A 72,089-nucleotide genomic window follows, 5' to 3' on the forward strand; every position below is an offset into this window, starting at 1 on the left:
GTGCTCCATGGTCCCACATTTAAGGGATACGACTGTAATAGGGGTCCGGTATGGGAAAAGTGAGATAAAACTTATTTTTAAATGTAAAATTTACAAAACTTCAAGGGAGCCCGCAACATGGGGGAATACATACATACCTGGGGGAATTCATATTTTCCCCAAACAGGTTCTTTCGGGAGTTCCTATGTTGGCAATTCAGATTGACTTTCGGAAATTGCAATTTTTCATTCCTAACTTAAATTTTGGCAGTGAGTTTATATTAAAGGATCACACGCTACTAAAGGCAGAGCTGAAAATTTGTATAGTCGAATGATCAAAAAATCGTGATTTCAATAACAGACCGATTGGATTGAGTGGTTCGTTCGAATGATTTGATTAGAGCCGCTATATAGACAGGCCGACCCATCAGCTTAAGTTTAGCCATTTTGGATCGGATTTTTCATTGTTTCTCTGCCAGGGTTACCGCAGCAAAGTCTCGGGTTTCGCCAAACGTGCCGAAAATAATACTTCATTTAATAAATAATTCACGTGCCACTAATAATCGCTCGCAGTGAGCAATAACCAAAGGCGATTGCTCGCCAGAAAGACAACCACTCAAGCACGCGCTCCGATCCAAAAAGGCTGATCTAAAGCTGATGCACCGGCAGAGCCTGATTACTGCACAGGTCAACTAGGCCTGGGCCTGGGGCCCCATCTTCCTCAGGGGCCCCGATTTTTAAAAAACTTATGCATTATCATTAAAAAATCATTCATTTTTGTGAAAATAATCAAAATTAATGATTTATTATTTGAAAACATAGCTCTAAAATATTGTTAAACATTATTTTGTATTGATTTAAGGTGATAGAATAGAGAGGAGGGGCTTCCAAAGCATTGTGGGCCTTGGGCCTCACCATTTAGTCGGGCCCTGTGCGCCGGCTCGTATGTATAGAGGCCTTAGATTTGATCAGTCAAAAATAAACGTCATCACATGATCATCATGAAGCATTAAGCTTAAAGCCTGTTGTTCATCTTGTCGGTCTCCCTCGATCTCGGCAGCTTCTAAATTCCCAGTTCATAAGTCTTTTGGTTAGTCTATCGTCTTAATAACTATAAATATGAAACGTTTCAACGTACGTAAAAATAAACGTAACAAAGAAAAAAGAAAGTGTTCCATTGGTGTAATTCGCTAACGACCGTGCCACGTTGGGGAGGTTTTAAAAATATTAGTTGAATATCAAAACCATATTTTCAAAAATAAAACAATATGGCGGAGTACGACCGTTTTGGGCTTTTACTATTCATGAGATGGCCGTGGAGAATTAAGCTGCTGCTCTGTTTATATTAATAATAATAAAACTCCTTTTCTTCTGTAACCTTTCAATGCTCTTAAACACTGCAGAAATATTGATCCATTTTGCGAACAATCAATTACTCTGACGTTTCAAATAATTATCCACATTCATGAAGATCATTAATCATTAGATCCGGTCGAAGATTTTTTTTTTTTTCTTTTAATCACAAAGTGATCCGAGTATGAAACTCTCTCAATAGCCGATCATTCAAAAGAGCTGATCACTCAAAAGAAGTACTTAACTGTTTATTCGGCAGTAAAATCATTCCAGTCGCTCGCGCGCGCGCGCGCGCGCGTGTGTGTGTGTTTGTGTGTGTTTTTTGAGTGTGTGTTTGTGTGTGTTTTTTGAGTGTGTGTTTGAGTGTATTTTTGAGTGTGTGTTTGTGTGTATTTTTGAGTGTGTGTGTATTTTTGAGTGTGTGTGTATTTTTTAGTGTGTGTGTGTGTGTGTGTGTGTTTTTTGAGTGTGTGTTTGTGTGTGTGTTTTTTGAGTGTGTGTTTGCGTGTGTTTTTGAGTGTGTTTTTTGAGTGTGTTTTTTGAGTGTGTGTTTGTATTTTTGAGTGTGTGTGTATTTTTGAGTGTGTGTTTTTTGAGTGTGTGTTTGAGTGTGTGTGGTGGTGTGTGTGTTTGAGTGTGTGTGGTGGTGTGTTTGTGTGCGTGAGCTTCCATTACGTAACTTTGTTTAGTTTTGATGTTTAATTTTGATCCTTGGGGGTTAAGGTTAAGGGTGCAAACTTCAGGGACCTTCCAGTTATTTTGTAAAATAAACCTTGTGAAGTGAAATCGGCTTCTTCTTTGTGAAGACTAATTAATTAGCTATTGCTTCACACTTTTTCGATCTTTTTGTTTGATTTAAATTTTTCCACCATTACTTTATTTTAAAATTTTTGGTATTTGAAATTTAATGTGTATAGTTTAGAATGCAGGTCTGCACATATATGTTGTTTGGTAATTTAATTATCAATTACTATTAGTGTTGTTGAGATTTATTTGTTCTCAGATGCGTTACTTACACACACATACACACACACATTCACATTTCGGTGCAACTTCATTTGTCTTTACCATGAATCTATTCTTAAAAGTATTTCACTTACTTTTGTATTCTTTTCTGAATTGTGTATTCAGATATGTTTGCAGCCTACATCACAGGAGGAGTGAAACAGCTAAAAGATCATCAATTCATATAAATCGGTAAATAAAATTTAATGATTTTGTATTGCATATTTGAGTAGGTATTACTCGTATTTCTGATATTTTAGCTTCATTTCAGTGTTTTCAGAACGATATTTACACGTTAAACCCCGATTGGTAAGTTTAAAACTATTACCGTAACTGAATAACTCATATTTTTGAGTTGTTTCCCATCTGTTGCCGGGTTGCAATATATGTATGCATGAAGGAAAGAAATTATGTTCTTTGCTCTCCTAGAAGAACTTTAAATAGCATACAAAACAAACTAAACAACTCCTCGTTTACATCGTTCACTACTTTTTCAGAGAATTTCTCCATCAGTGGCAGATTTGCAGGTTTGGGAGTCCGTCGTAAGGAGTTTTTGAGAGCCCCCACCCCCCCGAAAGGAGAAAGACTCGGGGATACAATACCAATAGGGTCCAGGTGAAAAAGGGGCCCTGGTATTCGAAAATCGAGATAAAACTTTATTCTAAATGTTCAGAAGTTTACAAAACTTTAAGGGGCACGATCTGGCGAAAATGTGGCCTGTAAAAAGTGTTGGGGCACGGAGAAAGGCACTTTTGTCTGTCACTCTTAAAACAAGAGTTTGAGAAACAGGTTTTTCAGAAGAGTGGCGTCCGGGTATTAATATTTTTCTTTTCGTGCTTTAGCTTTCAGCTGTAAGAAAATTTACCTTCTTATTTTTCAAAGTCAAAAATGTATCGTTTTAGAACTATGTCGCTTAAAAAAGAACAAAGAAAGGTTCAAATCTGACTACGACGATTTCATCATGGCTACTATCCAAGTGTAAATGAGATTATGCAAAACAGCAATGAATCTAATATCGATCGTATTTTGACAGTGGACGAAGGAGAGGAGGGAGCGGGGTGATTTAATTCTGTCTCCAGACATTTTTATGGGTACAACTGTACCTCTGCCCAGAGCCGTGTCCAAGGGGAGGGTTTTAGGGGTTAAACCCCTCCCATTGGGGAGAAATAATAAGCCAAGAGAATGTATATTTGACTTTTATTAATTTTAATGTGAAAGTTTGTTTGCAGTGCGTTAAAAAAGAAAGCCCCCCCTCCCCTTTTTACAAACTAGAATGATATTTTGGAAAAACTATGGTGGAACAATATCTCAATGATTTGTCAATTAAAAATCTTACTTAACTGCATTAATATTACTTATGCATTAATGATTGTGTTTGGTAATTAACTTGCATCTGCAGTAAGCTCTTATTTAGTTGATTAAACATTATTTCAGAATGTAATACATGCTGCAATATAAAAGATTCTGTGGACAGTTTTTAAATTGCAATATACCGCGTAGTAAACAAATTTGATTTAAAAAAACGAACAAGGTTTTCTAATAAAACTGATAAGGTTTTATTAAAAAGAAGCTGTATACTACGGTCACACTTGTGCAGCAAGAGTTATTCTTCGGAGCTTGGAGGTAGTGTGGGGGCAGAGCCGTTCTTACAGGTAAAGAAATGCCATTACTGGGATCGAAAATTTTTAGGTAAAAATTAAGTTTGTGAGGGATTGAACCCTTCCCCCCTCAGATAAATATTTATAATTTTTAAAACCCCTCCCTTTATGAAAATCTGGACATGGGCCTGCCTCTGCCCTATGTCAGAAAATCAAGAATCAATTCAAAGTAACACTAGTAAAATGGCGGGTAAGGCTGTAACCATTACGTTTTTCGCGAAAAGGCCATTGTAGCGGTTCACAGTCTATTCCATAGATAAAATAATATTATGCTTAAATGCCTCCCGTTAAAGCTGTGTCGCTGAAAAAGGAAAAAAAATGAGATTTAATATGGCCTTGGCGATCTTACGGTGGCTACCATCCAAGTGTAAATCAGATTATGCAAAACAACAAGGTTGCTCAATATCGATCGCAAAAACAAAAAAGAAAAAAAAACATTCGGTTCTGCATTCAGCATTTTTCTTAGTGCCGCTATAGGGTAGGTCGAAACCCCCTTTTTTCCCCCTAATCAATTTCTAATAGAGCCGAAAACTTGTGTGTTGGCATCCTAATAACGGGAAAAATAATTAAAAAATTTATAAATTATTTTAGAAATTGCGCAAGAGCCCTCAAGATGAGAAAAAAATAGAAAAATCGGCAATTTTTAAAAACGTATATTTTTTTTCAAATCATAATTTACTTCATTTATAATAGTATAAATAAACTTGGAGGCACATTATCGATTATTTGAATTCGCGCAGAAAGCCTTAAAATACCATTTGTAAAGTAAAAACTATATTATTTCAGAAATTTTTAAGCTCGCATAAAGCTATAAAAATATACTATTAAACATTCGCTTTAACGTTTTTTATACATTCCTCTTGTGCTGAAATGACTCAGGATTTACCACGTGCTGGCCCGTCACTTCAAATTTAAGCAGGGAAGGAGTAAGGGGGTGGTACAAAGTTAAAAGGGGTTGAGCAAATTCAATGGAAGTTTAAACGGAAAGCAGCAAAAATTACGTCCACCTAAATGTAAATACATTTACTTCTCAAAGTCGTGGAAGGAGGGCATTGAACTACCTCCTGACTCCCTAAATGACGAGTCGAATCAGGTGGCAGTGGTAACAAGTCGAGTCCAACTCACCACCCTACTAACTCAACCAACCAATTAGGGTGTGATTCATTATGTTGAACTTTAAATTCTGCATTCGTATCAAATGTTCCTGATCTGATTGTTGTTTACTATGAAAACCTTCTAGGTTTTTACGTGATTTCTTGATTTAGAAAGGAATGGTCCCCATCTGTTGATCCTAATATAATGCTTTTGAATTAATGATGTCTTACCTGTGTACGATTATAAAACTATTTCAATGGTGTAGTTATTCAGTAGTACTTAATAACATTCTAAACTACTGGGCTTATACATTTTTCTTTTTAGTTTTTTTTGGTTTTTACGCAGTCGGGTTTTTTGTTTCTATTAAATCATTTTTTATTTTACACTTTTTAGTTAATTTTCATTGACTTAGTTATGATTATAAGAGGTACATTTAGCAAACTTGTCATTTCATTGAGAAAGTTTGTATTGTGAGGTTCATTAAGTAACTTGCGGTGGTTTAAACTACTGATAATTATTCCCTCTAGGGACCTAATTCGGCTTAAAGCTACATGTGCTTGACCTTCAGCAAAAATGCGCGATCGTAAGTCAACCAAAGCACAGCAATATAAACAGCCTGTATAACTCATGATGATGCGAGCTAGAAAACGTCGCCAGTCAAATCTTTATCGCAAAACTAAAAAAAGCCTGTCAAGAAAGTACACGTCGCGAAATACAGTTCACTGAATCACGACAAAAACAAATGCAACCTGTTCGAGATGAAAATCGAATTAGTAGACTTTCTTTCTTTTGGTGCTTATTGTAAAGGTTTATTTTGATGAGGACTGCAATCTGAGTGTCTTGCCTCCCTTACGCATGATATATTTTTTTTATTACAGTACAAAAGACATATAAACAACATATGAAAGAATTTACAGCAGAAAGAGGGGAAAGTACATCCGGAGCGAGGGTGGGAGTCGAGCCCACCGCCTCAAGTGTGAGAAGCAATCGTCTTGACCACTCGATCACTGAGGCCCAATAGGGAAGTTGCAACCTATTAAATGTTCATATTTTGGCTATTGGATATTGTCAATTGACCCTCAAAACTAAAAAATTCACTATCGCCGGATTTTAAAACACCGTGGTTGATTTTTAATGAATTTTTAAAAATCCACGCGCAAAAGTGCGCTTTTCTGAAACGTCACGAGCCTACGTCACAGGGCGCGAATGGGCAGCCTTCCGCCGAAGATCCCTTGTTTTCGCTAGGGACATTTTGAGCGCGCTGATATTTTTATTTTTTAGAAATTCAATAATCCTTTTGAACACACTATGGAGGCCGGATTCGTTAAAGCACAATCTAAATAATCTTCCTCAAATAATATCAATGATGATATTCGAATATTTCCGAGAGGATGAGAGGTTTAATGTTCCAGAAACGCGAGGACTTAAATGCGAGGAGATAAGCCTTTTACGTTTCGTCTTCGAAGTCGAATGCACGTTCTTCGGTTTCTCCCATGACATGTGAACCGGTTCGCTAGCGTTTCTCTCCTAACGGAAGAGCGCATGACGTCACTTCCTATGCCATTTGACGTCACAAGGGCTTGAACTTTAAAAATTAATTTAAAAAAAAAAACTACTTATCGTATCGCAAAAATTTTTTCACCTATGATGTTCATACATGTTACTCTATTAAAATAAAAATGAAATTGAAAAATCGAAAACTTTCCTATTAGTAGGCTTAGTAAAACAATTCAGGCAGTGAAAGCTACATGCATTTGTCGCAAGCTGTGTCTCAAGCAGGTAGCGTGCGACACGATTCCGAACTGACAAAATAGAAACTGTTTTGTTGATATGGTGAATTTTGATTTCTGTCGTGTTTAGTGACACTCCCAAGGTTAAGACAAATCAAATTGCGTAAGAATTACCAAAGTTGGCCAAGGCGTTTAGCCCCTACAACGCCACATAGGAACAAATATACATACATAGACTTAAAAACACATTACCTTACTTTGCGTCACGCAATCGGGTAAAAATAGACGCGCTTTGAACATAGATTTAAGTTTTCATACCCTTGCAAAACCACTAAGAACTCAATTCAGCTCCAATTATTCTTCTTTATTCTAGTTTGGCCAAGAAAAGGCGGAGGATGACCTTGAAGCAAAAACATCATTTGTGATAGGGTTTTTTTTTTTTTTTTTTTTTGGTATCATTTTGGAATATATAGGATTAGCGAGACCATGCCTCTTACTATTTGGTACTTTTTGGCAGAGTCTACCTATTACGAATGATACAAATGATGTTTCACATCAAAATCATCCGTCTTCTATCTGTGGTCAAGCTTTACCCCAAACGAGCTGATGTGTGCATCACATGACTTCCTTTTACTCCAGTTTAATGTCATTTCCCCATTATTTGCAATTTTAATGTGATTAAATTGTTTACTCTCTAAATATCACCAACAGTGGCCAAATTGAAACCATTTTTAAAAAAAAGAAAAAAATCGCCAAGTTGGCGACAAAACTTGGCGACCAAAAGACTGGCGATACATCGCCAAGTGTCCGACAAATTATAACACAACTCGAGTTAACATCGAAATTAACTATGATTTCCCCCCAAAAAGGGGCAAAAGATCCCTTTAGGAAAACCCGAATGCAACCAAAAGGGAGGTGCACAACTAGACCCCACTAGGAGCCTACGTACCAAATTTCAACTTTCTAGGATATACCGTTTCTGAGTTATGCGAGATACATACACACATATGTACATACATACGTAGATACGGACGTCACGAGAAAATTCGTTGTAATTAACTCGGGGAACGTCAAAATGGATATTTCGGGTGTCTGTACGTTCCTAGGCACATATCCACGTGTGATCGGGTCGAAAAATAAAACAACATTCATTCGGGGGTAAGGAAAATGGAAATTAAGGTCGATTTTTGAGTTAAAATTTTTTCGCGAATACAATACTTCCTTCTTTGTAAAAGGAAGTAAAAAGAGTAAATATTGTGAAGGTTATTGAACAATATGCTGCTTAAGCAGTGCACGGGTATTCAATAAAGAAAGCCTACTGCAGCATCTGAACGGCGCTCGGGAAAAAAATACAGTTAGTCGCTGAATAAAATTGAAATAAACGAGGAACGGAACTACAACAACGTGCTTTGTTGCTGTCTCGGCTAATATAAAATCTCCACAATAAAAAAAAAAAAAAACTCTACAAGTACTCGAGGCTTTTTGAAACATTTGCCCTTCGATTTCATTCTTTAGCAAGCAGCCAATGAGCAGCCAGCCCCGATTTTCAGACAAAATCCCGGTGTCCCGGCCGGTTTACTCCGTGCCCCGGTAAAAGATAAATTTGATTAAAGATGACCAAAAAAGTCCAAAAAAAAAAGTTAACTGGGAAGAATTATCTAGGATTATTATTTTATCGTTTGTAACATTGACTTTTTTTTTTGTCGTGTCCATGGACAATTAAATGGCTCCGTGTGTCCTCAAGACCGCGTCCGCTAGCTGCAACGCATCTGTGCTGTAGAGAACCTCTCGAAGTTCTGAAGCCAGTGGCACCATACCCAGCTGCAGAACATGTGGGATAAGGGCCGGGCACTCAAGAATGTGATTTGGAGTCAGTTGGGCATCGGTGCAGTTCTTGCAGGGGATATAAGTTCTCGTTTTGTCGGGAAGAAAACATTGACTTGAAAAATTAATATCGGATTAGCTTGTGAGGATTTTTACAACAAGATTAAAACTAAGAAAAGACTTTCTAAAAAAAGTCCTTGTCAGTGAAAATTATATGTAAATATTGTTCAATTTTTTATCCCTCATTCAACGTGTTTCTTCTAACTAAAATAACTTGTAAATGTTAAAATGCAAGAAGTAAAATTTTTAAATTAATCTCCTTATGTAATTTCTTACTAGCCTTATTTTAGGCTCGTAATTAGTAACCATTTACACACAGCATTAAGAATGAATAGCCGTGGAAAATACTCTAAAAGACAGCCAGATGTGTTTACCCTTTTGAATACTCGCGACACTGGTGTGGGGGGGGGGGGCATTCCGATTGAACATTTCAGTAATTTGGCAAGTCTACTTTTGTCAAATGTCTTTACAATCCAATTACTTTGCGATGAGAAAAAACTGATAATAGTCTAAATTGTTACAGATAATAATGTGTTTACTAACGTTCACTGCATTGATCTCCGTAATGAGAAAACTGGCAAGTTTTTTATCACTAAACATTCCTGGAGTAAAAAGACTAAGTTCTCTTCGGGGTACCCTCCAACCGGTAAAACTACCTTTGTGGTAAACAACGGTATATGAAGATTTCGGGGACATTGAAGAATTTTTACTTTGTCGTACGAAACAAAATGGCCAATTATTCTTACTGACATCGGTGCTTCGTTCTTAAAAGTCTTAATTGTTCGGATGTTAATTCATCAGCCTTTCTATCCACTGAACATGAATTCTTTTGGCTATCAAAACATGCAATTAAAGAGAAAAATCATCCCTTCACTGTTTAATGAACAAGAGAAAATCCATTTGTAAACATAGTCGAGCCAACATCCCGACGGGCGTTAATGACCCAAGAACAACAATTAAAAACAACCGAAGAGAAAAGAGAAACTAATTAAAGCAATTAGCAAATGAAATGAGACCACAAACCGCCACCTGCATCTCGAAAATGTTCCTGGCGAAATGGAATGCTTTCTCCGACCTTCCTTAATTCCATTATCGCCCTCGCGGATCGTTAGGCGGAGTTACCATTTTCAATCAACAGTTCGGAAATGGAACGGAAACCTAATGGAACATCGTTCCTGGGGAAGCGATGAGGACGCAGATTGCGAGGGACACTTTCCATGGAGCACGCCTCACGGTTAACTTACTGATGGTGAAAAAGCAGCGGTGACTGGACTGTGTTCGAATGTCTCAGTGCGTACAAGCGTCATTACATTTACATAAAAGACTCATTCAGAGTCAAAAAAGACCTGCCTCCGGTGAAATAGAGCAAGCATTATAAATGGAGCTGAAAATTCATATCGATCCCTGTGTTACCTAAAAACTTTGGGATTCACAAAACTGAACAAATATAGTTAAAATAAATAAGATTGAACTCGGTTTTAGCGATAATGAGGACCAATCTTCTACACAGGGTGACAAAAAAAAAAAAAACTTGGACACACATGATAATTTTTATGCTAATGAAAATATTACGACAAAACTTTATAATTGGCATGAATACATTATTTCGTCTAATATATTTACAAATTTTTAGAGTGAACCTTCCTTTACTTAAAATACACCGCCAGCTCAGTTATTCCATCCGAGGTCTGCAGTTTCATGCTTTTTAGCACTCATCAGCCCGGAATAGGAATCAACATGAGCTGGAGGCGAAAAATCTCTTAAGAGAGACAAGGGAGCCAAACAAACTGGTAGCTAATGCAGAATTAGCAAACCAGATGAGCGACCGCAGCAATGGTGCGGTTCAACTCAAAGATTGATGGCAAAGCTAAGGTATTTTGTAGTAAGTAACCGCCCCAAAAGCCAGGGCTAAGGCAGAAATACTTAAAATACACGATACCTTTACTTTTAGCCTTAATACATAGCTTTAAACGTGTCATAATATTTTTTTGCTATGGGCCGTAACTATTTACTGATGATTTTTCCCATTCCTTGCATAAGGATTTCTTTAGGGATGCCAAAGAGGGTGCCTTGACGTGGAGACAAGGGATGAGGTTTAACTCACACCCTTGTCTCCACGATGGACCAAACAGAATAATCCATTGGATTCAAATCTGGGGAATGCAGTGACCATTCGTGAGCTCCAATGAAGTCCGGAAAATGTGTCTTGCACGAATATTGAGTACTTTTAGCTCTGTTTGCAGGTGCGGAATCCTATTGAAAGGTCCATTTTTTGTTTACAAAGAACTTTTGTGACCAAGGTAAGACAACACATTCCAAAATGAGTTTGGGGTATGTTTCTTGATTATTTTTTTTTCCCTTGATCAGCAAAAACAAGTGGTGTTTTCCCGCTAGCGCATATCCCACCCTAAACAATTAGACTGGGGTCGTTGACGTCGTTTACCAATGCAAGAAGGTCTTGAAGACAAGAATGTGTGTTAAACCGCAAAAAACTTTGGCATCCCTTACAAAATCCTAAGGAAGGAATGGGATAAAATATCAGTAAGTGAGTTGCGGCCCATAGCCGAAAATTTTGTGACACATTTAAAGCTCTGTATTAAGGCTAAAAGTAGACACTTTGAAAAATTTTAAATACATTAGACGAAATAATGTATTCAGATTAATTTTGAAGTTTGGTCGCAGTATTTTCATTAGCGTTAAAGTTATAATGTATTATGTGTGTCCAAGTTATTTTTTATCACCCTGTATAATACCAGCACCCAGAATCTTTTCAACAGTTGATAAATCTCTTTACCTGCGGTCTATTAAGTGATTACAAGCAAGAACGGACAGTCCGGTAATAAAATCCAAGATACTGCAATTTCGCCACTGTTTAGGCTAATCTGCCTGGAGTAGCCATGCTCGAGCTGGAGGCAGATGCTTCTCGTTGAAGAAGAGATTACTGTCCTACCAGGGATTGTATGGAATTTTCAAGCGTCCAGATGAGACGAATCTATGTGAATGAGGGGGAAAAGTAAAAATTTGATGCGCGTATTTCGCTCATTTGAATGAGACTCTGCTTCTGCAAAAGCTGACATCGCTAAAAATAATAGATTTGTCCATTTCCGGCTGTAAAATGGATGTTTGTCTTTCCATACAATCCGTGGTCAGACAGTACCTACAAACTGAGAGTTTAAGTAAATTTACCGCACCAGTGAGAATCCGTAACAATCGTAAGGCTCAAAACGTAAAGAGAAGGTGAAAGCTTATGTAAATCTTAGCTACCAGTGTTAAAGTAATCTCAACTTCAATGAAAAGACATCTGACTCCAGTTCGGTTATGACTATTCCAAACTGAAGAGCCCAAAACTAGGGCAAAACTGCAGTCTGGATGACGTTACCGGGCAGTTAGTGTTTGTTTACAATTCTGTCTGAAACTTACAGCTTTTATGAGGTGATAATTGCAGAATATCGTCAATGCTCATGTCGCATAATCATGCAATGTGTTCGAGATCTCGAGTGTTTGACTCAGATACTCTCGGATAAACTAATTCCCATGTGAAATTTTGGATCTCAAGAGCCCAGGTCATTCGGTGGGAAACTAGACGCCAAAATTCTCAAATGGCCATGGGGAATCACTACATTAGTGGTACCACATAAATGATTAGACGTCAATATCTGGGAATCATACTAGTTATGCAAACTAGCGAGGAGCCAATCAACAGATTGCTTTTTTTTAAAAATTAATCTAATTGAAATGAAAAAATTAAAAGTCCGTTTCGCCAACATTCACCGAATGGCCGTTAACTACAGGGATGCAATGAACACTGTCTTGGAAAAAATATTTTGACTGGAAAAACGACTTTTAGCTCAATATTAATTATGTGACAAAACAAAACCTGCGAAGAGCCCTTTCAGTGCATCCGAGTGCAACCAAAGGGAAGGGTGTCCAATAGGGTGGTTCAAAAAACTTTTTTTCAACTAGAGTTCATGACACCCCTATTTTATTTTACACTTACTAATAGTATTATGCTGTAAAAGTTTTAGCTTCTTACACAAATTTTAAGACGGTGCTCAACGACCCCTTAATTTAACATTTGCCTTATCATAGAAAATGCCACAAATTGAGAAATATTTAATTTCCCCAGCTGTTTTTTTTTTTTTTTTTTTGAGCAATCACGATTGCTTATTGCTTTTATTTGACTGTTTTTGATGTCCTTTGATTTTATTTTCCCACCGCCACCCTCCGCACCATCACCGTCGACCGGCTCCTCACGATGCTGCTCCTATAGCGAAAGCCGTCTCCAGGTTACATCCATGCCCTACACACACGCGCATACATACACAACTACACACACACGCACACACATACACACACGCATACATACAGACACCTATACATACACACATACAAAAACATACACACACACATCACACACCTACTCACACATTCATGCCTGCAAACAGACACAAACACATATGCCTACACACAAATACACATACCCCCCCACACACACACATTCATACACACAACTACCCACACACTTATGCCAGCACACAGACAGAAACACACATGCCTACACACATATACACATACCCCCTAGACACAAATACACACGCCTACATACACACACTCGTGATTGCGAAAAACATAATTTGAATTCAAGATGTCAAAAGTCAATTTTTTTTTTTTTTTTTTTTTGTAAATACTATCTTATTGCAATGTTTATGCATATTTCTAGTACATATTATAATCTGCAGCATTGCTTTTCCAGTTCGATGTATTTTTTAACCCCCTCCCCATACTGATGAAGTTTGGGGGAGGGGGTTGAACACCCTCTGTCAGTTGAAATAGGATGCTAAATTTCTTCCAGTATATTGCTATCCACAAGTCTGAAAATATTGAGGGGTGTACCGTTATCTAGGAGAAACTTTTTTTTTCACATGTATTTTTGAACCACCCTAGTGCCCAAATAGATGTAGTACAAATTCCTGAACATTAAACTGCAATTTTTTATGGATAACCGATTTGCAGCCATGCGAGATTCGTGCATGCGACATACAAAACGTAGCAGCAAAACCCGTCAAAATCAACTTGAGAATTGTTAATACGGATATTTTGAGTGCTTACATTTGGAACCCCAGAGATCTCCGCACCTACTAAATTTAAATAATGTATCCTCTTCAAATAACCACGGCAAGTCTTGGCAAGTGGGTCACTGAGACATCCCCAAGTTTTGCATGGTGCTGAAAGAGGATGATTTCCAGTTCCCTATAGTCGAGGTAACTGCTAGCGACCTTGCCCAGGACTTTCGAACCTACAGATTTTACGACCACCTACCCCGCACGTACTCTCCGGGTACCTGGTATTGTCATCCTCCGAACCCGGAACACTGTGATTCCGAGTCCAGCGCCAGATCCACTATGTTCCACACGGCCCTTTGGTCGCTTACTGATTCGAAGAAATAGCTGAACATACGGAGATGACGAAAAAGCTTTTTTTCTTACCGTAAATTCACCGTATGCTCATGGAGTGGAAGATACTCGGTCAAAATTTATCTAGGGCTGACAATAAAAAGGAAACTTAGGCAGAAATTAGAGTGAGAAATTTTTCGTGAATAGAATACTTACTTTACTCAGAAGAAATAAGTAAAAATATTTCATAAAATTCACTCCTTTAAATTGAACGCTTGAAGCGAATTGGTAGAAAATGTAGTAAATTGCCTTACGAATATGGTTTCGAATCAGAAAAATTAAGTACGGTTTTGAATCACAAAAATTAATGATTATACCTTATGTACTAAAGAGCTTTGGTGAGTTTCAATAATGTCACGAAGAAAACACGTTTTTTAATTTAAAAAAAAAAAACTTCTGAGGAGAGAGCTTTAGCGTATGATTTTCCGGCTTTTCATGTAATTGTGATCTTCCTTAAGACTCCACACAGAAAGCAACTTGAAGAGTTTTTGAGTGGGGGGGGGGGGGAATAAAAGTAAACAAATTCGTATCCATCAACATTTTCAGACATCTTACTCATCGAACAATTCATCACGTTCTGAGAAAATGGTAACTTTTTGATCGCTACATTTTTATTTTCTTCTCCTTCTGCGTAACATTCTCTAACCTCGCCTTCTCACTTTTTCGTTATTTTTTCCTCTAAATTTTCTCTTTCTTCGCTCTTTGAACGGAAAGCCCTTCTCTATAAGATTTTTTTATTTAAGAAAAAAAAAAACTTAAAAGTTGACGGGAAATCGATCGTTTCAAAAAAAAATAAATAAATAAAATCAACAGCGCGGCAAGAAATGTGAATGAAAAGTTAAATCGTTTATCTCCATCGAGCAGATGAAACTGCAGTGGCAGAATTCAAGGTGGGATGTTGGGATTACCGGCGAAATTTTTCAGGCCCCCCCTCTTTGAAAACAGACTTGTAAAATGGAGCGCTTCTGTGGGAAGGATCAAAATCGGTTAACATGCTCTCATTCTTGGCTACAGACCAAAAGAACAGCTTTTCAAATATATAACATATTTATTCTTTTACGAAATGCTTAGTTCAAAACTTAAAAACTGAAGTCCTAATTTTTCAATTGAATAAAAAACGAGCTGATGTGTGCATCACATGACTTCCTTTTACTCCAATTTAATGTCATTTTCTCATTATTGGCAGTTTTAATGTGATTCAATAGTTTACTCTCTAAATATCACCAACAATGGACAAATTGAAACCAGATTTTAAAAAAATGTAAAAACAAATTGTCAAATTTGTCGCCAAGTTGGCGACCAAACTTGGCGGACAAAAGACTGGCGATATATCGCCAAGTGTCCGCCAATTTATAACACCACGTGAGTTTACATCGAAATTAACAATGATTTCCCCCCCAAAAAGGAGCAAAAGACCCCCTTTGGAGCATACGAATGCAACCAAAAAAGAAGGTGCACAACTAGACCCCACTAGAAGTCTATGTTCCAAATTTCAACTTTCTAGGAAATTCCGTTCTTGAGTAATGCGACATACGTACACACATACATGCGTCACGAGAAAACGCGCTGTAATTAACTCGGGGATCGTCAAACTGGATATTTCGGGTGTCTGTACTCTAGGCACATATCCACGTGTGGTCGGGTTGAAAAAAAAACTCAACATTCATTTGGGGGTGAGCAAAATGGAAATTAAGGCCGATTTTTGGGGGGAAAATTTTTTCGCGAATACAATCTTTTTACTTTCTTCTATATCTTATATATAGAAGAAAGTATTGGATTCGTGCAAATTTTCGAATTTCGAATTTTGACAGATTCGAACGTTTTGAGGTGTGCTGACTCCATTTCAACTATTTTTGGAAAATGTCTGTGTGTGTGTGTGTGTGTGTGTGTCACGTCTGTGTGTGACCAGTTTTTTGTGGCCGCTCTACAGCAAAAACTACCGCATGAAATTGAACGAAATTTGGTACACATAAGTGCCCCTATGTGAACTTGTGCCCATTGGTTTTTGGCGCGAATTCCTCCAAGGGGGTGGAGCAATGGGACGTTTTTTGAATTACGCGTGCTTGCTATTCCTCAGGAAGTAACTGACGAAATCAAACAAAATTTGGTCCATATGTGCCCCTAACAGGAGCAGGTGCTGATTCAATTTTGGTGTCAATAGCTCAAACGGGGGTTGAGTTATAGAACGTTTTTTGTCGTCAATTGTGACTGCTGTATCTCAAGAAATAATGAACGGAATCAAACAAAATTTTTTTGACAAGTAGTCCTTAGTGGGTATAAGAGCTGATTTTATTTTGGTGTCAACAGCTAAAAAGGGGGTAGCGCAATCGGCCGTTCTTTTTTCCATTGTGAGTGCCCTATCTCAAGAAGTAATGCTACGTTCTGGCTGAACTTTGGAATATATGTGAATCCATATGTAAGCAGGCTTTGGTTCAATTTTGATGCCAATCGCTCCAAGAGGTGTTGATTTTTTTTTTGCGAATAAAACTAGCTTTATAATTGAAACAATAAGAAAGATAAATCGCAATAGATTGTCGTCTGCGTATTTCTCGTGATTTTAATTGTATGGAAATGATCGGAAATATTATCTCAATGATTTAACATTTTTAACTGTTGCCATCTTATGTTTGTTAACAAATAAAATATTTGTGATTAATTCAAGTAAGGCTTTTAAAGTAACTTTCAATTTTCGCTCTTTGTTTTGTTTTTACAATAATTCAGACATTGGGATGGTCGTCAAGTTTTTGCATGTGTAATTTTGTTTTTGTTAGGAATATTGCTTCCTCGTCAAGCATGGGGAGGGATCAGAAAAAGGAAAAATATAGAAGAAAGTTTCGTGATAGCCACAACATACTAGTTTGTAAAAGGAAGTAAAAACAATCAAGATCTTAACGATCCCTTAATTTTGCATTTTCGTTTAAAAGATTGATGTTCTTTCTTAATTAGTTTTTGTCAATCAAATTTGTCTGAATAAATGTTGCCTGAAGTGGAAATAAACGGATCTGTGGTTTAAAAAAAAAAGCTGAAAAAAAAATACAGAATCAATGATCTTGTTATCTTTCCATCCATTGCAATAGTCAGGGTGTTTTGCTTAACACATAGCAAAACCTTTTGCTTTATGCACGCAATATTTGATATTTCAGCGCAAAGTTTTCAATATCTTTTGTGAAAATGGGATCAGTTGGGTAAAAAGGAACACTGTGGTGGGAAGGTAAATGGCAGTATCTACGGAAATGAGTTTTCGAGACACTTGAAGAAATGTGTGTAGGATTCAATACAAACAAAAGGGAAATGTTGGATTTAGATTTGTTTTCAGCGGAAATCAAATAAGCAAGCCTGTACAATAAAACTAACGTAGAACAGGTGATAGAAATCCAAAAAATTAAAATTTTGCAGCTACTGTCCTTTACTTGCTCACGGCAAAACAGAATTTCAATGTCTCAGTTTTAGATGTTTCCCTTTCTTCAGGATGAATTGAAAGATTAAGTTTTGTGTAACTGGGAACTAATACTTTGATTTTATGACAGCTTGTTAGTGAATTAAATCACGTTTTCCTAACCTCAGAGACAAAGCGGTTGTTTTAAACACTCCATTTATCTCCTCATGAGGCCTCATGAGGTTTATGTAGGTAGGTAACCTCAATAAGCATAATCAGTTTTGAAGTTCTACTCCGACAATTAACGAAGCGTGATCCGTAGCTTGCATAAGACACGCTGGATCGACCAAGTATAATCTGACATGATTTAAAGAGAAAAATCACACAAAAAATTTTATCACGCGCAGAATTCATGTAAAATACACACAAAGGTGTCAATAGAAAAGTTTTCAATTTTTCAATTGCATTTTTATATGATAGAGTAACATGTATGAACATCATAGGAGAAAAAAAAATTTGCGATACGATAAGTAGTTTAATTTTTTAATTAATTTTTAAAGTTCAAGCGATTGTGACGTCAAATGGCACAGGAAGTGACGTCGTGCGCTCTTCCGCCACGGGAGAAGCCGAAGGACGTGCAGTTGGCTTCGAAGACGGAACGTAAGGCTTACCTCCTCCGCATTTAACTCCTCGCGTTTCTAGAACATTAAACCTCTCATCCTCTCGGAAATATTCGAATACCATCATTGATGTTACTTGAGGAAGATTATTAGATTGTGCTTTAACGAATCCGGCCTCCATAATGTGTTCAAAAGGATTATTGAATTTCTAAAAAATAAACATATCAGCGCGCTCAAAAGGTCCGTAGCGAAAACAAGGCATCTTCCGTGGAAGGCTGCCCATTAGTGCCCTGTGACGTAAACTCGTGACGTTTCAGAAAAGCGCACTTTTCCGCGTGAATTTTTAAAAATTCATTAAAAATCAATCACGGTGCTTTAAAATTCGGCGATGGCGAATTTTTTAGTTTTGAGGGTCAATTAACAATATCCAATAGCCAAAATATGAACATTTAATAGGTTGCAACTTCCCTATTACATCAAAACTTATCATCCAAAAAAATTGTTAAAAATGAAAAACTTTCCACTTGTTCCATTTACCCCAGAATACAGGGTTAAAGGATAGATGGAATCACCTAAATTGCTCATCAAAAAATTACTGGGAAGATGAAATTTAACTAAATGATTTTAATAATCTTCGACGTGTCAAGCACAATGAGTTAAACCAGTGATTTTGCATTTGTAGACCTACTGTAGTAGTAAGATATGCAAGACTACTCCTTTTGACATTCTGAAAAAAAGTTTTTTTTTTAATGTTCAGAAACACACGGAACTCTCAAAACATCTTATGCATGTCCCTTAAACCTAAACTTTACGAAAAAGTTGCCTGTCATCTCGTTGACTGTCGTTGTATTCAGGCGAGCCAACTTAGTTGAACGAATTTTTCTTCTAATAAGCAGAATTTATTCAGACACTAGCAGTACCCGCACAGCGATGCCCGTGCTAAAAATTTAATGGAAGTCCGTTGAATAAAAAAATTGACGCCCCCTCCCCCTCTGATGTGAAACGATCATTTTTCTTTGTATAAAATGCGTACACACCTTTTCAAAAAAAAAAAACTATTAAAGTTTTTTTGGAATTTAAAACTTTTCGTCAAATTATTAAATTAGATTTAGTTGCTTTAAAACTCTATTTAGCCAGCGTAGCGGTTTTTACTGCAATTTAAAATATTTCGCCAAATAAACAAAAAAGAATGCATCAAACAATATCTTTCAAATGTAAAAATTATTCCGCAACTCTATTGTTTATCGCCAAACTCGCCCAGCAACCACGCTATCACAATCCATCTGTCTAACGAAAAAAAAATACATCCTGTGAAACATTAAAAAATCATCGTCAGAAAAAAGAAGAAAATTTCGTACATTTCACTCGGATAAAAACAAATCAGAAGTTTCTTTTCTTTCAAAACAAATCGCCAAAACAATGAATTACATTTACAGTTGCTCTAAAAAATAATCCTAGACTGAACTGCTCCGCGCCTAACGCGCCAAGCGACCACGCTACCGGAACCCAGGACTTTTACGAGTGAAGCGGAGATATACCTTGAGAATAAAAATTGTGTTAAATGACTTACATTCAACAATCAGGCTTAAATAAAAGGAAGAAGAACACCATGCAAAATTGCCCTTCCAACAATGACATATATTCAACAATTAATTAAAAGAATAACTTAATAACTTAAAGAATCTATAACTTAAATAAAAGAAAAAAAAACACCATGCTAAATTATCCTTCCAAACAATGACGACAGATATTAAAATACTTTTAAGAAATTAAAATGCGAAAGATGGATTTTAAAAGTGTATCCATGGAAAAACGAAATAAAATAAGTTTAAGAAATAGAATGCAAAATAAGGAAATGAACAATGGATTCAAAAAGCGTAACCGTGGAAACGCGAAAATAAAATGGTTGACAACCTGAATCAAAATGACATATTTCGAGTTTGATTTAAAAACGCTTGTAACTTTTTTTCCTTTGAAGATGGAAGCTAAAATTTTCGATCAAAGGTCGAGAGAGATCTGGAGTAAAAAATGTCGCTTTTTTCAATGGTGTCGAAAAGACAACTGTGGCATAATTCCTTCACTTTTTATTGACAGATTTAATGAAGAAAGTAGTGCCTAAATTTCAGCTAAGCTTAAAAAAGGTTCGAGCTAAAAACGCAAATTTCTCCCGCCCTGATTAAGTTAGAGCATCGAAACAATTTGTTTAGAACGCGGAAAATTCTACCCTTTTCAGCGATATATAACATCAATATGTGCAAGTAATTTTTCACCCCTTTAATAGCCAATAATAGGCAATTTACGTGAAATTCGGGCCTAAATTGGAATAAAAACGAGCTGATGTGTGCATCACATGACTTCCTTTTACTTCAATTTAATGTCATTTCCCCATTATTGGCAAATTCAATGTGATTCAATTGTTTACTCTCTAAATATCACCAACATTAGCCAAATTGAGACCAAATTTAAAATTTAAAAAAATTGCCAAATTTGCCGCCAAGTTGGTGATAAAATTTGGCGATCAAAAGACTGGTGATATATCGCCAAGTGTGCGACAAATTATAACACCACTTGAGTTTACATCGAAATTAACAATGATTTCCCCCAAAAAAGGGGCAAAACACCCCCTTAGGAACATCCGAATGCAACCAAAAGGGAAGGTGCACAACTACACCCCACTAGGAGTCTACGTATTAAATTTCAATTTTCTAGGACGTACCGTTTTTGAGTTATGCGAGATGCATACACACACACACACACACGCACGTACGCACATGCATACGTACATACGGACGTCACGAGAAAATTCGTTGTAATTAACTCGGGGGTCGTCAAAATGGATATTTTGGGTGTCTGTACGTTCCTTGGCATATATCCACGTGTGATCGGATCGAAAAAAAAACTCAACATTAATTCGGGGGTGAGAAAAATGGAAATTAAGGCCGATTTTTGAGTGAAAAATTTTTCGCAAATACAATACTTCCTTTTTTGTAAAAGGAAGTAAAAATCGTTTTGACTATCCGTTTGATTTAAGTAATTTTGTTTTCTTAAAAAATGAATAGGATTATCTTTCTTCGAAGGGACACTGCTGGTTTTACTTATAGCATAAATTTGCTTATTTTTTGAAAAATTATTCTAGGTACTCTTTACTCAATTTCATTTTTATAAATATATTTATCTATTGCACATAAAATACTTGTAAAAACAAAACAAAAAAAATAATAATAAACTACTTAATTTCAAGAAATTATTTTACAACAATTCAAAGTGACAATATATTTTAAAACTATCATTTAAAGTCATTATCAAATATTTAATTTACATGCATCACAAAAAATTCCAATAATATCTTAGAATATTATAACAAAAAAAATCGTCGCCAAGTTGGCGAAAAAACTTGGCGACCAAAAGCTTGGCGATACGTCACCAAGTGTTTACCAAATTATAACACCACTTAAGTTTGCATTGATATTAACAATGATTTCCCCCCAAAAAGGTGCAAAAGACCCCCTTAGGAACATCCGAAAGCAACCAAAAGGGGAGGTGCACAACTAGACCCCACTACGAGTCTATGTACCAAATTTCAACTTTCTAGGACATACCATTTTTGAGTTATGCGAGATACATACGCACATACGCACATACGCACATACATACAGACGTCACGAGAAAAGTCGTTGTAATTACCTCGGTGATGGTCAAAATGGATATTTCGCGTGTCTATACATTCTTAGGCACTTTTCCGCATGTGGTCGAATCGAAAAAAAAACTCAACATTCATTTGGGGGTGAGCAAAATGGAAATTAAGGGCGATTTTTGAGTGAAAATTTTTTCGCGAATACAATACTTCCTTTTTTGTAAAAGGAAGTAAAAAGAACTATTTATCGGATTTTTTTCGAATTATAGCCTATGTTACTCAGTAAGAAAGCACCTTTCATACAGTGAAAGAATTTTTCAAAAAGGTGCAGTGGTTCCAGCGATTACCTCGGACATATAAACACATAAAAATCCACCCTCTCTCTTTATAATATTAGTATAGATTTGCTCCACAACGCTGTTAAAACAGAATCGAGTTGACTCAACTAGTTTACTCAAGTGTAGAGGGAAAACATGGCGATGTCCCGATGAGTTGTATCGACGAAAATGTCGATTCAAATCATCGGGAAGAGAATGGTAGCGGCACATGGGCCTGATGAGTCTTGCGAAGGACAATTCCTTCACTTTCCTACCTCTGGTTACACATCCTGATGACCACTCATTCGAAAGTGGATTCAACTAATTTGCCTCGTGGAAAGAAGGTTTAAAGCGCTAAAGTTTTTTTTTTAATTAGAAACCGGTTTTGCTTCCTGAAGTTGATGGGTCTGCAGCAACAAAGAGTTAACTCCATTTTTTGATTGTTGGGGAAAATCTCTTGGAGTTAACTGCATGTTGCCTCAAGCGAATGAAGTAGCTAACTCATTCTAGGGAATATGAGAATTATCAACCACAGATAACTCCTTGTTGAACCAAACGACCAAAAAATGAAGTTAACTCCTTCATGCTACAAACCCTTCAATTGTTAAAAATCACCAAAACTCTCACATGAGATATAACGTTTTGTTTCTTTTTATTCAAAACAGTACGTTATTTTTCTGATTTCCGTTCGAAAGTAGATTCAACTTAGTTGCCTCGTGTGAAGCAGACTTTAGTCTTCACTTACCAACAATTTAGTTTCAAAAATTACCACCAGCGGGTTAATGGAGCATGTTACCCATTTACCCCTCATTTCATTTTACCTCAGCTTACCCTATTACTTCTGACAAACCGACCGTTGGACACAGGACGCAAAATTGTAAGAGGGAGCTCAGATATTTACCCCATGGTTAGCAAGATATTTTCCCCATGGAAACCGATTTCAGGTCATATTAGGGTCATTAAAAATTGACATTTTTAATACAGTGAAATCCCGTCACCACGAATACCAATACAATGAAATTTCCGTTTCAACGAAATAAAATTTCATTCCCGATTAAATTTCTAATACGTAGATTTAATTCCATTACAACGAAATTCCCGATACAACGACCAAAATGTGTGGTCCCTTGAAGCTTGTTGTAACGGAATTTCACTGTAACTTTTTTGTTAATGGCTGGAGAAGAAATGTTTACACTTATGCAAAGAAAAAAGTACTAAAAGCAATCGAGTTCTAATTTCTAGGGGGGGTGAGCCCTCACTTGCCCCCTATTGGGGTGCCCATGGCATGGAAAGAAGGGGGATATTTACCTGTTTCCTGAGAAGCAGTCGAATGCGTATCCTCGCCAGGAACCGCATCCCCCCTGAAGGGAAGGAAGGCTCCTCCGACCGATCTTCGAGGAAGACCCGAGGCCACTGAGCCGAAGAAGCACTCGGGGCGGATGGGGCGCTCGGCGCGCGTGCGCCTGGGGCTGAGATCCGGTCGGAAATGGGAGCCTTCCGAACGCCAAAAAACCACGACCGCCCTCACTTTGGCCGCGTGGATTTTTCCCCCTCCTCGGTTGAAAAGCTTACGGATTTGATATGGCACGAAGTATTGTATTCCAGAGGTGGGCGCAAACACAATTATTTTCCCTGAGGGGAAAATACGTTTTCTCTGCACGCACATTCTATTTACAGTAGAACCTCGTTTATCCGGCTTCCATTTATCCAGATCGAATTTGTAAAGTTTAAAAAAGGTATATTTTTTTACATAAATATTGTTTTTAAATTACGATAGCGAAAGCGGAACCATAAATACAGCAAATATTCACTCTTTATTTTGATTAAATGTAAAACTCATGCACAGGGCGTAAAATAATTTATAGTCACCTAATAAACAACCAAAAGTGATTCGGAGTATTAATCTGACACCACTGCAGCTGAACTATAAAATGAAAAAGTGTTATCTTATATAACTAAAAACTGAGCGTATCTATGTATGTATCTATGTCCGAGTTACTTCTCCCGAACGCTAGTAAACTGACCATCGAGCCAGGTAAATCGCAATTTTCCCGTCTTTATGTTTGGTTAATTAACATAATCCTCCGATAATAATTAATGGAGATAGCAATTAAATACTATTAATTATGATACTTAGATTCCGACATAAAATCCCTATTTTTCGAAGGTTTTCCTATATTCAAATTATTATTCAGTGCCTCATCACAACTTTCCGTAACAATGCTTTATTAAAATTTATAGCATGAAGAAAATCATTGAGACGAAAGACGTGTTGCCATATTTTTTTCTCAAATATTTACAAGTAAAATTCTGGCTTTTGTTTTAAAGGTTTTTCCTGTAATCGGAGGATTTAAAATGTTTACTTTTTGGTTATTTTTCCGTAATATGCCGCAAAATTTTACAGATTTTTTACTTTCTTCTATACCGAATATATAGAAGAAAGTATTGGATTCGTGCAAATTTTCGAATTTTGACGGATTCGAACGTTTTGAGGTGTGCTGAGTCCATTTCGACTATTTTTTGAAAATGTCTGTCTGTCTGTGTGTGTGTGTATGTGTGTGTGTGTGTGTCACGTCTGTGTGTGACCAGTTTTTTGTGGCCGCTCTACAGCAAAAACTACCTCATGAAATCGAACGAAATTGGGTACAAATATATGCCCTTATGTGAACTTGTGCCCATTGGTTTTTGGCGGGAATTCCTCCAAGGGGGTGGAGCAATGGGACGTTTTTTGAGTTACGCGTGCTTGCTATTCCTCAGGAAGTAACTGGCGGAATCAAACAGAATTTGGTTCATATGTAGCCATTAACAGGAACAGGTGCTGATTCAATTTTGGTGTCAATAACTCAAACGAGGGTTGAGCTATAGAACGTTTTTTGTCGTTAATTGTGACTGCTGTATCTCAAGAAATAATGAACGGAATGAAAGAAAAATTTACCGGCAAGTAGCCCTTAGTGGGTATAAGAGCTGATTTTATTTTGGTGTCAACAGCTAAAAAGGGGGTAGCGCAATCGCCCGTTCTTTTTTTCCATTGTGAGTGCCCTATCTCAAGAAGTAATGCTACGTTCTGGTTGAAATTTGGAATATGTGTGAATCCATATGTAAACAGGCTTTGGTTCAATTTTGACGCCAATCGCTCCAAGAGGTGTTGATTTTTTTTTTTTTTTGCTAATAAAAATAGCTTTATTAATGCAACAATAAGAAAGATAAATCGTAATAGATTGTCGTCTGCGTATTTCTCGTGATTTTAATTGTCCGGAAATGGTCGGAAATATTATCTCAATGATTTAAAATTTTTAACTGTTGCCATCTTATGTTTGTTAACAAATAAAATATTTGTAATTAATTCAAGCAAGGCTTTTAAAATAACTTTCAATTTTCGCTCTTTGCTTTGCTTTTGCAATAATTCAGACATTGGGATGGTCGTCTAGTTTTTGCATGTGTAATTTTGTTTTTGTTGGGAATATTGCTTCCTCGTCAAGCATCGGGAGGGATCAGAAAAAGAAGAGAAATATATAGAAGAAAGTTTCGCGATGACCACAACATACTAGTTTTCTTCTTATTCAAGCCCGATTGTTGAACACGCTCTGCTTGACATAACTTTTATTTTTGAAGTAGACCGTGCACAGACGGGCGACGCAGCTAGGATATGTATGAAAACACGATATAACCAGGGTCGGTTAAAACAAGGATTCAACTAGCATTCAAATAACCCATTTCTGCAGCTTCAATATATATTTTTTATTTTTATACAGGGACGAATTTTTGAATAAAACCATCAAAGGAAGGTTATCTTATCAATTGCGTTTTATAATAGTGTAAGAAATAAATAAAAATGCTCCAATTGTTTTTTTTTTTTTTTTTTTTGTGAAAAAAAGAGTTTAAACAATTGTGACTCGGCGAATTCAGAAGAATTGAATACATTGCAGTTTTATTTATTGGCTGAAAAAGGAAGAAAAAGAATTTTCCTGATAAAGCAAAGTTTTTACTGCTTAAGTGATCTTAAGTTTAGAAAGAGGTTTTATATCCTTTATTTTTTTAGGATGAAGAGAAAAAGCAAAATATATCCGAATGAGTGATATAACGAGACGTTACAGCATATTACTCGGTATTTCATTTAAAATGATCTTTTCTGCCGGAGCAATTTATATTTTGCATTACAGATTCTTATTCCCCAACCCTCCCCCCCCCCAGCTAAATCTACTGCATTTATATATAACTAGTGGCACCCGCACGGCTTCGCCCGTAATAGAAAAATTAAAGGTCTTTTGGTTTGCCTGTATATTTACAAATAATGTATGGTGAATTTTCTCGCCAATTGGCTTGTACCGACGTTACAGTTCCACGTTATGATAATTTCGTATCTCGCCAATTGGCTTGTGCCCATGTTACGGTTCCACGTTATGATAATTTCGTAATTTATGATAGTTTTTTTCTTAAAATAGAAATAAAAAAAAGAACTACATCGAATTTTCGAAAAATCGCTTCGAGGTGCACACCCCCATGCTACAAACTAACTTTGTGCCAAATTTCATGAAAATCGGCCGAACGGTCTAGGCGCTATGCGCGTCACAGACATCCAGACATCCTGACAGAGAGACTTTGAGCTATATTATTAGTAATAAAAATAATAATAAAGATAGATTCAGAATTATTTTCAGAGATAACGTTAGGAAATTTTCGAGGCGTGAAAATACTCCTTGACATTTTTAAGGAAGTCAAATTCTTTTTGGGGGGAGTGAAATATACGAAAACAGTAAAGGGGAGACTCGTATACTGCCGTGATAAGCACAAAAGTCGTATCTGCAGCTAAATTCAAAAGGAGAAATTGTCGTTTAGTTTTGCACCTCCATGTATTGAATTCAGATGTAACTTTTGATAATTTTTTTCCAAGTATTTCCCATCGGCAAAAGACCATAAAAACACTGTATTTAGGCAAAATATGTAGCAAAGAACCAACTGGTGGCTGAAACTCATTTTTAACCCCTGACACACAAAGGAAGGGAGTTATAAATTTGACATGTCTGTGTATCTATGTATCATTGTGTCTGTGGCACTCTAGCACCTAAACGAATGGACCGATTTTGAAAAAAAAAATTATTCGAAAGGAGAGTTGATCGAGATTGTTCTTAGCTAGGTTACATCTTTGGATGTCATTAATTAACGAAGATATTAATTAAAAACCTCTAAAAGTTTTTTCGCGTTTTTTGCAGTGAGAACATAGTAAAAAATATTTTAATTTAATAACAAATAAAGAGAATTTTTTTCCACGTCTTTCTATTTAATCGCAAATAAAATACTTGACATTGATTTTTAATAACATAAGGCTTTTAATCTTTTAAAAGAATTTTCAATTTTCCCTCTTGATTCTACAGTGGTGTCGTTTCCAAAATTTTAAAAGTATTTTTTTCTAAAAGAATATGCTTAAAAACGTAGGATCTGACCATTTTTTAAATAATTTATTCAAGTTTAATATATTTTTAAAATTACTAATTTTTCGTTGTTTACACTTCTGTCGTGTGACATCACAAATGATGAAATGCCATTCAATGTTGCCATTTACAGAACAAAATATTTAATTCGCATCATTACTCACGTGTATTGGCAACGATAGGGTTGATAGCAAGCGTAGAGCGCAATTTTAATTTGCTGCTTGGGTTATCATAACGCGGAAACGTAGTAAAAAGATGCGCCAAATTGCATCATTTGTGACGTCATAAACACCACGCCTTGTTTGAAAAATCGGATATTTAAAAAAATTAATTAAAAAAAAATTGTTGGGAAAATGAAACTATTTTCTGAGTCTATGTTATTTTTTTGCTTATTCTATCCATTTCAATGACTAAAAGTATTACTTTTGATTGAAGGAAACCACCCCGTTGCAACTCAGTCAGGTTTTTTTTTTTTTTTAATTTTTAATTTTATCGTTGCTTGTTTACTAAAAGTACAGATGCGACTTTTGTGCTGAACAACGCAGAATACTCATCAACTCAAAATTTCTAAGGATGACGATAGGAAAGGGAGATTCGCCCTGTTTTGATTTTTAGCAATTAGAATGCTTGACATTTTATACTTGAAAAAATAAAATAAATAAAAACAAATGTAACGTTTTAAAATTTACAATTGTTTTTTTTCCCCCTCGTTTTTGGTGACTCCAAAACTTTATTTTAAGTGCCAAACTTGAAAATATACGTGACTACATTTTTGAGGCATATTTCCAATTTCAATGCGGAAAATACGTTTGTATAGGCGTATTTCACGCATATACAAGACTATATTGTACTGTACTGTAACGTAATACACAATATGATCTCTGAATGTACTGTAAGCATAATACTTGAATCTTTAGATGAAAAGAAATGTTTTTAAGAAGCACTTAAGATGCATTCATCATCCTCAGTTAAAAGTAGTGCGACGGCGACAGGTTGTTTTTTCCCCTGCATGGACACTATGTTGGCAGAGGAGCAAGTTCTACAGAGTACAATTACATTCGCTGGCGACGAAATAGGCTGCCAAGTTTAAGGAAAAAAAAACTTGACATGTTCGGAGGGAGGGGGGGGGGGCACAAAAGTTTCTGGAATCTTACAGACCACTCGTCGTCAGGTTAACAGCGAGATGCAAAAGACAAAAGCGGGAAGATTGAGGTACAATGAGTTTGAATGTGAACTGCTGATGGTTTTACTCCGTGTTACTGTTTAGACTAGAAGTGATGTAGATAAGAGGGAGATGAGGGGGGTCATAACTCCAAACCCCCTGAAGCAAAAAATTATATGCATGAACACTAGGATGGTTCAAAAAAACATTTTTCAACTAGAGTCCAGGACATCCACTTTTTTTTTTTTTTTTTTTTCTTTTGAGCAATCACGATTGCTTATTGTTCTCACTTGACTGTTTTTAGCGTGCTATGATTTTATTTTCCCGCCAGCACCACCCGCCGGCCGGCCTCACGATGCTGCTCCTCTAGCGAAAACCGTCTCCAGGTTGCTTCCATGTCCTACACGCATACATACACACACGCACATCTGCACACACATACCCACACACTCATGCCTGACCGCAGACACAAACACACGCCTACACAAACGCCTGCACACATACACAAACACACACCTACACACACTCACACACATATCCACACACACAGACACATGCCTGCACACACGCAAAAAAAAAACACGTGATTGCGAAAAACATAATTTGAATTCAAGACGTCAAAATTCAAATTATTATTATTATTTTAAGACTTACTAATAGTATTATGCTGCAAAAGTTTTAGCTTCTTACTCAAATTTTAAGAAGGTGCTCAATGACCCCTTCATTTAACATTAGCCGTAGCATAGCAAATGCCCCAAAGTTACAAACATTTCATGTCCCCAGCTTTTTTTTTTTTTTTTTTGTAAATAATTATTTTATTGCAATGTATATGCATATTACTAGTGCATATTATAACAAGTAGCATTATTTTTTTCAGTTCAATGTGTTTTTTAACCCCCCCCCTTCCCCATATTATGAATTTTTGGGTAGGGGTTGAGTACTCTCTTTCAGTTGAAATATAGGAAGTTAAAACTCTTCCACTATATTACTATACACAAGTCTAAAAATATTCATCGGTGTCTTGTTATCTAGGAAAAATCTTTTTTTATACGTATTTTTGAACCACCGTAATAAACACACATGCAAGGATCTAAAACTGCGTTTTTTTGCCTTTAATTTCGAAACATTTCTTATGAACACACCCCCAACAGACCCAGATGATGATCAGATTGTTATGATTCATTGGGCGATTTTTGCAGGAGTGGACATTTAGTCAAAATAAAAAGCGAATGTTTAGCGCACTTATGGTTTAGCTATCATAGTTTAAGATTATTATTTGTGTGAATGAAAAACCTTTTAAAACTCTACAAATCTCATTGATCCGGAATAACGGGGGCCGAATAAATGAGGTACTACTGTACTTACAGTAGAGAAGTTTTCGATTTTTCAATTTTATTTTTATAAGATAGAGTAACATGTGTGAACATCATAGGTAAAAAAAAAATTGCGATACGATGAGTAGTTTTTTTTTTAATTAATTTTTAAAGTTCAAGCTATTGTGACGTCAAATAGCACAGGAAGTGACGTCATGAACTCTTCTGCCGCGGGAGAAGCCGAAGGACGTGCAGTTGACTTCGAAGACGAAACGTAAGGCTTACCTCCTCACATTTAACTCCTCATCGCGTTTCTGGAACATTAAACCTCTCATTCTCTCGGAAATATTCGAATACCATCATTGATGTTACTTGAGGAAGATTATTAGATTGTGCTTTAACGAATCCGGCCCCATAGTGTGTTCAAAAAGATTATTGAATTTCTAAAAAATAAAAATATCAGCGCGCTCAAAATGTCCGTAGCGAAAATAAGGGATCTTCGGCGGAAAGCTGCCCATTAGTGCCCTGTGACGTAAGCTCGTGACGTTTCATAAAAGCGCACTTTTTTGCGCGTGGATTTTTAAACATTCATTAAAAATCAACCACGGTGTTTTAAAATTCGGCGATGGTAATTTTTTAGTTTTGAGGGTCAATTAACAATATTCAATATTCAAAATATGAACATTTAATAGGTTGCAACTTCCCTGAAGCAACCGCGTCCGAAACATTGCTCAGTTATTGACTATTCCAGACTGATGAGTCCATAACAAGGTCGAAACTGCAGTCTCTGGATGTGATAACCAGGCTGTTGGTGTATTGCATGTAGTTCTATCTTAGCCCTGGCTTATTGGCGGTAACTTACTGATTAACAGAACAAGGGATTTCGACAACTTCAAACCAGCATTCGAAAGTAACTTCTAAATGGTAATTTCAGGATGATTGGATGATTAAATGAACTGCGTACAGTGTTCCAACAGCAGATCGAAGCATTATGCCCCTCTAAAACTTTTTTGTAGTCAAAAAAACGAAAAACTCAGAATGGTGGAAAGTTTAACCTTCAAAATTACCATAATTGTACTGCTGTGAAAGTTCAATAAATCAGAAAGAATTTACGGGAACGTCAGAAAAGGTCTACCATAAGAGAGCGTTGAAGATTTTATTCTTTTAAGCATTTCACTGCTGTACTTAAAAGCTTCTAAAAAATCACATAAAAAATCCAAGCATACTTCAAATTTTTTTCACCACTCCAAAGCTCTACAAGAAATTAGACTCTTAATTGGTGTCGAGTTTCAATTCTTTTTTTGAGCAATCACGTTTGCTTATTGCTTTCATTTGACAGTTTTGATGTGCTATCATTCTATTTTCCCGCCAGCACCCTCTGCAGCACCACCGTTGACCGGCTCTTCACGATGCTACTCCCCTAGCGAAAACCGTCTCCAGGTTGCGTCGATATCCTACACTTACACGCATACATACACGCACGTACACACACACAAAAACACATACATACACATACACACGCATACATACACATACACACACACATACATACACATACACACACATACATACACCTACACACATACGCAAACATATACACAAATCAAATACATACACACACAAGCATACATACAGACACCTACACATACACACATCCACCCACACACTCATGCCTACACACAGACACAAACACATATGCCAACACACACATACACATTCCCCCTCACACACAAACACTCATACACACAACTACCCACACACTCATACATGCATGCACACACAAACACACATGCCTACACACATACACACACACAAAAACACATACATACATATACACACGCATACATACACATACACACACATACATACACCTACACACATACACAAACACATACACAAATCAAACACATACACACACAAGCATACATACAGACATATACACATACACATATCCACCCACACACTCATGCCTACTCACAGACCCAAACACATATGCCAACACACACATACACATTCCCCCTCACACACAAACACTCATACACATAACAACCCACACAATCATACCTGCACACAGACACAAACACACACACTCATACATGCATACACACACAAACACACATGCCTACACACATACACACACACACAAAAACACATACATACACATACACACGCATACATACACATACACACACATACATACACCTACACACATACACAAACACATACACAAATCAAACACATACACACACAAGCATACATACAGACACCTACACATACACACATCCACCCACACACTCATGCCTACACACAGACACAAACACATATGCCAACACACACATACACATTCCCCCTCACACACAAACACTCATACACACAACTACCCACACACTCATACATGCATGCACACACAAACACACATGCCTACACACATACACACACACAAAAACACATACATACATATACACACGCATACATACACATACACACACATACATACACCTACACACATACACAAACACATACACAAATCAAACACATACACACACAAGCATACATACAGACATATACACATACACATATCCACCCACACACTCATGCCTACTCACAGACCCAAACACATATGCCAACACACACATACACATTCCCCCTCACACACAAACACTCATACACATAACAACCCACACAATCATACCTGCACACAGACACAAACACACACACTCATACATGCATACACACACAAACACACATGCCTACACACATACACACACACACAAAAACACATACATACACATACACACGCATACATACACATACACACACATACATACACCTACACACATACACAAACACATACACAAATCAAACACATACACACACAAGCATACATACAGACACCTACACCATACACACATCCACCCACACACTCATGCCTACACACAGAAACAAACACATATGCCAACACACACATACACATTCCCCCTCACACACAAACACTCATACACACAACTACCCACACAATCATACCTGCACACCGACACTCATATGTGCATGCACACACAAACACACATGCCTATACACATACACATACCCCCTACACACAAACACACATATCCCCCCACACATACACACACTCGTGATTGCGAAAAACATAAAAGGAATTCAATATGTCAAAATTCAAATTAATTTTTATTTATTTATTTATTTATTTATTTTTGTCCTCAAAACAGGGAATATTTAAATTGATTAATTACTACGCGCAACATAAAGTGTCCCAAAAACAATCTGTCGCTTGAAATTTTTAACTAAATCGAACTATTAAAATATCATCGTTGTTTCTTAGCGTGATATGATTCAAAACAAGCTCCTCGGAGGGAGAGACACACAATATGAGACATTTTTTTTTCTTGTGTATTGCACATCGATAGTACAGCCGAACTCGCTAAAAACGAGAGCGAAGGAACTGCGTTACTTTCTTGTTATAACCGAGCGCTCGTAAAAACGAGTTTGTGAAAAAATTCATCATAGTTGCCTTTTCCATTCTTTTAATCAATGTACAACACCAAAGAAACTGATTAATTTGCTTTAAACTGTCTGAATGCCTTTTTTGTCACTTTTTTTTGGGAAATACACCTATACACACAACATATACATAATTTTCAAACGTTTCTATGCTCCACAAATTAAAACTAGTATGTTGTGGCAATTCGCAACTCCAACGAACTGTAGGGGGCACTGAAGTCACTGTCTAATGGCGGAATTGAAAACTAAAACAAACGCACATGGTAACGAAGAAAATGCTAAAAGTGTTGTGATTATTGTTCGTACGTATGATTTTTTCGCTTTATTCTTTTGGAATTAATTTTCAAAGTCTTGTGGATATTCTGGCTCACGTAGAAAGAAATGAGAATTCAAGAAGCATTACTAAACGTCAAAGATTAATGCAAACTACGTAGTTCGTAGTTCTAAGCAGCTATTTCCATGATGTTGAATTCGATATTTATCAATTCTTGATAAAACTAAATAATAATTGTGGCCTGACAAGAACAACAATTAATGCTAGAAAATTCAATATGACATTACAAATTATTATCGAAAGAAGATGATACTTCTTTGCCTTGCTTGGCTAGCGCTTATTTTTTTTTCATTTGTAGCTGAGTTATTTCTCTCGAATTCCCGAATCGGTTCATTTAAAAATTTTCTGTTTCGATTTTTCTAATTTCTGAGTTACGATTTAATTGTGTCATGTTATGCAAATCATCAACAAAATTCTCACGGATATATGGTGGTAGTTTTCTTTTCAGTTGATTGACCATTATTTCTTTTCACTTATCGAATTCTGTAATCTTACTACCATTTTATTCCACTCATGATAAAAATTAAAAATGGTTTAACTAAAAACGCGAAATCTCGCCAAGGCTACTTTGCTCGCACAATACCAAAATTATAACCCTAAACAAATTTGGCGAAACCTTTCAGCTGAGAATAAAAGGAATAAAGTAAATTCTTTCTAGGTTAAACATTTTTCATTTTGTTCTACGATAATAAATCCAAGAAAATATTTTGCATACTGTCCATTCCAACTAAATGCTGCTGTAAAATATGATTAGTTAAATTAATTTAAGATTAAAAAAAACTCATAATCTTACAAATTCATACAAAACAATAAAAAATTTTACCTGGTATAACGTTATCCAATTTTGTTAATCCAGAGTTTTCTTGTTTACGCGTCCACCATTTAATACTTTTTTGAAAGAAATAAGGAAAACTAACATTATTTTGAGAAGCTCGAGAGTACTCTTAGGGGACGAATTAATTTCTGTAGCTGAAAGCAAACTAAGTCACATCGATTGCGTTAATAAATACTCAGAACAAACTGCCTGTGTTTACGTCAACAGACACACATGGAACTAAAACGTGGCAATGTTTTAGTTCCATCGGCAGTTTTGTAAATCACCGCAAGGTAGCGTATTCGAGCGCTGGAGTTCCGAATTACGAAACTTTCTTCTATATCTTTCGTATAATTATAATCCCTCCCTATGCTTGACGAGGCAGCAATATTCCCAACAAAAACAAAATTACACACACCAAAACTTAACGAGCATCCCGATTCCCGATTTATCTCAAAAGCAAAGCAAAGAATGAAAATTGAAAATTATTTTAAAAACACAAGATGGCAACAGTTAAAAGGTTTAAATCATCGTGATTTTCTTGTCATTTTTCAACAATTAAAATCATGCGAATTACGCAGACGACAGTTTATAACGATTTATCTTTCTTATTGTTGCAATTATGAAGCTATTTTTATTCACACAAAAAAAAAGCCCCCCATGGAGCGATTGGCGCCTAAATCGAACCAACGCCTGTTTACATATGGATTGATATTTAATCCAAATTTCATTCAGAATGTAGCATTACTTCTTGAGATATGGCACTTACATGGAAAACAAAGAACGTTCAATTGCGCCACTCCCTTTTCAGCTATTGACGCCAAAATAGAATCAGCTCTTATACCCTCTAAGGGCTACTTGTAGACAAACTTTTGTTTGATTCCGTTCATTATTTCTTGAGATACAGCAGTCACAATTGACGACAAAAAACGTTCTATAGCTCAACCCCGTTTCAGCTATTGACACCAAAATTGAATCAGCACCTGTACCTGTTAAGGTCAACATATGGACCAAATTTTATCTCATTCCGCCAGTTACTTCTTGGGGAATAGCAGGCAAGCATAACTCAAAAAACGTCCCATTGCTCCACCCTCCCCCCTTGGAGGAATTCGCGCCAAAAATCAATGGGCACAAGTTCACATAGGGGCATATATGTGTACCGAATTTCGTTCGATTTCATGCGGTAGTTTTTGCTGTAGAGCTGCCACAAAAACTGGTCATACACATACGTGGCACACACACAGACATTTTCTAAAAATGGTCGAAATGGAGTCAGCACACCTCAAAACGTTCGAATCCGTCAAGAGATTCGAAATTCGAAAATTTGCACGAATCCGATACTTTTTTCTATACATTAGGTATAGAAGAAAGTAAAAAAAGTTCTGACATCTCTTGTTCTCAGGATTTATGATTTGTCACTAACTTTGGTAGACCTTGGAATGTTGAAGAAAGTTTACCAAAAAGGGGGGGGGGTAAGCGGGAACTCAATAGAAATTTTATGAATCACAAAAATATTGCTCGCTTTAAGCGGGGTTTTGCTCGTTAAAAGCGAGTTACGCTCCCATAGACTTAACATTATACCAAAAAAGTGTTTCTAACTTCCTCGCAAAATCCGGGTTCTCGTTAAACCAAGTCTCGTTATAAGCAAGTTCAACTGTATAGCATGTGAAACTGATTTTTCTTTTCAATGTTAAATTTTTGTAATTTTAACACTGCTCTTGTTTACATTTCTTTAGAAAACGCAACAAATGTCTCTGGCCGGTTGCCGATAGTAGACTGCCGTTTGCAGGTAAACGGCAGTATCTGCAAAAATGAGTTTTCGAGACATTTGAAGAAATTTGTGTCGGGTTCAATATTAACCATGGGGGAAGTCTTGGAATTAGACGTTATTTTTGGCGCCTTTTTTATAGCGGAAACTAAGTAAGCAAGCTTGCACAATAAGGCTAACGTGCAATAGACGACAAAAATGCAAAAAAAATGAAAAATGAAAAATTTGCAGTTACTGCTCTTTGCCTGCACACGGCAGTAGAGAAAGCGTACATTAATGTGGACTGTTGAATGTTGTCTAAATATTCATTAGCACACTAAGTTTAGCTGAACAACGCTTAGGGAAGTTGCAACCTATTAAATGTTCATATTCTGACTATTGGATATTGTTAATTGACCCTCAAAACTAAAAAATTCACCATCGCCGAATTTTAAAATACCGTGATTGATTTTTAATGAATTTTAAAAATCCACGCACAAAAGTGCGCTCTTCTGAAACGTCACGAGCTTACGTCACAGGGCACTAATGGCCAGCCTTCTACCGAAGATGCCTTGTTTTCGCTACGGACATTTTGAGCGCGCTGATATGTTTATTTTTTAGAAATTCAATAATCCTTTTGAACACATTATGGAGGCCGGATTCGTTAAAGCACAATCTGATAATCTTCCTCAAGTAACATCAATGATGGTATTCGAATATTTCCGAGAGGATGAGAGGTTTAATGTTCCAGAAACGCGAGGAGTTAAATGTGAGGAGGTAAGCCTTACGTTTCGTCTTCGAAGCGAACTGTGTATCCTTCGACTTCTCCCGCGGCGGAAGAGCGCATGACGTCACTTCCTGTGCCATTTGACATCACAAGCGCTTGAACTTTAAAAATTAATTTAAAAAAAACTATTTATCGTATCGCAAAAATTTTTTCACCTATGATGTTCATACATGTTACTCTATCATATAAAAGTAAAATTGAAAAATCGAAAACTTCCCTATTGTCTATCCCCCAAGTAGCAGTCAAACTGGGAAGAGCTATTTACGCTTCTGAAGTTGTTGAGAGATGATTTGTGTCTATATTCGATGATCGCTAAGGACTTATATTATTTGAATCGCACATTTTTACTCGAGAATTTGCTCTAGACGTGCAAATCCTCTGAAAAGAGCGGAGTAGCGAGTAGGGTGGTTCGAAAAAAACGATTTCTTTATTTCGGAATCGCGTGACCTCTCAAAAGTTGTAATTTGGTGTCCTCAATTGGGGAAAAATAACTTTTAAAAAAATCCAAGTTGACATCTTCAGTTCGCGCATGAGGCAGAAAGTTTGAAAAAATATACTGAAAAATTAATTTTTCAAAAAATAATAAAATTAGTTTTTTTATTATTTTTATAACGCAACAGCCATAAATTGTCAGATAGCGTTGTTTGAACCTAAAAAAATATTTTATAGCTCTTACATAAGATCTTTCGTTTGCGCATGTGCCTTAAATTGGGCTTCTGCCCAACTACAAACAAAAAACTACAAAAAAAACTAATTTTATTATTTTTTGAAAAATTTAATTTTTAGCATATTTTTTTAAACTTTCAGCCTCATTCACGAATTGAAGATGTCAACTTGGAATTTTTTAATTATTTTTCCTTAATTGAGGACACCAAACTGCAACTTTTTAGAGGTAACGCGATTCCGAAATGAAGAAATCGATTTTTTTGAACCACCCTACTAGCGAGCCCAGGTTGTTTTCACCGCATTAGTACTTCGCTGGTAGTGAAATACATTTTACAGAGCTTTTGCTTTATCATGCGAGGGAAATGCCGTGTCGCACAAAATGTAAAGTGTATTACATATAAGTGTTTCGGGGCTAGAGAAAACCCATTTCACCTGCATGTATGAAATAGAGAAAGTATATTTTTCTCAAAGCAGAGCTGCCAACTGCTACGAAAAAATCGTACTTTCTACAAAATACAGCTTCGAACTACGACACTAAGAAAACAAGTCCAAAAATAACGATTTTCTTTTTTTTTTTTATAACCCTAAAAAAGTTTCCATCAATACAGATATTTTCCATATTATTTATCATTTAGCTAATAATGCTTTTGTGCTAACTAATGATCCAAATTTTTGCTTTAAAATAAACAAAAAGAATTTAGCATACTAAATGATAAAATAATTTGAAATTAAATATTTTTTCAAAATTAACTGGATTAAAAACTAGAAAAAAAAAAACATGCAAAAAAAATATATAATAATTAGCCAGTTCCGGGGATTCATTCCCTCCACTTTGTCTTGGCCCATTTTGATACTGGGGTGCCTTTTCTTTTTGTTAATATGTGTTACAAATGGAACTTATTTGGAACGAGCAAATTCGGAAAGTACACTAGAAATGAACCAACTCTAACTTGACGCCATGTCGAAAACACGTTGTTTAAAAATTGCCGCAGAACTTAGAAATAACCTAATACTTAAAACAAGTTTCAAAAAATCTGGATGATTATCCTCCCCCCTCCATCAAAATTTATCAGTTTAGTTTCGAAAATGGGGGGGGGGGGGGGGGAACTTTCTAGGTTTTACTAACGCAACTTATTTATTACGTCTGTTACATTTGATATGAAACGCGTCGTTTTACACCCCCCAAAACTCTGCTGCGCAAAACTCTGCTATGAATTTAGATTTTCGAAAGTTGGCAGCTCTGTAGTAAGTATTAAATGAAAGTAAAAAGTGAGAGAAGTATAACAGTAACCCTTCATGTTTACTTCTGCTAGCACTTCTCCTGAAACGAGGTACAGAAGGGAAGTTTTCATAATCTAAATGTTCTTTGAAGCAATTTAAAATTATCTATTTTCCTCTGGAGGATTTTAAATCTTCTCATCCTTTTTACGTGCTGATGAATGAGGATTACTTTTACTTCTTCAGTTGCATTCAGTTTTATTTCTGAGAATATGTATTTTAATGTAGGGGAATGTGAAATAGTTAAGATGACTGAACTTTTTCCAATATGAACAAATTGGAAATTTGCTTTGAAAATTGCAGTGCATAAAGAAAGAACAATACATTTTATAATAAAAAATTGTACTGAAATAGTATTTTTATTTTTAGCAATAAATTTTTGCTTCCCAAAAAAAGTGGAAATTTTTCTTTTTTCTTTTTTTAAGGGGCAAAGTGAAAATAAAATATTTTCTACTCAATTATTAATATATATATATATATATATATATATATATAGAGAGAGAGAGAGAGGGGGGGGAGAGAGAGAGAGGGGGGGGGGGGGGGAGAGAGAGAGAGAGAAATATATATATATTTGATCAAATGAATTAGTAAATAAAAGGTTGAGTGAATAAATGAAAAGATACTGAAAAAAATAAACGAATAATGAAACAAATAAATTAATTAATGATTGAAGACAAATAAATAAGGGAGTAAAAGATCGAATGAATGAATGAATAAGTAAATTACTGGATTAAGGTACGTTAATGCAGTAATTAATAAAGATTACGTAGGAAACTTAATAAATTATTGAAGAATTAAAAGAAATGTACTATTTCGCTTTGCCCCATCCACTTTGTTCCGCATGTACTTGTCTAATTATAAAAAATATTTAAAACACAAATAAGCTTGTTATTAAACAAATAAATACTAAACTGAATACAGTAGGTCTCAATTGATATTTTAAATGTTGATTACAAAAACTTTATCATTTATTGATACCAAAAATAATTTTAATTATTACAATTTGAATATCAATTTTTGAAAATTGCTTGTCTTATCATATTCAATAATTTTCAGACGTAACTTCTTCTTGACTGGAGTATACTACATGTGTTAATGCATGGTTAAAATATTACTAGATAAGTGGCGCTAAAAGCAGAGTAAACCATTTCACTTTGCCCCACGTTCCCCTACTTATATCCCACTAATATTCTGTCTATCCCATAGACTAATAATAAGAGTAGATCGAGCTATGGCAATCCTTTTGCTGCTCATAAACCAAACCATGTGACTGGTGGATATCCTAGCAACAGCGGGCGTTGATCGTAGCAGACGTTTGAATAAGCGAGAAATAAAATAAATAGAATTGATGGAACACGGAAGAATGATCTTTTATGGAGTCTGATTTATAAATTTGTTATTCTAAATTGTAAATATTTTGTTAATATAGTGAGTTTTTCGTTTAGATAGTATTGTGCATTTTCTTTAGACAATTTCAATAACTGTCAAAGCAATTAAAGATGCAAGCGCCCAAAAAGAATAGGCAAACGGTAAGATTTTTAACTACAATTTCAATTTAAGATACCGATTAGTACATGTTTGCGTTAACGCAAAACGTTTACGCCATTACGTTCACGCCAACGCTGACGTAGCAGTTCCGAATGAAATAAAAGTTACTGAAAACTGATCAAAAACTAATTACTAATGTCAAAATAATGCATAACTAAAAGAAAAACAGTTCAATCTCTGCACCTAGAAAAAACATTATAATGAAAACACATTACGTCTTAAAATACATGTCGAGTGCCAGACTAGAGATAATGTTGCCATCTAGCAACCTTGCTGCCAAAGTGTTCGCCAAGCCTTCCAGCAGTCATATGATGTATCCATGAACCAATTTTTTCATCAGCAAGTCTGGGAAAGCTCGGTCTACTCTTATTATTAGTCTATGGTCTATCCTTCGTTCACCCGCAGATTTATCTAAATGCAGTCTGGAAAAAGCTAAAAAGTACTAAAATCAATAACTTTGCTCAGTATCTAGCTCTAAAGCCTGTTTCTGCTGATTGAAATTTCCATCTCGCGATGTAAGTTAACCCACATCGTAAGTTAGCTCACTTATGTGCTCACTATCTAATTATCAATTTAATTCGAGAAAGATTCTATTTGAGTCAAAGAACGTGCTCCAGTTAGTCCAATTAGCCGCTGATGGAAATGCAAACGATTGGGTTGTCGCAACTTTAAATGCAATGATTCTAACAAAACGACTAGACTCGCATTGCACAACGAGCGCTTTCAATTCTTAAGAGTCAACTTTCAGCTACAAATCACTCCCGAATTGTCGGTTGCAGCTGTCTCCGTATATTACCAGTGCCGAGCGGGGTGTCTCCTTACAATAGAGAACTCAAATTGTTGTTAAAAATTATTCACTGGGGCAGCACAAGCGCATATGAGCAAGTTTTACTAAGATAAAAGCAATGCACGATATTTTAGCTAACAGTGCGAAGTTGTTTCCAGTATATCGACTTGACTCGGGGAAAAAAAAGCGCAATTTTATTTTTTTTAAGTGTCGAATGGTTTTTTTTTTCTTTTTTTTTTTTTTTTTCACTTTAGAAAAGTCATAATATTTACAGGTTGTGAAAATGTTTTTCTTTTCTTTTTTTTTTAAACCCTAGTTTTATTTAAAGTACTTTTTCCAATGCGCAAAGAACCATCTTTAATATTATCCATTTTGACCATAAATAATGATAAGTTAAATGCATGCATCTTGTGATTTTACTCACTACATAAAGGATTAGTCAGACATAAATCTTTTGCTTCATTCATAACCCGCACGATTTTGCCCGTGGTAGAAAATTAAAAGACCATTTGGATCGCCTGTATATTAACAGGTCACTTCTGTTATGCGTACAGAAAGTTTTCACATCAAGATTTTCACATATTTTCGGCAGATTTGGAAATTTTCTACCTATGACTACTTGTTAATTAGCCTCTTTTACGTCAACAGTGGTATTTGTTGCGAGAAAAATTATAGAGAAAACAAAAACATATTTGCATGTACAGTTAGGCTCAGTATTGTTGGCGCTCGGTTGGAAGTGTCAAAGACATGAAATTGATAGAAAATGGAGAAGAAAGCGAATGTGATAAGCAAATTCCAGACTTTCACAATGTGCACCTCATCTGGGAGTTAGGCCCCAGTTTTCGATTGAAATTTATTTCTTATTGCAAGCCAAAAGCGTCACTTTGCGGAAAAAAACATGTTTCGACTACTCTTGATTACAGAAATCTATGCTTGTGTTCAATAAGGCCGAGCGTCAACAATCTTGAACTGCACTGATCTACGTTTGTCATTGAATTCGGCACATTATTTTTGACCCCAAATTGGGCAAAATATCACTAAGTTGTCGCCAAATTCTATCCAATTTATGACTTAATTTCTGTCCCATTAGATCTGTCACTTCACTACCTCTGTAAGCTTCGTTAACTTTTAATATTTGTGAATTTCAAAACTGATTTTTATTAATTGATTTAACTTTGTTAGATTAGCTCGTTTTTTTAGGAAATATAATATTTGATTGAAATGCATTCAATTAATAATGAATCTAAAAGCAAACCGTAAATTGTTTAAACTCTAAACGAAAGACAAAACGAACATTTCTTCCTGAAATTAGTTCGAACTAAAATGTTTTCAATGTTTAAAAGTGAATGTTAACATTGTAAATTCGACTAAGTACTAATAAATCAATATCGTGCAATAAAGTAGGGGAAAATGGGGTAAAGTGAAACAGCGGGGCAAAGTGAAAAAGCGAAATATTTACTCTGCATTTAGCGTCACCTATCTGGTAATATTTTAACATAGTAATTGCACTGTAGTCTATTCCAGTCAGGAAAAAAATACCACCGAATATTAAAGCATATGATAATACGGGCAATTTAAAAATAGACGAGCTAGTCAAAATGGATATTTCGAATGCCTGTACGTTCCTAGGCAAATATCCACGTGTGGTCGGGTTGAAAAATAAACTCAACATTCATTCGGGGGTGAGCAAAATGGAAATGAAGGCCGATTTTTGAGTGAAAATTTTTTCGCGACTACAATACTTCCTTTTTTGTAAAAGGAAGTAAAAAAAAGTGAAATATTTCCACTATTTTTTGAATTCTCAAAATTACAACCAAAAATAAAAAAGAATATTTCAAAGAAAGTTTTATTAAAAATACAATGTCTTTCTTTTAGTACTGTAATTTTCAAAACAAATTTCCAATTTGTTCAATTTGAAAAATTTCAGTCATCTTAGTCATCTCACTTTGCCCCACATTCCCCTACGTTTTTTAAAGTGTTGAGGAAAAAAGAAATGAAACGAAACAAAGGATCTAAAGGCGTAATAAAGAATCTAAAGGCGCTCGCGTGCCGCCGTGTTAAAAGTGTACCGTGCATGGCAAAATAATGCAAAAAGTTGATTTCCGTTGCGAAAATTAATTCCATTCATCTTCAATTTTTGATTTTATTCTGAAGCTTAATCCTTTAGAACCGACTGGTTAGCTTGAGGTATACTTCGAATTCCGGTTTTCTAAAACCAATTTTCCAAACTGGAACAAAATGGCAAGAATGTCGAAAAAAAATGGATTTCCCCTAATTAATCGTCTTTGTTCTTTTTTTACCGTACGTGGAAAATGTACTAAAAATGTATTTTTCCGCTTTTCCTAATGAAACCAAATTTGATACGATACGATAATTATTTCGAGTGGAAACATCTACTTTTGACTGAAAAAATTAAACTTCGAGTAAAAAAAAAAACTATTCACAGATTCTTTCTTTTTCTTTTTGAAATCGTCTTTAAATCTTCCCAGCACTAACCTAGCTTAAAATTTCAATGAAATTGGTTCGGTAGATTCCGAGTTTGCCCCGGACATACTAATTTAGAATTTGTGCTTCATTTACATAAATATTAATAATGTCGCTTTTCGATATTATGCCATAATTAAAACCTAAATCAATTTTTTTGTTTACAGAGTATTCGAAAATGCTTTAACTGTGGGGTCAAAAGTGATTCTTACTATTATCCAATAATTGTTCGGAGTTTTTGGAGTTTTTGCAAGAAAAATAGATCTTACTTATATCATTGGTCAAAAAGTAGTCTTTCAGGGTCAATTTGAGCTACCATGTCTCTACTTTAAATCTACCCAACTCATTGTTGGTGGTTTTATTTTTTGTTGCTATAAAACGGAAGAATTACGGCTAAAATGCTATCCAAAACTTATCAAGAAAGTTACTAAATTCATTTAAAAGGAATTAAATGATGATTCAAAGCTAGCCTGTCATTCAGGATCTCTTTGAGCCACGTTAGATATTGAATAACAAAGAAAAAAATTTTTTTAATCGAAATAGGCAACTTTATTTAATGTATAAAAACAAAACTTCTACATGTTTAAAAACTCATCCATTGTACGAAGCAACATCCCAAGCTTACTCTTATATACTGACTCAGTGGCTCGTTGTACCTCGAAAATAAATGTTGTTTATTGACGAAGAAAGTTAAGTGACGCATGTTTAACAATCAGACTTAAATAAAATACAAGGCCAATAAGATGCTTGGGTTTATCAATAGATCTATTTCAAACAAATCTAAAGAAGTTCTTCTGCCCTTATATAGAAGTTTGGTAAGACCTCATTTGGAGTATGCTGTTCAGTTTTGGTCTCCTTATCTTAAGAAAGACATTAATGTATTGGAAAGGGTTCGAAGGCGAGCTACAAGGCTAATAAATGGACTTTCTCATTTAGACTATGATTCCATGCTTAGAAGGCTAAAAATGTACAGTCTTGAGCAAAGAAGAAACCGAGACGACATGATTCAGTTGTTTAAACTTATTAAAATGAAAGATGTTACGGGGCTGAAGTTTAGCACTGAAAACAGGACAAGGGGTCATTGTTTTAAGCTATTTAAATCTCAGGCTAACATGGATATTAGGAAAAATTATTATTATAGCAGGGTAGTGGAACCTTGGAACAGCTTACCGGAAGAGGTGGTCATGAGCAAGGGAGTAGATAGTTTTAAGAGGGCCATTGATCTTCACTGGGGATTGTAAATTGACTAGGACCAGTCTAGCTGGGCCCAGAGCCTGTTGCTGGTCGTCACTTTTGTATTTGTATTTGTATTTAAAAGAGGAGAAAAAATATATAAAACTTTTATGTAGAAAAGAACAACTTTATGACTTAAAATTTAAATTTGGACCTCTTTTTTTAAGTGAAAAAAAATGTCATTTTTGCTTAAATATTCTGTTTCTTGGTTTTTCTAGCGGGGGTTTTAAGGGAGAGATCGCCCTCCAAACGGGGGAAAATACCCTAAGGGAAAACTACTCAACTATTTGGAAGAAAAAACCTGTACAACAAATGACCAGAAAAAGAAATCGTGGTACTTAAGCCATCGTAACTATCTTTACTAATAATAAAGCTGAAAGTCTCTCTGTCCGGATCTCTGACGCGCATAGCGCTAGACCGTTCGGCCGATTTTCATGAAATTTAGCACAAAGTTAGTTTGTAGCATGGAGGTGTGCACCTCGAAGCGATGTTTCGAAAACTCGATTTTGTTCTTTTTCTATTCCAATTTTAAGAACATTTTCCCGAGCAAAATATCATAAGATGAACAAGTAAATTACCAAGTTATCATAACGTGGAACCATTACATGGACAAGCCAATTCGCGAGAAATTCATCATACATTATTTGTAAATATATAGGCGAACCAAAAGACCTTTTAATTTTCTAATTCGGGCAAAGCCGTGCGGGTGCCACTAGTTTCGTTAATACTTTAATTAGTACGAAATGTATTTCAATACAAAGATATTTTTCCTTTTTAATCCTTGAAGAATAAATATGTAAGGATAATTAATAACAGTTGTAATTTTTCTCGTTAGTTCAAACAACGAAGATTCGAACCGAACCGAGATTTCTCTCGTGTTTTGAAAAAATCCATTGAGGACATCGAATATTTCACGCAGAACTTCCCCAGTACTCAACTGAAGCGCAAGATGCTTCTTCAATGAAATGATCCTAAGAAGCAGAATGCACGTTTGTGCTGCCATCTCTTGTCTAAACGAAACACTTTACTCGAAAAAAGATCACGGGTATAAAGAGGCAAGTTTTAAAATGAATTTCATGTTATTCAGCAAATAAAATACAACATGGGCAACTCTGAGACAGCTCGCACGGGAGAGGGGCAAGGGGGCAACTACCCCCTCACTTCCAAAAGTATAAAGGGGTCTTGCCCCCCTCACTTTTCAGAGTAAAAAAAATTAATGATTAGTTGAAAAATGATTTTTTATATTGTGGATTAATTTATTTTACAATGGTAAAAACTAAAAATTCCAAATGAATGAAATTTTCTCATCTTATTTCGTAAGGATGGAACTTTAAAATGGAAGGGGAAAGTCTACAGTGGCTATCAGTGGCGTTGCTAGACCCGACTTTCGGGGGGGGGGGGGGTTACTTCTTATATATATATATATATATATATATATATATATATATGTATATATATATATATATTATATATATATAATATATATATATATATATATAATCGCTTGGAATTTTTCCCTTTTCTTCTTTTTTTTTCTTTCTCTTCTCTCTTCTTTTTCTCTTTTTTTTTTTTAGACTAACTTTTCGGGGGGGGGGTTTGTCCCCCAACCCCCCCCCCCCTTAGCTACGCCCCTGGTGGCTATCCGACCCGATTTTTGATGCCGTATTCCACAATTTTAGAAGCTATTAAATTAGTAGTACTGAAAGCCAGTAATACAGTCTAATTAAAAAAAAAAATTTGAATTTTGTCATCTGGAATTCAAATTATGTTTTTCGCAATCACGAGTGTGTGTGTGTGTGTGCATATAGGCGTGCTTGTTGGGGGGGGGGGATGTGTGTTTGTATGTAGGGGTATGTGTGTGTAGGCATGTGTGTTTGTGTCTGTGTGCAGGCATGAATGTGTGGGTAGTTATGTGTATGTGTTTGTGTATGTGTAGGTGTCTGTATGTATGAGTGTGTGTATGTGTGCGTGTGTGTATGTGTTTGTGTATGTGTGTGTACGTGTTTGTGTAAGTTTGTGTATGTGTGCGTATGTGTATGTGTGTGTATGTGTTTGTGTATCTGTGTGTAGGTGTATGTGTATGTCTGTGTGTAGGTGTATGTGTGTGTAGTTGTGTATGCATGCGTGTAAAGGTAGGATATTGACGCAACCTGGAGACGGTTTTCGCTAGAGGAGCAGCATCGTGAGGACCCGGTCGACGGTGATGCTGCAGAGGGTGCTGGCGGGAAAGTAAAATTAACATCAAAAACAGTCAAATGAGAACAATAAGCAATCGTGATTGTTCAAAAAAAAAAAAACAAGCTTCTTGGGCCACGCCCCCTCTTGTTTTAACACTTCTCCCCCCCCCCCCTTTTGGTGCACCACCCGCTTATGGGACAACAGATGCATTGGAGGGTCTCAAAAAGGCCTTCTGGCAAAGATTTCTTCAGTTCTTACCTTTTCCCTTCTGCATACGCAATTTTGCGCTCCTTTCAGGGGAGGGGTAAAGGGAGAGTCCATTTTTATTTTGTTGCATATTAAAAACTCGTATCGGACATAACATGATGCTTAAGAACAGAAGAATAAACTTAACGAAATTTTGATTATTTTCCTGCTCATCTTGGGTTTTAGTTTCTCACCTTACAAATTAAATTTCTCCAAAACAAACTTAGTAAGTGAAAAGTAACAAAGAAAAAATTAAGCAAGTTAAGGTCTGCAAATCCCTTGTTAGAAATATATTACTCATACATAACATACATATTTCTGCAATTAGACGTAAACCTGATCTAAGTGTTTGGAGACCAAAAAAAGAGAAATTTTGAGTAAGCCCATTTTTATTATGTATGGGAATGAATAAGAAATAATCGAGAAAAAAAAACATTTTAGAAAAGAATAACGACCCAATAGTTGCGAAAACACATTACGATTTGGTGTAGTTTGAAATCCAGCAGCGTTGAAACAGTAAAAAATTAAAATGACTCAGGAATAAAACAGCAGTAAAACAGATGCTAGTACAGTAACAGACTTTTGTTTGCACCCTTAATATAATTAACACAGTAGACCGAATGGGACTTCGTGGTTAGGAAATCGCACACGTGTGATACATATGTTTATATAATATAGTGTGATAAGGGGAGGGGTAAGGTGAAATGAAGCACTTTGTGGGAAAGGGGTGAGAGGTTAAATATGTTGGGAAAAGTGACGTTGTGACGTTTTTAACGAAAACTTTAATTGGTTTAAGTATTAAGTGGATTATGACAGCAGTTACATTCACAAAGTAAAAAGGGGCGGCAAATAGGGGGGGTCGAGAGGGGGCAGTCGCACCCCCCCCCCCCCCCTCCTCCTCATTTTTCGAGCAGAATGATAAAAAATGGATGATTTCAATTTATGTAAACCGCAAATCAATGTTCATCGAAAAGAAAATTTCACTGGTTCCCTGTAATAGTTGATGAAACTCGATACATTCCCAGACAACAGCAAGTGTTTTCTGTTATTTGGATGATGACTTAGAAATTCATGAATAACTTTCCGGCCTTTTGAGAAAAAAAAACTGATGGTAATTCATCAATCATGGTTAAATTTAACTAAACAAGTAGTTTCCTCATATATGTTAAATCTATATATATGTTACGGCCAAAGTCCGAAATCGGCCAGTTCGCGAATTGGCCAGCCAATTCGCGAACTGGCCAACATTATCAAAAACGTACCGGCCAAAAGCCCGAAATTTTCTTCATTTCGGGCTTTGGCCGGCCAATTCGCGAAGTGGCCATGGACGATCGGCCAAAGTACGAAGAGAGAAACCAAGACCAGATTGTGCTTCCCTGTTAAAAATGTAGCATTTTAAAATAAGTACTTTTGTGTACAGTTTTTTTTTTCTTGAAGTTGACTTGTTTCACAAACGAAGTTCAAATATAAGGGATACCTCTGTGCTAAAAATGAACTTATAACACATAAAAATATGATCTCGTGTCAAAAATGAACTTATAACACATAAAAATATGATCTCGTGTCATTCTGTTTCTATATTAAAGCCATAATAGATATTATTCAGTGACAGTAAATGATGTAACAACGTGATTGCGTAAAAAGATTGGATTTGCCCCCTTCATATGAGCGAATTACATCTTAAACAAATGCGTTGTGTTAAGTGTGCGAATACAAAGGTAAATTGAGGCAGTGAGAAGCAAGGGATGTAAGTGGACATTTTCAAGTTTTCAGCAAAACGACTATAAAGATAACGTCCTAGGTAGGCTTTCATTTAATTTTTTTCTCTAAATCATGCTGTACAGAAGTACCTACCAGGGCTACTATTACTATCTCTTGCCCCAAGACAAAGGAGGGGCTCACCTACCATTTGTACGCGTTATCTCCAAATTTTTAATTTTGTCACATACATCCGTTTACTTCTCACTGCCTCTATTGAATTAAGGACGATTGGCAGTCTTTTTCTGCTCCATAGACCTAATTTTAAAGATTCTAGATCATATTGTACCAAGAAATATTGTTTCAAAAGATTTTAAAGTATTTTGCAAAGCCTCAATACTAAGGGTTCATTAAGACAAACATAAAGAAAAAATAGCTTTCTTGTTAATATTATTTAAAGAAATTACTTTGATGCCGCGTTTTGTCGAAAATTCCTCTACATGTACTTATTAATGTTTTATACATAAATGTGATTATGTTTATTTTAATTTACACTTAGTATTGTTTTTTTCCCCTTGTAAAACAGTTCGTATTTTTTTGAATCAATATTTCGGAAAGGAATGCAATCTGGAAAACTTAGCATATTTTTCTTATTTTTTTCTTTTTACATTAAGGAAAGGTTGTTCTTACTGTCATAGTATTTATGTTAATTCTTCCTTTTTTTCAAATAATTTTTACTCACGTTTTACTACATTTATTTTATGTTAATCTGATTGTGCGTATTTTAACTGAATTTCTTTTCGTCTTGCTGTACTTGCAATGAGTATTTTAATTTTAAACTTTTTCTTCTAGAGGATACGGAATGATCATTTATATAAATTGTTCTGTATTTGAGCTAAATTCCTTTTTCCTAAGGGGGATGAAGGAGCAAGATTTTCTTTTTGTTCTAGATACAACGTGTTTTTAATTACCTTCTTTTTTCCTTACACACAATACAGTGAAACCTGTGTAAGTTGACCACTTGCGGTGCAGTATTTTGGTGGTCAACTTAGACAGGTGGTCAACTTATAAAGGGGGTAATGATTTTTTTTTGGGAATTCTTGCACCATGACACCTTTTGTAATTCTTGCAATCGACACCTACTCTTTCTGTTTAACTCACTTTCATTGTTTAGCATTACTTTGAAACAATATCTTAAGATGTTATTCAAATATTTTTAGAGATTATTTTCCCAGAATGACTGACGTATAATGTGTCGTGCAAATTTAAAATTTCAGTAAATTGATCAAAAAAAAGGCTTATTATTTATGAAAAGTTACTCATTTTATATTAATAGTTCCTAAAAATTTGTAGCTAATCAAAAATTACAAATTTTTCACTTAACAACAGAAGAAAAACAAGTTTGGAGAATAAAAGGGTTCTTAGTAGTTTTCCCATGTGGTTAAACTCAAAAGGAGGTTTAGTTATGCTGCTGTTTTCATTTAATGTAAAATGCTGGTCTGGCATCAGAAATATTCTTGGAAAGCTTTAAAAAAAATAATAATAAAAAAAAAAAATAATTTGCTAAATAAAATTTTAAAAAATAAACCAAGTGGTCAACTTACAAAGGGTTTTTTACAATACTCCAATCCAAACTTGGTGTTCATTAGTGGTCAAGATAGACAGGTGGTCAAGATAGAGAGGTGGTCAAGTTACAGAGGTTTTCCTTCATTATATAAGATAGGACTAATTCCGTTCCTGACAAAAGCGGTCAACATAGACAGGTGGTCAACTTACAAAGGTGGTCAACTTTACAGGTTTTACTGTATTTTGACTCAGAACTATTTAATACATTTAATACTATGGCAAAGGTGCACTTAAGTAATAGGAGCCAAAGTTCCCCCCCCCCCCCTTTCTCGCTTTAAAACTTTCAGGTATTTTTTGATGAACTCACAATCACCCCTGATATTATTCATGCAATAAGTCACTTACAAAACTTGTGCTTCCGACAATTACTCGAATATTTGGATTCTTATCTTGGATTATTTTATGGCTATTTTTTTTAGTCATGATTAATTTTGACTTGGAGATTTTCTCTGAGATATGGTTCTGCAAAGATTTTTTGAAGTTTCTAGTGTAATAGAAACTAATGATCATACATCTACCCTTATTGGGAGTAAGGGTGGTAGGGGGATCTTAAATAAAATTGATTTCAAGTAGAATTCTAAGGAGAGGAGCACACAACAAATCCCTTACTTGTCATTAGGTTTGGTTTCAAAATGAAAATTATACTATTTAAAATTTGTGTCGCAAACACTGAAAGGTTGAGAAACACGGCCTTATGTTTAATTTTAGCTGGGTCGGTCAAGTATTATGTAAGCAGAAAGGAAAGATCCCGAGGGCTACTTATTTTCTCTGACAAGAGGTAAGGGGCAACAAAAATTCTAAGGCAAGCATTAAATAACGAAGCAGTTACAGTACAACAACAAAAAACGTGGGGAAAGAGCATCCTGTGACGTACAAAATGTCATAAAATCTTATGTAAGCAAAAGGGGAAAGGAGTATAGCGTATGTTTATTTTTTCTCATAAGGTGAGAGAGGGGGAGGGGGTACAAAATGACCAAAAGTTGCTTAGACAATACTTGAATGACCCCTTATTAGCTATCGAATATGATTTCAACTGAAAGTATTCACGTATAGAAGTGCAAATAAATACGAGAAATACACACTCATAGCTCCGTCAAAGAACTAACGGCAAGTAAAGCGCGATCGAAATTTTTAATAACCATTGGCAGGACCTTCTCAGGGACGTGATAGCATCCTCCGATGCCATCATGTCAGCCTAATCCAAAACTAGGGGCCCAACTCGGAATCAAAGTAGTATAACTTTTCCTGGTGTTGTGAGGAGGAGGGGGGGGGAGCAGGTGACGATAATGACAAGGGGCTCGATTTGGCTCTCGGCGGCCCTGGACCAACCTCCTTCCTAGTTTCTATCACTTGCACTCCCCGCCGTACCTTTGGAAGCGACAGATATGTCATATACCTGTCAACCTAAAATCTACCGTAATCATTTCGGGCTTTGGCCAAGGATTCCCGGCCACTTCGCGAAATGGCCAGCCAAAGTAGAAAATGCAATATTAATTGCAAGTATTTCGGGCTTTGGCCAAACCTCTTGGCCAGTTCGCGAATTGGCCAGCCAATTCGCGAACTGGCCGAACTTCGGGCTTTGGCCGTAACATATATATAAATGAATGTTTGTCTGTATGTCATCCATGAACTCAAAAACTACCCTGGAGATTTGGCTGAAACTTTCACCGTTTGTTATTTTTGGCACTGGGAATGTTTATAGACCAGTTCGAAAAAAATCCGATCGATAGTTCCTTTTTTATTCCAATTTAAGTCACAATCCATTGGATAAATACGAATAAAATGCAGAAATTAATTCGCGTGAAAGATCTCATTGATAAGGAGTTAGCTGTTGCCATTTTTCTTGAGTTTGAACAAATAAATTCTTTCTTTATTGTTTTCATGCAACGGGGGGATTTAAAACTTTTTCTATTTGATATTTTTAGCGATTGATTGATCTGGCAAACTGCGTGAGTACAAAATTTGAGTAGAGTCACGGCTTCACTTGATACCTGGACCGATTATTATGAAAATTGCTATATATATGTACTTTTCCACGGAGAAGATGCATAATATGCTCATTGAAGCCACTCGCCACCAGGTGGCACTGCAGAGTAGCAACTTTCGCCCCGTTCAACCGATTGTCATGAAAATCAATATAATGATGTATTTTTTTGTTGGCGTAGCAACGCGCGTCGGGTACAGCTAGTGTTTCATAATTTTTTTTCAGTGTAACGTTGGTATACACAATATTAGAGGCCCGTGCAAGTGGTGTGAATGCATGATTTTCACAAGAAAATTCCCTGGTATTTTACATTCATTGTTTCGCCCACATTTTAAGTTTATGTTTATTTAGCAAATGCTCATCGCTTTCTTCTGCTAGAAACACATTTCAGCTACTCAATGCACAATATGCTTTCATAGAATCATCTTAAAAATGCATGCAATTTTTGAAAAAAATATCGCACATCAACAAATACTTTTTCTGGGGCTCTTTAATTATGGATAGAGTGACACAAGATGATCTTAAGGAGTTAAAACCATAAAAACATTTCTCGATAATTTCAAAGCAAAATATTAAACACCTGGAAGAAATTAATCTTTCGAAAACGGCTCTTTCAATGGTAATAAAACGGATGACCTGTAATATGTAGGACTTCGTTTAAATTTTTGCTCAATTTGTTTGTATTGTAGTGAGTTTTTGAATAATGCTTTACTCGATCAAAACATCTTCAGTAGCTAACCTTATTTTTCGGTCTGTTCATGCTTCAGTTCAATCTACCCTCGAAACTGTCATTAAATTTCATATAGATGCGTTTTTCAAACAAGCTTGGAACTTTTCAGAAACATAATTTTTACTCTGAGCCAATTTTAAAAAGGCGCGGGGAAAAAACGAAATTAGAAGCGGTGAAAAATATCCAAATGATATGAAATCAAACAATGATTTAATATTTTGTATGAACCAATAGATTAAGTTTCTAATGAAATCAACACAAGAGTTGAAGATAAATATTTTTCTGTATTTTTGCTCAATATTATCTCGATTGGATATTGAAAACGAAAACAAAATGTTTCGATAATGAGTAAAATTTATATGAGGCAAGAAGAATTGTTTTGCGAAAAGAGATTAGACTATTCAACGATAAAAAATGAAGACCCACAAAATTTTTAAAATTGCTTGGGTGATTTTGAAAAGCAAGATCTGAAAAGTGTGTTTTCATACATAACTTTTGTTACTTCAATTATTTTTTAACTATCCCAATCAGCTCGGCTAGTCAAGAAAGATCATTTTCATATTTTAGCATGTTAATGAATTGATTTCAAAGCATAATGGGCAAAAAAAAAACTTTTATCTTTAGCTGTACTGGCAAAAGAACACGACACTTGGCATTGATGGTAACAAGAGTATAGTTAATTTAGTAACAAGATTTCCTGTTCTTTCGGATTGCAAAAATCATGCATGAAAACTTTGATCTGAGGTAAAAACTATACAATCAAGATGTTTCATATGATAACTTATAGTGAAATGAATGAAAATTGTTTTCACAAAAATTTAAATTGTTTCTAAACACTAATTTTTATTAATATTGTTACAAATTCTGTAGATAGTAATTATTTTTGTGATTAAATTGTCTAAATTTAGCGTTTATTCAATTATCTTTCATCTAAAATAATTGTAGTAACGTAACCTGTAAATAGTTTCTTGTAATGAATATACAGCCCCCGTACATTCGACTGAAGTATACGTCCCCTCATTTCTGAATGATAAAATTTGTGAATGAAAAAGAAATAAAATAACGATCTACGATTTTCGGGAATCTTGTGGAATATTTGAGAGTTCTCTTTCGGTGTGTATAAAAAGCCGTTACGCATGATAAAAAGTCAGTTTGCATTGAGAATTTGTACTGAGAGTGTATTAGCTGTGTTTATTGCGAGGCATTTCTCTGTGTTGTTTTTCGTATTTGGAAGTAAATACGTGTGTAACCGTTGAGTTTAAGGTGTTGATTGATATTTGCTTAATTGCTGATGATTAATTTAGCAGTTGTTGACGATCTTTCCTGTACATAGTGTAAATAAATTTCCTGTGTTTTTCTCAAGAACTGTGTCTTCCTTTCAAGAAAGTTGGAAGTCGCACCGGATCCGTTACAATATCAAACGCATTTTATGACCACTTCCTGTTAGCCAATGTGTTTTGCTCCATACTAAGGTAGTTAATATTTAAGAAAGCCGACCCCCCCATATGAAATGCTGAAATGTCGCCCTTGATAGTAAGTATGAATTACCGTTTTTTAAATTTTAACACTCATAGTTAAAAAATATTTGAAATAATTGTCAAAAAAAGTTGCCGGAGTAAAATTCAAGCGGGGAGTCGATAACAATGTACTCGGTGCTTTTCGTGTGTGAAGTACAGTCAACTCCACTGTCAGATTTGATACAACGCCAAAGGAGTGAATTAAAGGACACTCACCCTCCTGGGCGACTCCGGCAGACTGGGCACGAAAGAGGGTCCTCTCCCGGACTCGAGCAGAGTCCGGGGCAGTCCGTCTAGTGTGGGGAAATCTTTGAGGGGAGTTGGAGAGTCCGCATCGTCATACCGCGACTTCTGGAAAAGAAGGAAGACGTAATGAACTCACATAATCAGGACAGGATTTTTTAAAAATAAAATTAAAATTTTGAAATAAACAAGAGTATGATGAAAAGAAATTGTTAACAATTGTTAACAATTGTATTGTTAACAATTGTTAACAATTGTTGTTACTGATCTGGGGATCTTAATAAGTCAGGATTTAAAGTTTAGCCAACAGTGCAGCATTGCTAGTAACAAGGCCAATAAGATGCTTGGGTTTATCAATAGATCTATTTCAAACAAATCTGAAGAAGTTCTTCTGCCCTTATATAGAAGTTTGGTAAGACCTCATTTGGAGTATGCTGTTCAGTTTTGGTCTCCTTATCTTAAGAAAGACATTAATGTATTGGAAAGGGTTCAAAGGCGAGCTACAAGGCTAATAAATGGACTTTCTCACTTAGACTATGATTCCAGGCGTAGAAGGCTAAAAATGTACAGTCTTGAGCAAAGAAGAGACCGAGGGGACATGATTCAGTTGTTTAAACTTATTAAAATGAAAGATGTTACGGGGCTGAAGTTTAGCACTGAAAACAGGACAAGGGGTCATTGTTTTAAGCTATTTAAATCTCAGGCTAACATTGATGTTAGGAAAAATTATTATTTTAGCAGGGTAGTGGAACCTTGGAACAGTTTACCGGAAGAGGTGGCAATGAGCAAGGGAGTAGATATAGTTTTATGAGGGCCATCGATCTTCACTGGGGATTGTAAATTGACTAGGACCAATCTAGCTGGGCCCAGAGCCTGTTGCTGGTCGTCACTTTTGTACTTGTATTTGTGTTTTTTCTGATGCCTCCTGGGTTTTGAAATTTTACTAAAGAAGCAGCTACACTAGGGTGGTTCAAAAATACATGTGAAAAAAAAAGAAGTTTCGCCTAGATACCGGGACACCCCTCAATATTTTTAGACTTGTGGCTAGAAATATACTGGAAGAATTTTAGCTTCCTATTTCAACGGAAAGAGGGTGCTCAACCCCCTCCCCCACACTTCAGTAGTATAGGGAGGGGGGTTAAAAAATACATCGAACTGAAAAAAACAATGATACGTATTATAATATACTCTAGAAATATGCATATACATTGCAAAAAAACAGCTCGGGAAATTGAATGTTTCTCATTTTGTGGCATTTTCTATGCTACGGCTAGTGTTAAATGAAGGGGTCGTAGAGCACCGTTTTAAAATTTGAGTAAGAAGCTAAACCTTATACAGTAAAACATACTGTTAGTAAGTGTAAAAAAAATAGAGGGTGTCTTGGACTCTAGCTGAAAAAAGTTTTTTTTTACCCCCCCCCCCCCCCCCCCCCCCCTTTGCTAGACATACGCATATTAAATAGCGTTGTGACTCGCCATGTTATTTTAGGTCCTTTACATCTATCTGGAGCTCACAACGTAAGAATTTACAGCTTAATAAGGCCTCAGGTAAGTTGGGACTTTAAGAAAAACAGGGCATATGTCTATATATGGCATCTGGATATCACATCTTCCGTTTTCTAGTAGGAAACTTCCATGTTCCACGGTGATCAAATTTCGTTACAGAAATTCGATTTCTGGGCTGCACTCTGGTAAGTGCTCAGAATGGGGCACCTTTTATTTCGGGAAAAATTGTATCCAGTAGTTTAGAAAACTCCTGATTACGGAGAGAAACACACTAAAGTGGCGTAACAAGTATCACAAATAGTCGACTGAGATAAAAACATCAATTTCATGCAGTTAATTCGTGTAATGTTTTCTATGAATAATCAATATGTGTCTGGAATGTGTCGCAAACTATTTGGACAAATACACAGCGCTTTTAACATTCAGACATGTTTCTTCATACTTTAAAAAAATAACAACTCTCGCTACTGTCGCCGTCGTCTGGAACATGTCTGCCAGACCCTCATTTAGGGTGATCAGTTGCCAGTCGTGGAGACATTAATGTTTTTTGCATATGAGTGGGTGTGCTTTTTGTTCTTTTCCGAAGAAATTTGAATTGAGTGCATGGCACCCTCCTCCTTTTCCACAGAGAAAAATTCGAATTCATGGGCCTGATGTCTGAGTTGCACGCTTCAAACTCTCACTATAGTTGGGCCATTCCACGGAAAACGGTTATTTTGTCCCGCACGTGACGCTTCATACATTTCATAAAAAATTATTCAAAAGGATGATGAACAAAGTTTCGTTGCTTAAGAAATCACAAACGCGTGTGTGACTTCTTAAGCAAAAACTTTCTTCAAAAATTATTTCGTTTTCATAAAATATAGAAACCGTCACGAGCGGGACAAAATGACCATTTTCAATGGAATGGGCAAAAACATATTTTTTTTCAATACTTTAAAGAATTATTTCTAAACTAATGAGATATGTTTCCTTTACGTTGAAACCATAGCTTTCAAAACCTACAATTTGTTTCGTCATTGCTGTATTAATAGAGCAAAAATATGAGCTTATTTATAAGCAAGTTGCCAGAGGTTGACTTCGGATGCCCCGCACGTGACGCATGTAAATAAATTTTATTTTAAATTACAAAATTGTTTTTAAAAATATAATTGTGTCAGAATTATCTTTGTATCCAATGTAAAGATTAGAAAAATTGCTAACCCCTATTTCATCAAAATATTAAGAGATATGACGAAATGTTAATGAAATTTAAGTGTACTTTTGTCCCGCACGTGACGGTGGAATGGTCCAGTTGGGACAAACTCAACCTTGCAGTGTCCTAATGATGCGATTAGGATGTGCGTAGACTTCACACTGCTGCGAGGTAATACTTGCCCCGACTACAGTCAAAAATATTTCTATGAAAAATTGTCGATATTTTACAGATTACGGATATTTTTTTAGCGGAAAAGCCTACATAAACATTTATCGATAAAAACAGCAGTTTTAGAGCTGTTTAATAAGAAAATCGAAGATCCCCTTCCCCTTCAATTCATGCCACCTTTATTTTCCATAACTAATACGATTTATTGAATACAAGAAATGTTTGCACAGAACGAGTAGGCCCTTTCTTTTCTTTCTAAATCGAAATATGAGTTTTGTAAGTTCGGAAATAAACTTTGAAACTTGAAAGCAGCACCTTTTCATCAAGTTAGGTTACGCAACAGCACGTCACGTGATTAAGGATAAAAAAAATGTAAATAATCGTCGACACCATGCTAAACTAACAAATGTGAAAATTGGCAAATTTCAGAAGAGCCAAAACAATTTTTTCCACCTGACGATTCACATACTTTCAATGTTTTGATTTTTACACACAACTGTAAGTGTAAAACTATCGTTTGAAATAGTATAACTTCGATTTAACCATACAGTCGAGTCCCGACTTACGCGACCCTTCGCGTAAGTTGAAATTTCGCGTTGTGGAAAAGGATATGTGTAAAAACTTTTATAAACATACCCATACGATTAAATACACTTGTAAACACCACCTCAAACTGTTAAAAACCATTTCTTAACTATACACATTACTGTTTCTTAACCCATTATGCCGGTTTCGAAAAAAACAATAAACTGTGATAATTTTATTAGTATTTATTTATTTTAGGTCTATATATTATAATTTTTTTCCCGGTTGGTATATTTTTGTACCAACCGGCATGAATGGGTTAAATAAAAAATTGAATTTTTATTTATTGTATTTTTTTAAACATTTTATTTAACATAAAAAAACTGCTACGATGCACAAAATCAATGATCAATGGGAAAGGAAGACGTAAAATAAGCCACTACGGTACGTACATTATGTAGTAAGAAAAATAAATGCACTAAAGTCATTGAAACTTTCTCTTTTTCCTTCCATCTTCACAAACTTTAAATGAAACAGCGCTCTTAGGTGTCATTATATTTCATCAACTTTCCCATATAGAATGAAAAAAATAAATTGAAAATGAGGAGTAGTTATTTGTATAAGCGATGTTTAGACTAGTACGGTGTGGGAACTTCCGCTCTCAGTGATGCCAAAGGAATGAAGCTCCGTTCACGAAAAAACCGCGATTCCTTCGGAAAATTTCCATGTTGCGGTGAAGAATTCGCGTTAGGAATAAAATTCTAAACCGGGGGAAAATAACGTTATAGCCATTTCGAGTAAGTCGGATCGCGTTGTAGCGGGAGTCGACTGTACCCGATTTAACAATAATTTAATAATACATTTCACTAGTTCGGATTTGACTGCATTGAAAGTCTATGTTCCTCGATTTAACAATATCCTTGATTTCGCGATAACTTTTTCTAGCCCCTTGACAGTCGTTCAATCGAGGTTCTACCAGTAGGTAGCCCTTTTTGAGTATTACGGCAAACTATCGAATTTGTGAAACACAATTCGCGATTTTTCTCTTTCGCTAGTTCAGCATAGTGCCGACGATATATGACTTAGAGAAAAGATAAATCATTTATTATTGTAACAATAACAATTTTAAAATACATGAAATACACCGCCAGCTCAGTCATTTCCAACCGAGGACTGCGGTTTCGTGCTTATTAGCACTCAACAGCCCGGCATAGGAAAGTGACTGAGTCGGTAATGGAAAACCTCTTAAGGAAGCCAAGAGTGCCAAACAAACTGGTAGCTAATATAGAATTAACACAGACCAGACGAGTGACCGAAGCAATGGTTCGGTTCAACTCGAAGATTGAAGGCAAGGCATGGTATATTGGGCCGGTAATTTGCTGAATATAATTTTAAAATAGTCATGAACATTGGAGATGCAATCATTTTCACTTTAAAAAGACATACAAACGTAATCAATTTCATCTAATATTTTCATTTTTTCATTCAATATAAAAAAATATTTTTTTTTCTCATAAAAAAAATTAATTTTCTTTCAATTATTTTTTAGTGCCTTACTGTTACGACTTGTTCCTACCAACAATTTCGAACAACAGAATACGTCAATTCATTTTCTAAGTAGCTTGTTTTTATTATTTTCATTTGTAATAATTTTCATGTCTTTAAAACAGAGCTTATACAAGTCTCTAAGAAAAATTCAATGTTTTTTGAAACATTATAGGACCGCTTCAGGACACAAATAGTAAAGGATAAGAAGTAGTAAGTTTAGCTCATTACAGACTGTTTTGCTCCATAAACATAATGTTTAATGATAACCACAATCAACGTGATACTCTCAATTTTAACGTTTGTTTTATGTAAAAATTGTCAGAAATATAACTCAATCGCTTTACATTGTTCCAAAATTCTTTCACAAACAGTACCTAGTGTCAGCCATCCGTTTTTCACACCATTTTGAAATAAAAGCTCTGTAGCAACAGGTATCGAAACTTGTCGTACTTCATTGAAATCTTTTCTAGTGGCCAACAGTTTGAACCATATATAAATCCTATATGGGGGCGGGGAGTATCCAAAACATATACAATATCAAAGAATTTCGATTTTGATGTTTCATTCTGATATACAGTTCTTTCAAGACGAATGAACTATGTGCACAAGACATGTTCCTATATCAATCAAATTCAAATTTGGCATATCTCCTGCAGACAAATAATAACCTATATTTTACTTAAATGCTGTAATACAACAGGCCCATTCACATTATTTTTACCTCCTTTTACAAAAAAGGAAGTATTGTATTCGCGAAAAAACTTTCACTCAAAAATCGGCCTTCATTTCCATTTTGCTCACCCCCAAATGAATGTTGTTTTTTTTTTCATCCCGACAGCACGTGGATATATGCTTAGGAACGTACAGACACCCGAAATATCCATTTTGACGATCCTCGAGTTAATTACAACGAGTATTCTCGTGACGTCTGTATGTACGTATGTATGTTGGTATGTGTGTATGTATGTCACATAACTCAAGAACGGAATGTCCTAGAAAGTTGAAATTTGGTACGTAGACTCCTAGTGGAGTCTAGTTGTGCACCTTTCTTTTGGGTTGCATTCGGATGCTATAAAGGGGGACTTTTGCCCCTTTTGGGGGGGAAATCATTGATAATTTCGATGTAAACTCAAGTGGTGTTATAATTTGGTGGACACTTGGCGATATATCGCCAGTTTTTTGGTCGCCAAGTTTCGTCACCAACTTGGCGGTAAATTTAGCGATTTTTTTTTTAATCTGGTTTCGATTTGGCCACTGAGGGTGATATTTAGAGAGTAAACTATTGAATCACATTAAAACTGCCAATAATGAGAAAATGACATTAAATTAGAGTAAAAGGTCATGTGATGCACACATCAGCTCGTTTCTAATACCTGTTCTATTGAAAGTTCATCGTAAAGTAGAAGTAAGAAATATAAATAACCATTTGGGGATTTTTTACCAGCATTGTGTGTGTTTGGTGAAAATATTAAGTACAAATGAAATTGAAGGTAACAAATCGGGAAAACATTTTGAAAAGGAAAGGAGCTAAATCAAACAAAATCATCACTTCTTAATCACGTGTCTTATTAGCATGAGTGTACTTTAACTGCTTGATATTTATTATCTAAAATCAATGTTTTTAAAGCAAGTAACATGAAGTTAAGAAAACAAATCTCTGGAACGACATTTGGTTCTATTAAAACCAAGGCAGTAAGTAAAGATAGAAAACTTAAGGTGTCCTTCGTACTGCGAAAATTGTAAAAATAATTGCAACAGAACATTTTGACACTGAAATACACTTGGAAAACAAAAAAAATCAAATCAAATTAGAAAATTTTAAGTCAAATTACAACATTTTAGAGCATTTGAGGGCTCTTGATAATTTTTCAAGATATAGAGGAGAGTGGTAATGAATAAGCCATTTTTTGGTATTTAATTTTAGTTTTTTTTTAGCTTAGAATTGGCTCTATAGTTACTGTACTTATTTGGTTACATAAAAAAGTCATACAAGTTGGATTAGAAAATGTCTATAATGAATGATAATAGAAAATAAAAATGTAGAAATTTGGCCCATTCATGACCACCCATGGGTCTGAATGGGCCATTGAAGGCAATAAATGGGCCATTAAATGAATTCAATGAAAATATGTGGAATTGATTGCTTAAAAAAAATCTCTTAAATAAATAAAAATATAAGCAAAATTTTTCATTAATTTCATTACAACTACTTTTAAATTTTATACTTTTTTAACAATTAAAATTTCAATTGCTTTTGGTAAAACTCAATGTTATCAGTAACAAAGTATTAATAATAATGTTACAAATTCTGTAAATAGTAATTATTGTAGGAACGTAACCTGTAAATAGTTTCCCGTAATGAATATACAACCCCTTTTTCATATGGCTAAAATATACGACCCCTATTCCCTTTTTGTTCATTGATAAAAGTTGATAACGGACAACGCATTTCGAGAAGCGTGTGGAATATTTGAGAAAATTCTTTTCGGTGTATTTAAGCCGTTAGCGATGGATAAACAGTTAGTTTCGATTGAGATTTTCGAACTGAGTGCATTTTTGCTCTGTTTATAGCGAGGCATTTCGCTGTGTTGTTTTCGTATTTGGAAGTAAATACGTGTGTAAACGGTGAGTTTACGGTGTTGTGTGATAATTGCTTAATTGCTGATGAATAATTTAGCAGTTGTTGAAGATCTTTCCTGTATATAGTGTAAATAAATCTCCTGTGTTTTTATCAAGAACTGTGTCTTCATTTCAAGAAAGTGGAAGTCGCACCGAATCCGTTACAATTTGGCGCCCAACGTGGGGCTACTTCAGGACTTTCTTGCAGTAAGTGTGACTTTGGACATTTTTTCATAAAGACTTTTTAAATTTGGACTTTATTTGTATGGTGATTACTCGCGCAATGGATGAACAATTAAAACAACTGCTTGATGCAATCAACTCTGTGAAGAGTGATATGGCGGCTAATCAAGAACAATTAAAAAGTGACTTGACTGCAAGTTTTACTGCAAATCAAGAACAATTAAAAAATGATATGGCGGCTAATCAAGAACAATTAAAAAGTGATCTGACTGCAAGTATGTTGGCAAATCAAGACCAGTTAAAAAGCGATTTAACGGTGCTGAAAAAGGACTTAACGGTGCTGAAAAAGGACTTAACGTCTAACCAAGAAGAAATTAAAAATGACCTTATTTCGGTAAAGACTGTGATGGAAAATAAATTTAATGACATAGAGCATCGAGTTGATGCAATTGAAGAAAAATTTGATACCGTTGAAAGCCGATTCAATGCTGTAGAAAATAAATTTGAAGATGAAGATAGAAGATTTCATCTACTTAAAGAAGAGATCTTTAAGGACGTGGAAAGGAGATTGGCGACCGCGGAAAGCAGCTCTGTACAGTTTGGCGCTCCCACATCGGTTGCTCGACCGTCCATTAAACTTGCCACATTTGATGGGAAAAACTTCGTGGCAGGTTTACAAAACTCAATTCATGATAGTGGCGGAAGCGAACGGATGGGACTCTGCTACCAAGGCCTGTCATCTTGCAGCATCCCTGAGAGGTGACGCAGCGGACATTCTCCAGACCCTTCCGGACAGCCAGCGCCTGGATTTCGCCGCCCTCACATCTGCGTTGGAGCTTCGCTTCGGTGAGAAGTGCCAGAAAGATTTCAGCCGACTCCAGTTGAAATCCCGTTTCCAGAAAACCGGGGAAACCCTGCAAGAGCTAGCGGCGGACGTCGAGAGATTGTCTCATCTTGCTTTTTGTGACTGTCCTGCGGATGTTCGAGACAACCTGGCACTCAACTACTACATCGACGGGGTTCGAGATCCGGAAATCCAGAAAGCTCTACGGATGGCGGATGTCAAAGACCTGAGTTCTGCTGTTGTGTATGCAATGAAGTTGGAGGCCGCCCAGCAAGCAACCCGCAGAGATCGCCATTCAGTCCGCGGCGTGAACACTGATGAGTCTGATCCGGTTTCGTCACGCTTTGCTGAACTGGAAAAGCAAATAAAAGAAATTGCAGGAATCCTCAAAAGGACTTCGGCTCCCAAGTACCAAAATGGACAATCACTTAAGTGCTGGAAATGTGGCGGCGAGGGTCACTTACGAAGAAACTGTGAAGCTCGTCAAGAAACCAGAGGGAAGAGCACCTCTCCCTCGCAGGTCCAGGAAAACTAAGCCATGGCAATCTCGCGGGGCGGAGGTCGCCAAATTGGAATGAGCCCCATCTTAAAGTTTTCCAGATTTCATCGACGAGTGGCGGCAGTAATGGACTGTTTGTTTACGCATATGTAAACGGGTTTCCCTGCGAACTGATTATTGACACTGGAGCCAATGTTACGATCATTAGAACAGATGTGGCTCGTCAATTTGGACTCAACATTCTGTGGACGCCGCCCTGCGTTACCCTCCAAACTGTGACAGGTGACAAGATCGAGATTGAAGGTAAAGTGAACTTAGAAATTGTGTTTGGAAATGCCATTTACCATCATACCGCATTCGTTGCTGCTATCATAGACCCCTTCATTCTCGGATTGGACTTTTTAAAGAAGTATGACTTCAACCTCGACTTCAAGACTAACGAGCTGCACTCGACGAGAGAAGACATAGCAGTCTTTCCCGCAGAAAGTGATGTAAAATCCGCTCATCAAATAATTGCCCAAACAGATTTATCAATTCCCTCAAGGTCAGAATCATTAATACCCGGCTCCATTGAAGAAAGCAATAGTTTTAGATTTGGACTCATTGAATACCCCAACTTAAGCAATAACCCAAAAGGAGTGCTGGTGGCATCTACGCTTGTGGACCTTTCCAAGGATGTAATTCCTGTGAGAGTCGCCAACATGAGTGAAAGGCCAAGGAATATCCGGAAAGGCGAAGTGTTAGCAACTTGTACTCCCGTAAACTGCATCATTAGAAGAATCAATTCCCCCGAGACTGTGTCTTCTGAGTCCTTGACATCGAAGTTAATTGGGAGTGCACCCTTATCGAAGGATCAAAGAACTGCTGCGGAACAATTGGTGGACGACTTCAAGCATCTGTTTTCATCTACATCGGAGGATGTGGGCCGGACGAATTTAACGCAGCATAGGATCTACACTGGAGAACACCCCCCTATTAAACAGCATCCAAGACGACTACCGTTCGCCAAGAAGGAAGAGGTTGAGACCCTCCTGAAAGAGATGAAGGAGAATGATGTAATCGAACCGTCATCCAGTCCTTGGGCCTCTCCCATCGTCTTGGTCCGAAAGAAAGATGGCTCCACCAGATTTTGTGTCGATTACCGACGACTGAATGAAATCACCAAGAAAGACAGTTACCCTCTTCCACGGATAGACGACACCTTAGACACTCTTTCCGGACACAAGTGGTTTTCGACCCTGGACTTGAAGAGCGGCTACTGGCAGGTTGAGATACACCCTGATGACCGAGAGAAGACAGCGTTTACAACTGGACAAGGCTTATGGCAGTTTAAAGTGATGCCCTTCGGCCTCTGCAATGCACCAGCTACGTTCGAACGTCTTATGGAGACAGTGTTAAGAGGACTTTCCTACGAATCCTGTCTGGTCTACTTAGACGATATCATCATCGTGGGACGCAGCTTCGAAGAACATCTGGCAAATCTTAGGAAGGTGCTGCAAAAGCTTAAGGAAGCCAATCTGAAGTTAAGCCCGTCCAAATGTAATTTGTTCCGCCGGGAAGTGAACTACCTTGGTCACATCATCTCTTCTGAGGGTGTACAAACCGATCCAGAGAAGGTATCTGCGGTCAGGAGTTGGAGTCGTCCCGAAAACATCCATCAGCTGCGAAGTTTCCTGGGGCTCTGCACCTACTACAGGAAGTTTGTAAAGGGTTTTTCCAACATTGCACGACCTTTGCATAAGCTGACGGAGAGCAAGCAAAAGTTCGAATGGTCCAAAGAATGCGAAGATGCATTTCTACGACTGAAGGAGGCTTTAACATCAACGCCTATCCTCGCCTATCCTCAGCCTGAAAAATCCTTCATCCTGGACACTGATGCGAGCAACGAGGGAATTGGAGCTGTTTTATCCCAAGAAATTGACGGAAATGAACATGTCATCGCTTACTGGAGCAAATGCTTATCAAAGTCGGAGCGAAATTACTGCGTCACCAGAAAGGAGTTACTGGCCATAGTGAAAGCTGTAGAACACTTCCATCATTACCTCTACGGCCGAAAATTTCTGCTTCGGACAGATCATGCCTCGTTAACTTGGCTTTTGAACTTCAAGAATCCAGAAGGCCATATAGCCAGATGGATACAGCGGCTCCAGGAATATGACATGGAGATCAAGCATCGAAAAGGGTTATCTCACGGTAATGCTGACGCTTTATCAAGGAGACCCTGTCCTGAGAACTGCCACTATTGTTCCCGAATCGAGAAACAGTATGGAACGACTAGCCCTACCGCCTATCAGGTGACAGTGACTCCAACATCATCAGAACCTGAGCCATGGAGTGATGACCAAGTTCGAAAAGATCAACTTGAAGACCCCGACATAAAACCAATTTTAGAGTTCATGGAAAGTGACAGTCGACGCCCTAGCTGGCAGGACGTTTCCATCTTCAGTCCTGCAACAAAAAGATACTGGGCTTTATGGAACTCACTCCATTTACGGAACGGCGTGCTACACCGGAAATGGGAATCTGACGACGGCAAGACATCTAGGTGGCAGTTACTACTTCCTCGATCCAGGATTTCAGATGTTCTGAAAGAAATACATAGTAGTGCGACTGGAGGACATTTTGGTGTCTTGAAAACTCTCAATAAAGTTCGGGAGCGCTTCTTCTGGAGCAAGGCGAAGGATGACGTGGAGAAGTGGTGCCATTCTTGTGACGCCTGTGCTGCTCGTAAAGGACCGAAGAAGAGAAGCAGAGGGAAGCTACATCTGTACAACGTTGGAGCTCCTTTCGAACGAATTGGGATCGACATCCTGGGTCCTCTACCAAGAACTGCTGATGGGAACAAATACATTCTTGTTTCCATCGACTACTTCACCAAATGGCCGGAAGCATATCCCATTCCAGATCAAGAGGCTACTACCGTAGCAGAGACTCTAGTCCAACATTGGATCTCGAGATACGGAACACCTTTGCAGATTCATTCCGATCAAGGGAGGAATTTCATCTCTGCTGTGTTTAAGGGCCTATGTCCAATTTTCGGAATTGAGAAAACTAGGACAACACCACTACACCCACAATCGGACGGCATGGTGGAGAGATTTAACCGCACAATCCTGAATAATCTCTCACTTATGGTATCCAGAAATCAACAGGATTGGGACAAGAAGCTACCTTTGTTCCTGCTGGCCTACCGTAGTGCTGTCCACGAGACTACCGGATATGCCCCATCTCAGATGCTCTTCGGACGAGAGCTTCGGCTACCTTGTGACCTCGTCTTCGGTCGTCCTCCGGATGCGCCTTCATCGCCTGAGGAGTACATCCAGGATCTCCAGGCCCGGTTGGAAGACGTTCATAACTTCGCACGAGAGCGAATCAACATCGCGGCGGAGAAGATGAAGACCCGATACGACACAAGGTCTACTGGACATGAATTCAACGAAGGCGACAAGGTTTGGTTATGGAATCCCATCCGACGGAAAGGTCTTTCACCCAAATTGCAGTCGCATTGGGATGGACCCTACAAAGTCGTTAACCGACTAAATGACGTCGTAGTGAGGATCCAAAAATCACCTAATGCAAAACCTAGGGTTGTACATTATGATCGGTTAGCCCCATACTATGGCCATAGTTCATGAGTATTACGTAAACAACCATGGTTGATAACATAAAGGTTGTAGATAATTTTTGCTTTTAATGTTTAGTAATATTTCTTGTTATTATTGTGTTTTCTGTATCTGTTAGTTATTAATTAATGTGTATATTTGTAAACTTGTGATAGAAGTTTGGCACCCTTTCTGGGGATTGTACTGCCCGGGACGTGCAGTCCTTAGGAAGGGGGCGATGTTACAAATTCTGTAAATAGTAATTATTGTAGGAACGTAACCTGTAAATAGTTTCCCGTAATGAATATACAACCCCTTTTTCATATGGCTAAAATATACGACCCCTATTCCCTTTTTGTTCATTGATAAAAGTTGATAACGGACAACGCATTTCGAGAAGCGTGTGGAATATTTGAGAAAATTCTTTTCGGTGTATTTAAGCCGTTAGCGATGGATAAACAGTTAGTTTCGATTGAGATTTTCGAACTGAGTGCATTTTTGCTCTGTTTATAGCGAGGCATTTCGCTGTGTTGTTTTCGTATTTGGAAGTAAATACGTGTGTAAACGGTGAGTTTACGGTGTTGTGTGATAATTGCTTAATTGCTGATGAATAATTTAGCAGTTGTTGAAGATCTTTCCTGTATATAGTGTAAATAAATCTCCTGTGTTTTTATCAAGAACTGTGTCTTCATTTCAAGAAAGTGGAAGTCGCACCGAATCCGTTACAATTATTTAGAATTATTATTTAGATTTTCAAGAGACAAGTAATTTTTAAAAAACGTATTATTTAGATATACAGCAGACTACAAAAGCAAACAATAGGACATTTTCCAAAAAAAATTATATAAAATCAACAAAGTAAACACAATTTTACTACCTATAATTTACCCCTACACAATTTTATAACCTATTTATTACATACTGGATGGAATAACTCATATCAAATTCAGATGGTGACATACTGGTAGGTGTGGTCAATAAATGAAGAGTTCATCTTAATCATTTATAGAATTTTACTTATGTTTCTAATAAATAGCTGATATTTCTTAGGGTTAAAATGGACAAATTTTAGAAATTACTCTAAGCCAATTTTATGACAGTAATCAAAGTCTAAGACAGCCAATTATGTCTAATATTAAAGAGAAAATCAGAAAAAACGAAGAAAAACCGTATTTTGGTGGCCCATTCATAACCATGATATAGTGGCCAATTCAACCCCATCTATACTTATGAAATATATTCAATTTTTTTAATACATGAAACTGCAAATAACATCAAAATACATCTTAAAATTAGTTTACAGATGTGGAAAGACTTGCTAACACACATATTTGCAGTGAAATAACAGAAACTTTTTAGCTAGTATTTATTTTATTGAAAAGGGAAAAAAATTACTTTTGAATCAGATTCTTGATCATCCTACCCTCATCGAAAAATGACTTCAACAAACAATTGAAAACCGGATGAGTTTAGTAGAATAAATAGCTCCATCTGTTTGTGACATCTAAAATAATTTTATGCAAATACTTTTTCATATTTTGTTAGTGGTCCATTCATCATCACTCTTCCCTACTAATACCAGCGAAATAATGAGCATTTTTTACAAGATGTCATAGAGCATTTGTTGAAAAATTTCGGAAGCATCGCAAAAATGTCAAAAATGATCATCATGTCAAGCACGCAAACCACGTTTCTGCTTACTAGAAGGACGTCTGCAAAAGTGTACGCTTCATACAAGCAAATCAGCTGCAAGAGGATCTAGATCATACTACGGAGTGGGCTCATAAATGGGGTATGGCTGTTAATGTTGGGAAATGTCAAGTGCTACATTTAGGACATGGAAATAAGTGTACAAGTTATTATTTGCAAGATTCAGTCATTAGTCAGGCAGACAAAGTTACTGATCTGGGGGTCTTAATAAGTCAGGTTAAAGTTTAGCCAACAGTGCAGCATTGCTAGTAACAAAGCCAATAAGATGCTTGGGTTTATCAATAGATCTATTTCAAACAAATCTAAAGAAGTTCTTCTGCCCTTATATAGAAGTTTGGTAAGACCTCATTTGGAGTATGCTGTTCAGTTTTGGTCTCCTTATCTTAAGAAAGACATTAATGTATTGGAAAGGGTTCAAAGGCGAGCTACGAGGCTAATAAATGGACTTTCTCACTTAGACTATGATTCCAGGCTTAGAAGGCTAAAAATGCAGTCTTGAGCAAAGAAGAGACCGAGGGGACATGATTCAGTTGTTTAAATTTATTAAAATGAAAGATGTTACAGGGCTAAAGTTTAGCACTGAAAACAGGACAAGGGGTCATTGTTTTAAGCTAGTTAAATCTCAGGCTAACATGGATATTAGAAAAAATTATTATTTTAGCAGGGTAGCGGAACCTTGGAACAGCTTACCGGAAGAGGTGGCAATGAGCAAGGGAGTAGATATAGTTTTAAGAGGGCCATTGATCTTCACTGGGGATTGTAAATTGACTAGGACCAGTCTAGCTGGGCCCAGAGAATGTTGCTGGTCGTCATTTTTGTATTTTTATACATTAAACAGAAACCCATAAAATTAATTAAAAATACGCGTTAACAACTGCAAGTATACATAAGGATTCAGGGAAGACCCTTTTCGCAAACGAGTTAGATAAGATTGTTGAAGATAGTTTGTTTATTCAAGTGCAGCTTTACACTCTGAAGTGAAAACAGAACCGTTTAGAAGAGAACATCTGGTAGCTAAGTATGTGCATTAACCATGCCGGTGAAGAACGTTTACTTCGTACTAAATGGAAGATTTTGTACCGCCGTCTAAACTGTGTATGTATGATTTATAAACAGGATGAACTCTCGAATGCTATAAAGTGCTTTCAAAGAAAAACCCTTTTTCTATAGAAACCACAAAACTTGGACTGACTCTTCCTAAAGAAGGTATTCCCATCTCTAACTGAACGAAAGAATTCCTCGTTTCTGACGAGTTGAGGGAAGATTCTACTTGCTATAGCAGGGGCGCCGAATTGCAAAAATTTAGGGGGCCGGATGGTATCGAGGGGAGGTCAAGGGGGTATGGAACCCCCCCCCCCCCCCCCCACTAAAAATGGGTGTCTGGAGACTTTCCCCGAAAAAAAAAATCGGATTTTCGTACCTTGAAAAGTTATTTTATATATTTGACATGGCATTTTCAAAGTATAAAAATCTAAAATTTTGTATGCAAATGTCACTTGTCTAAAAGGACATTTTTGCAGATGTATTTTTTTGTGAGCCGTGCAGTGGACAAATATTGCCTGTAGCTATAAATCTAAAACCAACTTTTGTAGTTCACCGAACTCATATTTGACGCAAAGCACCGTCCCCCATAGCAGTTTTCTTAAATACTGAAAGGCAAGTCTAGGCGTACGAGATCATCTTTTAGTAAGTAAATAGGGCATTTGCCTTGATATCAGAAATTTCATAGAGGCATACAAATTCGTTAGAACTTCACAATTTCCACTGACTTCATCACTTGTGACGTCACAAAGATCACGCGTTGCTTGAAAAATCGGACATTTTAAAAAATTAATTAAAAATTAAACGTTTTGGAAATAAAAGTTTTTCCTTGCTTTTTTTCTGCTTATTCTATCAACTTCAGTGACTTAAAGTAGTACTTTTGACTGATGGAGCCAACCCCATTAGCTTTACCATTGCATATTATTCCTTTAAATGAATTTTAGCGAGCTACTAGCTACTAAATTAGTGAGAAGGAATATTACAATTTCAAGGAGGGGAAAATTCGGAACTTCAGCTTCTTTTTCTTTGACATGAAACTCATAATTACCGTCGATACTCTACACTCAAGTCTGCTCTGCTTTCCATGTTTTCGAAAGTTATCCAGAAAATGTTCAAATTTTACATGAGTTCTGATTCGCGATATTCATTTAATTTGAGGTTGGCTCCGTGGGTCAAAAAAGTTGGGCACCGTTGATCTAAGCATTGTATGCACTCCATTGG

This window comes from Uloborus diversus, chromosome 2 (genome assembly GCF_026930045.1).
Source record: "Uloborus diversus isolate 005 chromosome 2, Udiv.v.3.1, whole genome shotgun sequence".
In the NCBI taxonomy this organism is placed as follows: domain Eukaryota; kingdom Metazoa; phylum Arthropoda; class Arachnida; order Araneae; family Uloboridae; genus Uloborus; species Uloborus diversus.